The following is a 72,089-nucleotide window of genomic DNA, read 5'->3' as shown; positions in this document are numbered from 1 at the left end:
TTGTTTTTACCCTAGCATAGAAAATCCGGTGAAAATATCCTTCAAACATGAAGAAGAAATAAAGCCTTTCCCAAACAAACGAAACTTGAGGGAGATTTCATCAACATCAGACCTGTCCTACAAGAAATGCTAAAGGCAGTTATTCAGTCTGAAAGAAAAGGAAAAATACTTTTCTTTATTTTCAGAAAGAAAATTTTTTTTCTGGAAGAAAATGAGCAATAAGAAATCATCTGAAGGTACAGAACTCACTAGTCATAGTAAGTACACAAAAAAAAATCACACAACATTGTAACACTGAATTATGGTATGTAAACTCATATCTTGAGTAGAAAGACTAAAAGATGAACCTATCAAAAATAATGAATACAACAACTTTTCAAGACAAACAGTACAAAATTTATAAATACAAACAACAAAAAGTTAAAAAGTGATGGGAAGAAGTTAAGATGTAGAGATTTTATTATTTTTATGCAAACAGTGTTAAGGTGTCATCAGTTTAAAATAATAGGTTATAAAATATAAATGTGCAAGCCTCACGATAATCTCAAATCAAAACACATACAATGAATACACAAAAAGTAAAAAGTGAGAAATTAAAACATTCCACCAGAGAAAATCACCTTCACTAAAAGGAAAACAGGAAGGAAGGAGAGAAGGATGAGAAGACTAGGAAACAACCCAAAAACAAATAACAAAATGGCAGGTATAAGTCCTTACTTATCAATAACATTGAATGTGAATAGACTAACCTCTCCAATCAAAAGACATATAGTGGCTGAATGGATTTTTAAAAATAAAAGCCAATTATCTGTTGCCTATAAGAAACACAATTCACCTATAAAGACACACATAAACTAAAAATAAAGGAATGGAAGAGGATAACCCAGGCAAATGGGAACCAAAAAAGGGCAGAAATTGTAGAAAGAGATAAAAACAAACATTATGTAATGATAAAGAGGTCAGTTTCGCAAGAAGATGTAACAATTATAAATATATATGCACTCAACACTGGAGCACCCAGATATATAAAGCAAATATTATTAAAGCTAAAGAGAGAGATAGACCCCAATACAATAATACCTAGAAACTTTAACACCCCACTCTCAGCATTGGACAGATCATCTAGACCAAAAATCAACAAAGAAACATCAGACTAAATGTACACTGCAGATCAAATGGACCTATTAGATATTTACACAACATTTCATCCAGTGATTGCAGAATACATGTTCTTCTCCTCAACACATGGATCATTCTCAAGGATAGCACATGTTAGGCCACAAAGCAAGTCTTAAAACATTAAAAAAAATTGAAACCATACCAAGTATCTTCTCTGACCACAGTGGAATAAAACTAGAAATCGGTAACAAAAGAAATTTTGAAAATTATACAAACACATGGAAATTAAACAATATACTTCTGGATGACCAGTGAGTAAATGAAGAAGTTAAGAAGAAAACCAAATTTTCTTGAAATAAATGATAATGAAAACACAATATGCCAGAATCTATGGGATAAAGCAAAAGCAGTACTAAGAGGGAAATTTATAGCTATAAGCACATATACATATATATATATATATATATATATATATATATGTAAAACAACTTCAAATAAACAATAGAGCCATGCATCTTAAAGAACTAGAAAAGCAAGAGCAAACCAAACTCAAAATTAATAGAAGAAAAGATATAATAAAGATCAGAGCAAAAATAAATAAAATTAAAATTAAAAATCAACAAAACAAAAAGTTGGTTTTTTAAAAAGATAAATAGACAAAACTTTAGCTCAAACAACTAAGGAAAAAAGAGAGAAGACCCAAATAAATAAAATCACAGTTTAAAAAGGAGACATTACACCTGATAAGGCAAAAATTCAAAAGATCACTAGAGGCCACTATAAGCAACTACATGTCAATAAATTGAAAAACCCAGAATACATTGATAAATTCCTAGACACATAAAACTTATTAAGATTGAACCATGAAGAAATACAAACTCTGAACAGACCAATAACAAATAATGAGATCAAAGCCATAATAAAAAGTCTCCTAGCAAAAAAAAAAAAAAAAAAGCCCAGGATCTGATGGCTTTATTGCTGAATTTTAACAAACATTTAAAGAAGAATATGAATCCTACTCAAACTATAAAAAAAATACAGGAGGAGGAAATACTTTCATACTTATCCTATGAGGACAGTATTACCCTGATACCAAAGCCAGACAAATACACATCAAGAAAAGAAAACTACAGGCTAATATTCTTGATGAACACTGATGCAAAAATTCTCAGCAACTACTAGCAAACCAAATTTAACAAGACATTAAAAAGATCATTCATCTTGACCAAGTCAGATTTATCCCAGGGCTGCAAGGATGGCTCAACATATGCAAATCAATCAATGTGATAAAACTTATCAACAGAATGAAGGACAAAAATCATATGATCATTTCAATCAATGCTGAAAAAGCATTTGTTAACATTCAACATCTCTTCATGATAAAAACCCTAAAAAAAAACTGGGTATAGAAGAAACAGAGTAAAAGCCATATATGACAGACCCACAGCTAGTATCGTACCAAATGGGGAAAATCTTGAAGCCTTTCCTCTAAGATCTGGAACATGATAAGAATGCTCATTTTCACCACTGTTATTCAACATAACACTGGAAGTCCTAACTAGAGCAATCCAACAAGAGAAAGAAATAAAGGGCATTCAAATTGTAAAGGAAGAAGGCAAATTATCCTTGTTTGCAGGAGATATAATCTTATATTTGGAAAAACCTAAAGACTCCACCAAAAAAAAACTATTAGAACTAATACACAAATTCAGTAAAATTGCAGGATACAAAATTGACATACAAAAATCAGTAGCATTTCTATGTGCCAAAAGCAAACAAGCTGAAAAAGAAATTTTTTTAAATACCATTTACAAGACCTACAAATGAAATTAAATACCTAGGAATTAACCAAAGAAGTGAAAGATCTCTGTAATGTAAACTATAAAACACTGATGAAAGAAATTGAAGAAGACACAACAAAATGGAAAGATATTCCATGTTCATGGATTGGAAGAATCAATATTGTTAAAATGTCCATTTCACCCAAAGTAATCAACAGATTCAACACCTATCAAAATACCAATGACATTCTTCACAGAAATGGAAAAAACAATCCTAAAATTTATATGGAACCACAAAAGACCCAGAATAGCCAAAGCTATCTTGAGCAAAACCAAAACTGGAGAAATCACATTACCTGACTTCAAATTGTACTACAGAGCTATAGTAATCAAAACAGCAAGGTACTGGTATAGGAATAGACACATAGACCAATGGAACAGAATAGAGAACCCAGAAACAAATCTATACATCTAAGGTGAACTCATGTTTGACAAAAGTGCCAAGAACATACATTGGGGAGGGGACAGCCTCTTCAATAATGGTGCCAGGAAAACTGGATATCCATATGCAGAAGAATAAAACTAGACCCCTATTCTCTGGCTATATACAAAAATCAAATCAAAATGCTTTAAAGACTTAAATCTAAGGCCTCAAACTATAAAACTTTTTCCAGAAAACATTGGAAATTGGATTGGGCAAAGATTTCTTGAGTAATACCCCACAAACAAAGGCAACCAAAGCCAAAATGGACAAATGCAATCACATCAAGTTAAAAAGCTTCTATACAGCAAAGGAAACAATCAACAGAGTGAAGAGACAACCCACAGAATGAGTGAAAATATTTGCAAACTATCCATCTGTCAAGGGATTAATAACTAGAATATATAAGGAGTTCAAACAACTCTATAGAAAAAAATCTAATAATGTGATTCAAAAATGGGCAAAAGATCTGAATAGACATTTTTCAGAAGACACACAAATAGCAAACAGGCATATAAATAGGTGCTCAACATCACCGATCATCAGAGAAATGGCAAATCAAAACTACAATGAAATATTATCTCACCCCAGTTAAAATGACTTTTATCCAAAGACAGGCAACAACAAATGCTGGCAAGAATGTGGAGAAAAGGGAACCCTCGTACACTGTTGTTGAGAATGTAAATTAGTACAATCACTATGGAGAACAGTTTGGAGATTCCCCAAAAAACTAAAAATAGAGCTACCATATGATTCAGGAATCCCACTCCTAGATATAAACCCAAAAGAAAGCAAATCAGTATATTGAAGAGATATCTGCACTCCCATGTTTACTGCAGAACTATTCACAATAGCTATGATTTGGAAGCCCCCCCAAGTGTCCATCAGCTGATGAATGGATAAAGAAAACATGATACATATATACAATGGAGTACTAGTCAGCCATAGAACAGAATGATATCCTGTCATTTGCAACAACATGGATGGAACTGGAGGTCATCATGCTAAGTGAAATAAGCCATGCACAGAAAAACAAACTTTTTATGGTCTCACTTATTCTTGGGAGCTAAAAATTAAAACAACTGAACTCATGGAGAGAGAGTAGAATGTTGCTTATAAGAGGCTGGGAAAGGTGAGGGGTCCGGGGGAAGTGAGAAGGGCTAATGGGTACAAAAAGATAAACAATGAATAAGATCTAGTATTTGATAGCACAACAGGGTGCTATAGTCAATAATAATTTTTTGTATATTTTAAAATAACTAAGAGTATAATTGGATTGTTTGTAACACAAAGGATAAATACTTGAGGTGATGAGAACTCCATTTACCCTGATGTGATTATTATGCATTGTATGCCTGTATCAAAATATCTCATGTTCCCCATAAATATATATACCTACTATGTAAGCACAAAAGTGAAAAATTGAAAAGAAACATTTTAATAAACCAAATAATGTATACAGAATGTATTTTTACATTCTTTAGTGATAATAATATGTTAAAAACAATTATGGCTAACATTAATATTGATAATATTACTATTGATAATATTAGTGTCAATTACTTAGTCTGCACCAGCCATCATGCCAAGCATATTACATGAATTATCTCATTTCATCTTCTCAGCCCCATGGAGTAAGCTTATTCAACATAAATTTAATTCAGAAGAAGTTCCTACCTGGAGTCTGAGACCCTCTGTTATTGGCATGTAATGATTTTTCTGCAGCAATGTAAGGATACATGTAGTATCTATAAATCACTATTTTGCCTTAATACATGCAATTTACAGACTATCTTGTCCTTCTGTATCCCAAACAAGGCAGAAGAATATTGTGAATTGATATCTCAATGGGATTCTATTTAAGTTGTGGCAAGTCATAGAAGGAGTCAGGCTATTGCTAGGCTTATGTCACAGGTCTACCTAGCTTTACTCTTTCATATAAGACAGTGTCTCGGTTTTCCTGAATAGCTACCACTGGGGAGGAAAAACAAAGTCAAAATACAAGATGTTGCCCAGTATAGTGTTTATTGCACAAAGTATTGAATTTAAAGACAAAAGACCAAGGGTCAAAGCTCTTCGTGATACTTATTAGCTGTGTGATCACATGATCACATGCAAATTTCACACTCATTTCCCTTTCCTCATCTATGGTATCTTGAATTTCTTTGAGTTTCCTCAAAAATGGCTATTTTGAATTCTCTGTCTGAAAAGTCACATATCCCTGTTTCTCCAAAATTGGTCCCTGGTGCCTTATTTAGTTCATTTGGTGAGGTCATGTTTTCCTGGATTGTCTTGATACTTGTAGATGTCCATCTGTGTCTTGACACTAAAGAGTTAGGTATTTATTGTAGTCTTCACTGTCTGGGCGTATTTGTACCTGTTCTTCTTGGGAAGGCTTTCTAGATATTTGAAAGAACTTGAGTGTTGTGATCTAAGCTGTATTTGCTTTAGGGGGCACCCCAAGCCCAGTAATGCTGTGGTTCTTGCAGACTCATAGATGTACCACCTTGATAGTCTTGAACAAGATCCCAGAGATTTCTCTGGATTACCAGCCAGACTCTTATTCTCTTCCTTTACTTTCTCCAAAACAAGGAGTTGCCCCCTTCTCCCTCCTAACCCCTGTTTTGAGCCACTTGAAGCTGTAACACCTCTGTGGCCACCACCACTGGGACTGCGCTGGGTCAGACCTGAAGCAAGCACAACACCGGGTCTCGCCCAAGGCCTGCTGTAACAACTCTCTTGCTACTGCCTATGTTTGCTCGAGGCCCTAGGACTCTACAATCAACAGACGGCAAAGCCAGGCCTCTATCCTTCCCTTCAAAACAGCAAGTTCACCTAGGCCCCAGGTAGGTCCAGAGGTGCCATTTGGGAGCCAGGGACTAGAGTCAAAAACCTTAGAAGTCTAACTGATGTTCCATTGTACTGAGGCTGAGCTGGCCCTCAATCCACAAGACAGTTCTTCCCACTCTTCCCTCCTCTTTCCAATGGTAGAGGAGCCTCACCCCTTGGTCACCACCACAGGCCCACGAGGACTACTGCCAGACTAAAGCCAATGTTCCCTTAAGGCCCATGGGCTCTTCAGTCAGCTTGTGGTGAAAATGCTGCCTGCCCTGGAACTCACCCTTCCAGGCAGTGGGCTTCCCTCCAACCCAGAGCAGGTTCAGAAATGCCATCCAAGAGCCTAGGCCTGGAATTGGGGACCCCAAGAGCCCGCTTGGTGCTCTCCCCTGCTGTGGCTGACATGGTACCTTAAGGTATAAGACAAAGTCCCCTTTACTTTTCCCTTTGCTTTTCTCAAGCAGAGGGAGTCTTGCTCCATAGCCACCACAGCTGGGAGTGTGCTGAGTCTCGCCTGAAGCCAGAAAGTTTCAGAGTCCCACCAAAGGCCCTCAATGTAGTACCTGGGTATCGCTGCTGGTTTTTCAGTTAGCAAGTGGTGAATTCTGCCAGAACCGGGTCCTTTCCTTCAAGGTAGCAGGTTCCCTTCTGGCCCAGGGTGTGTCTAGAAATGTAATCCAGGGGCTAGAGCCTGGAATGGGGGCCTCAAACTCCGATCAGTGCCCTATCCTGCTGTAGCTCAGCTGGCATCCAAGATGCAAGACAAAGTCCTCCCCACTCTACCCTCACCTCTCCTCAGGCAGAAGGAAGGGGTCTCTTTTGGAGCATGAGCTATGCAGCCTGGGGTTGGGAGGCGTGATGCCAGCACTCCCTTAGACACCCCAGCTGATGTCTCAGTAGGTCACGTGCCCCCTCAGTCCTCTGACTCTGGGCCCAGTTCAGCACTAGGACTCATCTAAAAGTTGCAGTTCTTGTGGTTCAGACTGCCTTTCAAGTTTTTTTAGAGCCCCTAATCACCTTAGCCCTTGGTGGAAAGGTTTGTGGGAACTCAAGTTCATACCATTGGGATCAGAAATCCCCCTGGCTTGGGCTGGTTTAAATGCACCCTCTGTGGGCAGGCTAAGTTTGGTCCAGTTTTCTTTTCTGCTCTAACAGGACAGAACTGAGTTCAATGTCTCACAGTCGCGGTGCTCTCCCTCCCCAGTACCCAGAGATGCTCTCTGCACATACTGCCACCGCAGGGGATGAGGAAGAGGTGGCATCGGTGATTCAAGGCTGTTTTTTCCACCTCTTCAGTGCCTCATACAGTGTTACAAACCAAAACCAGGTACAGAGTGGTCACCTCTGATAAAGGTGGTGTGTGTGTGTGTGTGTGTGTGTGTGTGTGTAGTTGCTAAATTGGTGTCCTTGCAGAGGGGGTGGAGGACAATCTGTGGAGCCTTCTCTTCTGCCATCTTGCTCCACCCTCCCCTTTCCTCATCTGTGGGATTGATGATAAAGGCACCTATCCACCAGGTAATTTATTACGATCGAATGCAGTACTCTGTGAAAGCACTTAGCGTAGCCGATTAAGTAAGAGCTGACTAATCATTTGCTTTCTTTCTGCAGAAGAGTATAATTTATTCAGTCATCTGTCCTTATCCTATGAAGAAGAAAACAGACTTTCCCCAGCAACTGTGGTGCGCATGTCCTCAGTCTGTCCCTAGTCACTTCTCAGTCCTACTTAATAAGCACACTAGCCAGCCAAACCCAAATACGTTTCTGCTTGAAGGCTTGGCCCATCAGGTTGGCACCCTGGGAGACAGCTTGCTACTAGCTCTGTCTGGTCTACCAGAGTTCTAACTTTGGTGCCACCCCTTCAAGACACACTAGCACAGCCTTGACACATGAAAGTTGATGAACAAACCAACACATTTGTCCTATAATTACAGGCTTTGGCAGCCAAGTGTCAACACACTGATTTGCTAGATTTTGAAAGCTTTATTGGGTCTTAATGACCAATTCAACCTTGCATATGACCAAAAATGACTGACCACAGCTTTAGAACTCTTCTGAGTTTGATTGAAAATACGTTAACCCAGTGTTTCTCGCTGTGGTCCCTTGGCCACTTGCTCCTGAACCTCCTGGGGATCTCATTAAAATGCAGACTTTCCCCAGAGCTATTTAATCAGAATCTGGGGGTGGGCCCAGAGATCAGCACTGTTAACAAGCACTACAGGTTTTTTCTTGATCACAAAAGTGAGGGCTGGTTGAGCAAATTCAAGGTTATCATCCAAAGTACTAAAGGCTTCAAGAACTATATACAAGAGATAATACTTCCATCCAGGACGATGTTTAAGTATATTGAAATGCTTAATTCTCAAATATTAGTTATAACTTTAAAAAGGCAGTGCAACCTAATAACTGTAAACTGGTAGCAAAAGACCTTAAAATTTGCTTCGGATTTCTACCCACATTAAAAAAAAATTTTTTCCCCCATATCACAAGTCATCAAGCAACTACCCACATTAATCAAGTGCATTGGTTGCACTAAAATAGGTAGATCTGTCCATTATGCAATAAAATGATTGACTTTAATGGCTTCATTAGAGTAGGTATTATATCAATCTCTGATAATAAGAATAAGCACAGTAGATAATCACTTGCCAAGTCAATCACTAGCTATAACAATTGAATGTGAACATCTCATTTTGGTGTTTTACTTGTCTGTTTTGAACTTTGAGTTGGAGTTAAGTAGGAAAAATACTTTACACTACACTGAGCAGCAGAACTTCCATTTCAGGCTCAATTAAAGAAAAATATATACACCATCTTTTTCCCTTCCATTTCCCTTAATTGGGGGCAAAAATTTGGCCAACATACTTAGCATGGTCAGTGGGGCCAGGGCCAAAGAGGCAGCCTGCGTGCTCGGGACATTGGTATCAGTCATCTAAATACATTTATTGAGGCTAATGGGAGCCAGATTTTTCAGTGCGGAACCAGGAAGTTATAAGTAGGTCAAAGGGGCTAAGATAAATCCTGTGATATTGGATTGGAATTGAAGGTATCAGTTTTTAACAAAGACAGATAGATAGATGGATACTGAAAGATGTGTGTATGTGTATGTATGTGAGTGTGTGTGAGTGTGTGTATAAATATATTTTCTAGTCTTCTGAGAAGGCCTAAAAGCAATGACACCCCAATAGCAATGAACACCGAGATCATGGCTTATAAATAATGTTCTTCACTAAAAAGAGCCAGAACTCTAAAGAAATGACTGAATCCAGGGCTTTGATAGGGAAATGGCCAATAAGACTAGAACTTCTTGTTGTACCAGAAAGTCAGTGCTCAAAGAATGATGGGGACATGTCAAAAGGACATATGAGCCAGCTCAAAGAGGCTAATCAATAATAATACTAACAGGTAATACACATTGAACAAAGTAAAAATCCATGAGTCCATATTTATATAAATAAATGAATGAAAATATAATGAAATGGGAGGAAAAGGAAAACTCTACCTTACAACAAAATGCCAAATCATAATATAGGAATTAAAAAATTACCATTTAGCAACTTTCATGGTAATAATTGATTCGGTCATGAATCATCAATGGATGCTAAAACTAATGAGTGAAAATTTGATGAGGAGCAAGATATTTATATACTCTTAAAGAATCTCTCCACAATATATTTATTCATTGCTTATTAATAAATATGTACATAATTGTTATTAATTTTATATTAGAGTAACCTGGCAGACATAATCTTAACAAAGTAATAAAAGTAAACAATGACAGTAGGAGGACGAATATCATGTGCCTCCTAATATTATGTATTGAGAAGAGCACAACATCATTTCTGTAGTATTTCTGCCAAAAATGCATAATCTGAATCTAATCATCAGAAAACATCAGACAAACTCAAATTGAGGAATATTTTATTTTCATTATTTCCACCCTTGTTTTTTTCTATCTTAGATTCAGGAGGTACATGTGCAGGTATGATGCCTGGGTATACTCCATGATGCTGAGGTTTGGAGTACCAATGATCCTGTCACCTAGGTACTGATTATAGTCCCCAGTAGTTTTTCAACACTTGCTCTCCTCTCTCCCTCCCCCACCAGTAGTCCCCAGTTTATACTGTTGCCATCTCTATGTCCATGAGTACTCGATGTTTAGCTCCCACTTATAAATAAAAACATGCAGTATTTGCTTTTCTGTTCCTGCATTAATTCGCTTAAAATAATGGCCTCCAGCTAGATCCATGTTGCTGCAAAGGACATGACTTTGTTCTTTTTTACTTCAGCATAGTATTTTGTGGTGTATGTCTACCACATTTTCTTTGTTCAGTCCACCACTGATAGGCTCCTAAGTTGATTCCATGTCTTTGCAATTGTGAATACTGCTGCAATGAACATATGCATGCAAATTTCTTTACAGTAGAAGGATTTATACTCCTTTGGGTATATACCCAGTAATGAGATTGCTGGGTTGAATGGTAGTTCTATTTTGTTTGTTTGTTGATGTTGTTGTTGTTGTTGTTGTTTGAGAAAAGGTCTTATTTTATTGCCCAGGCTGGAGTGTAGTGGTGCAATCATGGCTCACTGCAGCCTTGACCTCAAGCAATCCTCCCACCTCAGCCTCCCAAGTAGCAGGGACTACAGGTGCATGGCACCATGCCTAGCTAATTTTTTTTTTTTTTGTAAAGTGGTGTGGGGGGTCTCACTTTGTTGCCCAGGCTAGGCTGGTCTTGATCCTGGGCTCAAGTGATCCTCTTACCTCAGCCTCCCAAAGCGCTGGGATTACAGGTGTGAGCCACCATGCTTGGCCTGTTTTAAGAACTCTCCAAACTGCTTTCCACAGTGGCTGAACTAATAATTTACATTCCCACCAACAATGTATAAGTGTTCCCTTTTTTCCACAGCCTCACCAGCATCTGTTGTTTTTTGACTTTTGAATAATAGTCATTCTTACTAGTGTGAGATGGTATCTCATTGTGGTTTTGACTTGCATTTCAAATTGAAGAATATTTTACACAGCAAATTTTAAAAACTGTCAATGTCATAAAAGATAAGGAAAAAATGAGGGAGACTAAAGAGAAATGACATTTTAATGTAACCTGTGACCCTAGATTGGATTTTGGACCTATAAAAGGTATGTTAGGACAAATGTTAATGTGATCTATGGGTTAGGTAATAGTATTGTTCAACATTAGTTTCCTATGGTTATGTAACAAGGAGTCTTTATTTTTAGGAAATATACACTGAAGTATTGGGGCAATGTATGTCATGTCTATAACTTTTGAATGGTTCAGAAAAAAATAATACAGAGAGAGAGAAAGAATAAGGCAAAAGTGGTAAAGTTAACAATAGGCAAATCTCAGTGAAGGACATATAGTTCTTTGTACCACTTTTGCAAATTTTCTGTAAATTGGAAATTACTTCAAAGTAAACAATTTTAAAAGGTATACACACTCCATCCTCATAAACTAGAAACGTAATTTTTAAAAAAGCTGCCAGCCATTTGCTTTATTAAAGAAGTACTAACTCTGAAGGGCGAATTAAATGTAGAAGGAAATATTTCATTTCCATAAATCAGTAGTAAGCATCTAACTTGAGGAAGACAGCCCTGTAAGGAACATTAGTAACTCAGTCCAGGTGGAGCAAGCACGTTAACTAGGATCCTTAGAGTTCTTCAATAAGAAATGTAGCCCTTCCTGTCAGACAACAGATCTCAGGCTGAGAGTGCAGGATAACCACGTCAGCTAAAAGCTCTACAAATTCTGAGTTGGTATCCATTGCAAAGATGACCTCATGTCCAAAGTCCAATTTTCTTGCCCAAATTCCTATTTTGGAAATTAACATAATGTTCAGATCTTCAAGTTAAAATAATAAGTCCTTGTTTTTTATTTTGCAAAATAAAAGTGCTGATATTTTCTATGTATAATAGTAATACAAGCAACTCACATGTATGAAATACTTACTCTGGGTCACATCCTCTTCTAAGGATGTTACCTGCACTGTTTCATTTAATCATCTCCATTTTCTTATGAAGTAAGGACAGTTATTATTCTCTTAATTTTACGGATAAGAAAACCAGTGCCCTGCTGGGCACGGTGGCTCACGCCTGTAATCCCAGCACTTTGGGAGGCTGAGGCGGGTGGATCACCCAAGGTCAGGAGTTCAAGACAGGCTGGCCAACATGGCGAGTCCCGGTCTCTACTAAAAATACAAAAATTAGCTGGGCGTGGTGGCAGGCGCCTGTTAATACCAGCTACTCGGGAGGCTGAGGCAGGAGAATCACTTGAATCCACTAGGCGGAGGTTGCAGTGAGCCGAGATCATGCCATTGCACTCCAGCCTGGGCGACAAGAGCGAAACTCCGTCTCAAAAAAGAAAAAAAGAAAAAAAAAAAAAAAGAAAACAGTGCCCTGAGCAATTAAACTCTCCAGGATCACAAAGCTGTTAAGTGACTGCACCACGGTTTGAACTAAGACTTTCTAATGCCAAAGCCTATGTTATTAAATACTATGTGAGATGCTGTACTATGCTTCCACATTCTGTGGTTCCTTCTAGCCTCTGGCTTATAGTAATAATGTAGGGTCAAAATCCTTTAACAAATACACCATGTCAGTTAAAAAAAAAAAATCTGAGGTACCCAGATCGAAAACCATTTAAGGTAGCCATCTAAATACAAAACCAAGAAAGAGGAGAACTGCTCTGCCAATAAAAGATATCTTGGGCCATAGTTTTGACTCACATCAAGTTGCATACTGCCCTTGATTGCCTCACTGCTGTGGTAAACTCGTAAGTGTTTCATTACCTTTAGTTGTTCTTTTGGTTAAAGGGCAGAAGAAATAGGTTGTTTAGAAAAGACTCTGAAAAATACTATCTCCAATTTTGGTTTTCCTTTATGTTTTTAATTAGGAATTCCTGATTCAATCAATATTCTTTCTTCCTCAATTGAATTTTTAAATATGTCAGATAGCTACTCCTGAACAATGTCTCCAAAAATAAAATAGGAGCATCTAAGAGCCAGGACCAAACTAGAAGAAAAATCATGATCCTTGCTTCCTAGTTCAGTCCCAGGAGCTCTCAGGAATTTTTTCTGCCTCAATACTCAACGGATGATTGTAATGGTGTGACATACCACCTTGCTCAGTTTCTGGAGGGTCAGCTGGAACCTTATCCATTTCTCTTTCAAATAGGAAAGGGTATCAGAATCAAATCAGCTCAAGTGACATTATTATAGGGATGCTGTTGACTCTAATTTATTAAACACTTGCAAACTTTCATGTGTCAATTATTAACAGTAACAAGTCACAAGTACCTCTGGATAAATTTATATTATTTGTATATAGTCTAGGATAAATTATTACTTTTTATTTATTTATTTTGTAGAGACAGGGTATTGCTATGTTGCCCAGGCTGGTGAACTCCTGGCCTCAAGCAACTGATCCTCCCACCTCAGCCTCCCAAAGTGCTGGAATTATAGGCCTAAGCCACCATGCCTGCCCATAGGTTAAATTTGATTGTTGCTTCCTTTTAGGGCTATTGCATTTTCCCCTCTTCTACTGAAGTTATTTCATTTTACCTAAATCTCCACCATAGTAGATCTGAGAGAAGGGTGGCAGAGGCAGAGAAACCTGTTAGAAATCATTCCAGCCCAAGAATTTATACGTATAAAGTCTATCTTCTCCCTCATCAGCTATGAGACAGGAATAGTGAGAACTGGAATGTGGGGAACAGGGCTTGGGAAGCCACTCTCTTTAAGATCCCTTCTCTGCTCCCAGAATGCCCCCAAACAGCAAGTAGAAGGCCTGACATTACACTGGACTCTGTTTCTGCCTTCATATATTCCAATATTTAGTTGCTGCTATGTTTGAAAGGCATTCACATTGAGATTTTTGGCTAATCAACAAGTTTGCTTCCTAAAATGAATTTGTGAATATGTCAAATAGGTACTTCTGAATAGTTTCCACTGAAACAAGTTGGAAGCATCCAAGAGCTTGAGGGTGCTACGTGCTCAAGTCTTAACATCCTGGGGAAAGGGCAGGCACAAAGGATCACTAGAATATCTCACAAAACAGGTTGTCTCTGGTCCACCCTTGGAATCTGCACCATAATATAAACTCTAGCTCCATATCCCTTCTGTGTTACTCCCTGTAAGAATGAGGGGTTTCCCAGAGTGTCTTGCTTGTGCTCCTAGTTGTTCTGCATTGCCATCACCACTTTCTGCTGCCTCTGCATCCTGTGGTCTATAACTTCTCAATGTGATATGGAATAAGAACCCTTTACCGGCACCAGTATGGCAGGGCTACTCATTGCCAAGCCCTCGTGACCTCTGTTTAAGAAATGAATGCTTTGGTGAAACAGATCTTTTATGTGAATAATCAGTCCCACTTCTCTTTCTTGGGCACAAGTCCGTAAGTGCTGCACTGAGAACAATGAGTAAGAGCATGCACTAAGTCTGTGCACTTCAAACTGGAGCGTTTGCTTCCCCAAGGATTCAAGACGGTGTGCTGCTGGAGAGAGAGAGACAATGGGTATAGATGGCAAAACCTTCTGGAGCCTACATTTTACTAGATTTGAGGGCAAGAATGAAATAGTGAAACCATTTAAATGGTAAATGATTGTGACATATCAAGAAGAATGCAAAAATCACATAGATAATGGCTATTTGCTAAATGCAAGAGACAGAAGAAACTATATGCTCGATGTAGTTTCCTTCTATTTCCTGTTCTTTGTGGATCATAAACCCGTCCTTGGAAAAGTTGGAGAAGGACCGCATGATAATGCTGTGTTGAAATCAGGTGACCCTCCTCCACCACTGGTCCTTAGACCAGATTTCTTAACTGACCACACTCTTTACTCTCCTGGGATGTTGTTTTCCATGAGGGTCCATGGCCTTTGATACAAAGGTCACAGACCCCTCAGCCTGCCCTCTAGACTTGCTGGGCACACAGCTTAGGCTCCATCTCTAGGATCCTCTGCTCAGCAGTGCTTTTTGAGAAACCTTTTAGACCCTACAAAGTCTCCACTCTTGCCTAAGATGGCAGTGGAGAAATAGTCCTTTAATTTGAAAGCAGGTCTGGGCTGGGCATGGTGGCTCACGCCTATAATTATAGCTGCTCAGGAGGCTGTGGCACAAGAATGGCTTGACCCTAGGCAGCAGCAGGTGGCAGCGGCAGGATCGGAGGTTGCAGTGAGTCAAGATTGCGCCACTGCACTCCAGCCTGGGCGACAGAGCAAGACTCTGTCTCAGAAAAAGAAAAAAGAAAGAACATACAGGACTCTTCCCAGCTGTAGAATGTTTTCATCTAGGCCCTGGTGGCCCAACTTTGGTAGCCACATTTGACTGAAAGAAGACAGAATAAGGGTCAAGGTATAACAGGATCCCAGGATAGGTTTCTCAGCCCAGGTGGCAGCCACTACTGTGTGTTCTTGTATTTGGGTTCTGCCCTTGTATTGTCAGACCCCAGAGAGCTGGACAGCTGGATGCCACCTCAAAGCTCTTCTCTCGGTGGCTCTGTGTGAAATAGGCTCTGAATATACAAGTTTTTAATAACAAAAATGACAATGAAAATAAATTTGAGCACTTAATCATGTCATAGCAAATGCTATTTAATCATCACCACAAATACGTGAAGTAAATTTTATTACTCCTATTTTACAGATGAGAACATTGAGGTTTAAAGTATTTAAATAACTCATCCAAAAGTCAGACATGATTTGTACTCAAATCTGACTCCCAAGTAGTGCTTTTAACCCTAAGACTTAGTTTTGATGTGGCTGAGACCTTTCATTGCCCTTGTCCTAAGCCTAGACCCTGACAGCAGCTCTAGTTTACCTGCCACAGTCCTCCTATACCCCTTCAGTCCCTGATGGGAACAGATGCAAAGATAGCTCTTATTGAAGCTATTCATGAAAAGGACCTCCTCCTCTCTACAAATCCCTTATCTCTTCCAGGTATGCTATATGGTGCAAGTGGGGCTCCTTGGGAAGTCGACTCTGAGATGAAGATCAGCATGCACATAGTTTTGTTAGGAAGTACTCATAGGAAACACAGTAGAGAAGAAAGGGAAGCTGAACTGAGATGTAGTCTCAGTGAAGGCTCAGCCAATCCCTTAGGGAGTTCTGGCACTGGATGGCCCTTCAGAATTGTGAGGGAGCTGAGCCTTTACACATCCACATCAACCAGGCCTTGACTAAGGGCATAACATTGAGCAAAGCAGCTGTCATTGGCTGGTGTACTTCCTAAAGGGGCTGATGCCTGAGGATTGTCTGCCAGTAGCATTCCCATCCCAGCAGCAGGCAGATTTTAAGGCCTTCATTCCTGAAGGGGGAACAGACTATTTCAAGGGGATCACACACACACACACACACACACACACACACACACACACACACGCATACACATGTAAAATCCACAGCACTCGCCAATGCCTTTAGAGCTTTTTTAAGAGAAGGGACAGAGACATGCTACAAAATACTATGACCTGAAAAGAGAGAATTAGGCTGCTGAAAAGATCCAATCACATTCGCATTACTTTTATTATGCAGTTAAGTTTTAAACTGCTTACTAGGAAGATGAACTATCCCCTGCTTTTCTAACTCATCTTTCAAAATTTGCCTTCCATAGTTGACTCACTGCACATCTGAATACCTATTTAAGTGTTCCTAAGTTCCCAAGAGAATTCGGGGACTGCTGTCTGCTCAAAAATACAGTTCTCTCCAGGGCCTCACAGGTCTTCGATTAGTACTTTATCTTTGCTTCCCTAAACTTCTGCTATCTTGGACCTCAGAGACTATTTGATGCTACAAGAGCGGAGGTGTCTGTTTCCTTCTACAGTGCCAGGTGTAACGTTTGGCACATAGTAAGTGCTCAAGAAGTATCAGTCAGTGAGGTGACTAAATGGTGTCTTCCAATTAGGAGTTTAAACTTCTCCTTTGATGCTGGCAAATGTTTCCAGTATTTGTGCTATGATTTCCCCTTATTTACCCAAAACATTTTCCAGAAGTTATGCTGACTTAGAACCAAAAGGATTAAGATTACTTTTCAGGCATCCCTCTGCCCAGATATCCAAATACATAATCTGGTAGTTAATTTAGTTAATCCTTGAGGGTGGGCAGTGGGAAAGAAAAGAAAAAAGTTGAGGCTTACACAGTCACATAACTGTTCAATGAGAATTCGATACTTTGCAATTAAAAGTCAAATATACACACAAACAGCGCCCAACCATAATCCTCCCTTGGTAAAGGCAAACTAAACTTAGCAAAAAAGGTACCTATAACATTTAAAAACTGCTCTTTGTAAAAATAAAATCATCCTAGATGAAGATTCAGAAGCCCCTACTTCAAGTCACAAAATTTCTGCAAATATTTCTTCACCTTTTTCTGCCTGTTTAAATAACCAAACTCTTAGCCTGAGCTAGTGGATTATCTTTGCCTACATTTTAAAATGTCTCTGCTTTTTGGCCTGGATTCTCCCTGCTATCATTAGGCTGCTCTGACTGAAAAGGTGCATTCGTGTTCTTGGCTTTGCCAATAAATTAACTTTATAGCTAACTTGGCAAGGTTCCTTGGGTAGGGGAGACAGAAGTGGAGTATCAAGTGGCCAAGGAATGGGAAAATTTAGTTTACAGATTAACAAAACTTGAGGATGGACACTGTAAACTTTTAAAAACACTTTTAGTTTTAAAGCACTGAAGTTATACCTCATAATTAAAGGTATTTACAAATAAACTGTAAAATAAGTGTCCAGCTGTATTAGGTTCATAAAAAATGATTTTGTTTGGGATAAAATATATAAATTAAACATCTCAATTTCTGTAAAACTATTATTCAAATTCTTAGGTCTAATTTTTATAAATCAGGGTAATTTAATTGTATTTGGATTTTATGTGTCTGAGCAATTAAATGTCTGACATGATTTTTAAAATCTTTATATTCATAACAAATACAATGGGTCTTTGCTTGTTTCTTTTAAAAATGTCACAAAATTTTTTAAAATGTCAGAATAGGTATTCAGAAAGAAAAATGTCTTTCTTCCTTAGTAATTCTCCCAAGTTTTTGTCATGTCAACATCTCTAGGATCCTAAAAAACAATTTAGTGATCACCTATGCATATCACATCAAACTTCAGGTAGATCTGTGAGCCCAACAGCCATTCAGCAGGCTTTGTTTTCTGTGCCTAGCATAGATGCCCGGTCCAGAGCAGGGACTCAATAATTGTTTAATAAATAACTGAACAGAACCGCCTCATGGCAGAAAATAATCTCTGATGATCTTATGATGTAAAGGTAAAGAACATTAGCAGAAGTAGTATACATTCATGAATAACAGGGAAAGGAGGAGGAAGAAAGGGAGGGTAATATGGAGATTGCCAGTTAATACCTTTGATACGTCGGAGGATTTTAAGTCTGAGAACTCCTTTCTGTTGTGCACCTTAAGAGCATTCTGCATCATAAAATGATTTTGTCTGCATAAAACCAATGTATTTATTTTATGCCTAATACATTCCAGGCACTGTTTTAGATAGTGAACAAATACAGCCATGAACAATTTCCCTACTCTCATGGAGTTATACTCCAGCAAATCTACATCACTACCCTAAAAGACAAATATTGATCTGACACTCATTTTTATGAGTAGGGAAATGACAAAGTTTTTCTCTCATAGTATGCTTGAGATCCCTGCCTATCCAGTGGTTAAGTGGCACAGGCTTTGCATATGCCTACTCTAATTGAAGTCAACTATAATTACAGAAGACCAATCCAATCATTTAACATTGTATCATATCAGTTGATATGTTAAGCAAGTTTTCACCAACAGGAAAAGGGTCCATTAAAAAATATATATACAGCTGGGCAGGGTGGCTCAAGCCACTGTGGGATTAGAAATCCCAGCACCTTGGAAGGCCGCGGCAGGCAAATCACCTGAGGTCAGGAGTTGAAGACCAGCCTGGCCAACATGACAAAATCCCGTCTTTACTAAAAACACTAAAATTGGGTGGGCATAGTGGCGCATGCCTGTAGTTCAAGCTACTTGGGAGGCTGAGGCAGGAGAATCGCTTGAACCCAGGAGGCGGAGGTGGCAGTAAGCTGAGATCACGTCACTGCACTCCAGCTTGGACGACAGGATCAGACTCCATCTCAAAAAAGAACAAACAAAAAATTTAAAATATATATATACACACATATACACAGACAGTTGTTTCCTGTTTTCATGTTTATGTTTATAGGCCTATTAGAAAGAAGATATTAATATGACCTGATTTTGCATAGTGTTAAGTATTGTTATATATTTTAATTAGACTTCAAACATGATGAATAATCAAGATAGGTTCCCCCCAGCCCCACCATGTAACTCCTTTATTTCCCTTATAAACCTATTTCCATGGGCTTACTTGAAATTTGACCAAGTAAAATTTTACCTGAAAAATGATGTTACATGCTAGAGTATATTTATAAATTTAAAATTAAATATAAATGAGTTAATAAAGATTATTCATTTCAACTTTCATAAAACAAGACAATATATAAGGAAAGTCTGTTCTGAAAAAGAAACAAATCCCAGTTCTCCTTCAAAGATATTACAGACCTAATCATTGGAAACCAACTAGATATTAAGAAAAATCACTTAATCCTAAATCCTTTAATGGATTTTACAAATTATATGTATTAAACATTTTTAGAGCATTTAAATTTTATGCTGAATAAAACCATATTTAACTAACTTTACAGGATTCATTAATGTTATAACTTACCCAACAAAACATACTGGGCTCTATCTTCTTTGGGTTTCATCAAGCACCATGTGTGGTAGCAAGAAAACTAGACCTATGAGACTCAGGAGGGCTGGGTTCAGGTCACATCACTGATGTGTGACCTTAAAGGTGTCATTTAAACACCCTGAGTATTGTTTTTTAATCTGCAAAATGAAAATATCTTTCCATCTCTAAAGATCCATATAAAGGCTGAGTAAAAGTAGGTAAAAGTACCTTGAAAACTGTAAGAAGGCAATCTTACTGTGTGCTATTTGTTGCTATTACTTAACTGCCCTCCTGGTAATAGAGAAACTTAATCAGAGTTCTCGCCACCCCAAACTGAGGGACTAATATCCCAACAGCTGCAAGGATCCTATAAAATCATGCCAGACCATAGTGAATTCTTCCTATTAGGTGGTACAAAGGTGTTCTGCATCTCTAGTTGGGTGCGCTTGTAAACAAAAAAAAAAACTGGGCTCACTAGTTTGAGAATGACTCTGTGGCTCATACTCAATAATATTATTTAGTGTAGTTGCAGTACAATGAACTCATAAAATCATCTCTTAATTTTATTCATTTCTGGCAACTCTAGTCAGCCATATGGTTTCAGATTTCTTTTTAAATTCAGATAATGGTTGTAGTAAATTTATTCTGAATTATCCTCCACTGATTACTTTCTGACCACGATGATTGGAGTATTTGATGACAGGGTGTTTATCTTTGCTGCGTCTCAGGTTTTCACCTAAACTGTCTTCACTTGCTTAATCATCTCTATTAAAACCTTGTGCATATATCACCACCTTTTTCTCTCCCACTCACATTATCTTTTCTGCCATGCCTTGCTGATTATATTTCAAAACCCAACACCTTCTCCTAAAAGTCATTCTTTAGTCACTGTTGGTAATTTCACCATATTTATCAGCTCCATTTTTCTCCCAGTAAATGTATTATATCCACAGGAAAACATTAGGTACTTGGGATATGCAAGACACAGCCCCTACTCTCAACCTCATCTCTACTTTTCCACTTAATCATTTCCTTTAATTATCTTATATACTTAAGAGTAACTCCTCTGTATTCATATTTACTCTCCATGAAGGTATCCCAATGTTATTAAAAATCATTTCCTGGAAATTGGAACATTAACTGGTTATATGAGGATTAAGGATTAGTGTGAGATGGTATCATGGTTTATGTTTTTTAAAAATGAGACTTTACCATTTGAGATAAGTACTGAAATACTTATGGATAAAATATAATCTCTGGGATTTGTTTTAAAATAATATGGGGTGGGTGGAGATGAACAGGGCCAGATTAGCCACAGCATTGGGCCTGATTTATAAGTATATGGAGAGTTCATTATACTTTTCTATCTACCTATTTTAATATTCTCCATATTACAAATGCAAAATGATTTTTCTCTTCATTTGCTACAGTCTGGGCTACTCTTGTAACATCTAACAATAATATTTAGATAACTTTTATCATTTAAATAACGCTATAAAACTCTATTGAATAGACAGCCGGGCGCAGTGGCTCATGCCTGTAATCCCAGCACTTTGGGAGGCTGAGGCTGGTGGATCACAAGGTCAGGAGATAGAGAGCAGCTTAGCTAATACGCTGAAACCCCATCTCTACTAACAATACAAAAAATTAGCTGGGCGTGGTAGCACGTGACTGCAGTCCTAGCTAGTCGGGAGGCTGAGGCAGGAGAATCCCTTGAACCTGCGAGGCAGAGCCTGCAGTAAGCCAAGATCACACCACTGCACTCCAGCCTGAGCAACAGAGAGAGACTCTGTCTCATAAAACAAAAAACAAAAAATAAAAACCAAAAACCTCAATATGCAAAATACAAAATTATATATAAATTATATTATATATACTATTAATAGCTACCATTTGTTTACAATGTACTAGGCTACTAGGCATTAAGGTAATTTATGTACATAAATTATCTCATTTATTCTTCACAATTAGCTCATCAGGTAGTTATCACTAAAAGCCCAGAGAAATTAAGAAACTTGCCCACTATCATCAGGATAAAAATAAACTTTGAACGTTCATTATTAGTTCCTAATATGAAGAAAATATCCCACAATGACTTAAACACAATGCCCACATCCATATTGATATACTTCGCTTCCAAATTATCATAAGCTACTAAGTAGACTTGGCCAAAGACAAATTTGAAATCAGTTTACATTTACCTAGTTAAGTCAATACTTGGTGGACTTACAAATTTTATTTTATTTGCATTCACAAAGAAATCAAGTATAATGCTGACTATGCAGAGTCACTGTTTACAGCCACAATTTGGAGGGAGGGAGGGAGGGAGGCAAGGAGGGAGGGAGGTGTCAAAAGTATAAAGGCAGCAGGTTCAGCCCCTCAAAAATGATCAATAACCATATACAATCATGAGAAATCTTGGCCTAAACATCGCAATGATCAATCCCCTACATGTTAGGGCATTGAGTCCTCTGAGTAGTTCACAAATTTTAGCAATTACTTTATATCTTAAACTTTTAAAAGTTTCATGCAACTGTGGATTTTAATGCAGCACAGTTCCTTAAAAATGTCAATACTTCCCTTACTGGAATTAGTGCATGCCTAAAAACACATGCATTTTTATAAATTATTACAACTAGCTTTCTGTCTACACCATATTTCAATATCCGGAAATAAAACTTCTTAAAATGCCTATTTAAGGGGCAAAATATTTTGTTTTTGGTTTGTGCAACCTGCTGGCTTTTAAAAAGGGTGTTTCTTTGGCATGAAAGGAAAACATAGGAGACATACAAATCTTTGCAGTTGTAAATGAACAAGTGATGGCACACACTTCCTAGAATACAAATCTCACTAAATACTTTTACTAAAATCCCTCGGTCAGGGAGACCAGAAAAGTCTTATAAACGTTTTTAAGAAATTTCAAATTGATTTACTATGTAACACATCCAATAACAAATGTCTTTACACAATTTCTTTAAAAGCAGGTCCTTCTCCTAGCATATGGTAAATTATTTTATTTACAAAAATGTACATACAGTTCTCATGAAACTGAGGTATTAGAAAATTAAGATATTCATACAGCAAAGAGGTAGTCATAAAAATCCATATCTAAAAATAAGCTTATTTCTTAGCATTATAAAAATCTTACATAATTAGACTAAAACTATTTCATTATAATCTCCATATTGCATAGTTTAAATAGTAGTATTAGAAGATAAATTTGGCACTTCAGCAGTGTTTATTATTTCTAGGTCTGTTTCATACTGAGATTAAACATTGACTTAATCCCCAAAGTAATGCATGTTTTGAGCTCTTTCCTCAACAGTGTTAACAGGTTGTACCAAGCCTGGCACTGTCTTTGTATCCAGGTGTTTACTATCCCTATTTCTGCTCTTTTGACGAATTACACTTACCAGATGACCAGCGAGGGTCAAAGGTAATACACCGTGGTGATGGAAGACAGCAAAATTAATCTGGTTCTTCTAGAAGTAACATTGGCCTTTGGCCTCATCCCCGTAAGTGGATCTTGGAGGTTAAAAACATGATAGACCTCCATGTTCCAACTTGACCACTCATGAGATGACCAATCTCATTTAGAAGTGAAATGATTTCAAATTCATCAAAAATGAGAAATTATTAGGGCCAACTATACAAATATTTTAAGGCTAAAAAGGTAAGTCTCATTAGAAACAACTTTTGGCACTTGAATCTGCATCTCTGCAACCCAAGGAACTTCCAACAAAAAAATCTGAAAGGGCTGCTTTTCTCAGAAAGGCTACATAACAAGGGCAGTGGTTGGTGGGGTGGAAAGTGGTCAAACACTGTATTAATGAAATATATTGTCAGTATAAACAGTTCAGCTATACTTTTGCTCAGAGATGATTTTTAGTTGTGTTATTTTAAAAGATTTTTCAGAGACAGTCTTGCTATGCTGTCCTGGCTGGTCGCAAACTACCATCTCAGCCTCCCAAAATATTGGGCTAACAGGCGTGAGCCACCACATCTGGCCTAATTGTGATTCTTCCATTTTATCTTTCAACCTATACAAACACTCCCTTCCTGTTATTACTGCTTATCTAAAGCTCTGCTGTCCAATACAGTAGCCACAAGCCATATGTGGCTAACTTTGATTAAAATTACAAATTCAGCTCAATCATCCCAGCCATACTTCAGGGGCTCAGTAGCTACATGTGACTAGTAACTACCATACTGGGGAGTGAAAAGGACACATCTATCCTTACATAAAGTGTGACTGGACAGTAGTGATCTAAAGTGTAGCAGTGCCATATGCTTATGAGATTTTTTTTAAAACTTTTTAAAAGTTGCTTATAAAAAGAATATCATAGGCTGGGCGTGGTGGCTCACGCCTGTAATTCCAACACTTTGGGAGGCCGAGGCGGGCAGATCACTTGAGGTCAGGAGTTCGAGACCAGCCTGGCCAACATGGTGAAACCCCGTCTCTACTAAGAATACAAGAAATTGGCTAGGTGTGGTGGCATGCACCTGTAGTCCCAGCAACTCGGGAGGCTGAGGCACAAGAATTGCTTGAACCCAGGGGGCAGAGGTTGCAGTGAGCCAAGATTGTGCCACCGCACTCCAGCCTGGGCAACAGAGTGAGACTCTGTCTCAAAAAATAAATCTAACACCTCTGGGCTACAGGTTAATACTGATCTGTGTTCATGGTGTGAAAAAATGGTATCTTCTGGTTCTTATTTAGACATTTAGACTGAATTTATGAAGTATTTCGAGTTCCACATAAGGCCCAAATAAAACAAACTCAGACACTTTTACAGCATTACTATAAAGAATAATGTAAAGATCTGGCATGCATGATAAAAGTAATTTAGCAGTTACATGATTAAAACAGATGATTTCATCCTTCCACTAAAATCCGAAAATCTTGACATATAGAAGTATTCACAGCTATTTAAAGCTCCTCACAAGACAGGGGAAAAGGCTCTTTAGATATTGCTCTATTTTCTTTGGTGTCTTACGAAGGGTGGGACAAGGTGCGGGGGGAACATTACAGAGTGGCAGTGTACAGACAAAAAAGTAAATTAAAACTGTCTTAGAAATAAACTGCTATGAAACAGACTAAAAAGATAAACTTTTGACTGAACACATGGAAAATGTACTGATATCTGACATATGAGTTGACTAACTGAATACTTTTAGGAAAATCAAGTTCATGTTATTTTCAAATTTACTTTGTCAGAACACACAACAGTGATGACAATTATGTAATACTTCTTCCCCGTAACTCTTAGATGAAAGGCAGGAAGTAGGAAACAATATATTGTTTGTTGCTGTTTTACTTAGTAGGTAAAAGCAAAACAACCCAATCATAAAATGCACACAGCTGTATCTAAAAGAAAAATGCAAACACAACTTAACCATACTTTATTTGACTGCATCTTATTTAGACAGCTTGCACATTTCAAATCCCATTAAATCTCTCTCCAAAAGGATATGGGACAATAGAAGAAAATTATGCAGCAATATCCAGTCAAACAGCAGTCCAATATTTTGAGATACACGTGATATTTTATAGATACTCAACTCATATCTGACGTCAATATAATTTATGGTTATGTTTTTACAAACCTGAAAGCCCTGTAACATTACAGCACTCATTTTAGTGATGTCATGGTGCACTGAAAAGTAACTCTGATGCACTACCAATTTGATTTTATCTATACTCCTGAAAAGTGATGAACTTCATGATTTTTAGACACCATAATAAATATACACACCGAGTCTTAGACATGTCAGCCAGTACCATAACACAGGGCAAGGTAAAGTTAAAACATGAAAAACAAACTGCTTTACATAGATTTGTCAAGCAAGTGGGAAGGGTAATTTGGGAAAAAGGCAGAAAATATTAAAATCGATTTTTTATTTTTTCTTATTTTGCTGGTTTCAACTTCAAAAACTACTGTCTGGTTTCTGATCTGTGGACTTTGCTAAAGTAGTTTCATCCCAATGTACAGGAAATACAGGAAATTATAATCAGCCCACACATCAAAAATGATAGTATACCCGTTAGCTTCTTCAATACTAACATATATAGCTTCATGGTAGCATGTATAAAAATGTTCAGCAGTACCAACTGCCAAACCAGTGTCAGTGGATAGTACAGTCAGTCCTAAAGAGGCAGCACCCCATTAAAAGAAAGTTGCACCTATTTTGCTCAGTTTTAGCCAAGTGAACCCATGCTACCAATTTCAGATAGAATTGTTTTAAGCTTATTTAAGAAAAACAGCAGCCTATTATCAAAAAGTAAATTACTGTTTGAGGCTAGTTCAACCTGAATGGAGTCTTTCAGTGTTGGTGCTAGGTTTTCATGCTAGAGATTAAAATTTTAATCTACTTAAGTAAAAATTTTTTTGCATACCCAATTAAAGACATAAGGCATACACTTGACATTCAACATACACCAAACAATATGGCAACCATCTGACTTTTTAGTCACACAGTTAACGTCATGTTTACAAACACCCAACCAGTTCAGTCAATTCAGCAATTTTGGAGGAAAAGGTCAGTATGATGGTTTCATTGACAATCTGGCAAAAACACTAAAATGGTTGAACCAATGACCTACCATCTATCTAGTTTACAACCATCCCCATTAGTGATTCAAGCAAATATATGCTCATCAACCATTATGTATCAACCAGCAAGTCAAATATAAAGAAGTGAAATAAAATTTGATGACATAAATATGTTTTAGTTCAATTTCCTTCATATTAAATAACAAAAGCATCACTGTGGTTGGTATTCTTCTAAATGCTAGTGCCTAAATGAAGTTTGACCAAAAACATACTGAAAGGCTGAGTACTGTGTGGTTACCATATTTTTATTATAACTAGTATTGTATTCTGCCCATTACACTTTCAAGAGCAATATAAAATGGAAAACACTTTCTTTAAAAATAAAGAACTATAAATAATCCCACCAGCAGAAAGTTTTTATTTTCAAATATAAATTGTGTATCTTTATTTTTAAAGTATTTGTTACTATGTTCACTTTCAAAACACTATACTGAGCAAAGAGCAGCTTTCCTTTTAAAAAAAAAAAAAAAAAAAAAGCAACAAACTTTCCTGAAAAGGGGCCTTTACCAACTGTTAATGGAGGTAGGGTTTTTAAAAATACAGTAATTAGAGCCACAAAATATATTCCAAACCAAATACTAGAGCAGAAGTAAAGCATATTCAAATGAAAACAACAACAGATTCCTACAGTTTTCACAGAAAATCAATCTTTTTTCTTATGGGTACCTAGGTTTTCCAGTTAAATTATCTATCACAGGTTTACTGACTCAATTGAAAGCAATTAACTTTAAAATTTGTTACATTGCACTGATTGGCCAAAACACAATGTAACTAATAAACATGGTGGCTGTTAAGAAAACCCACAGAACTCATTCCAAAAAAGATTTTCATTTCCCCCTTTTGTTTTTCTGGCAGAAGAAAAGCAAAGCTCCCCCAAGAATTTGCTCATACAAGTGAAAATAAAATAAAGCAGCTTAAAATGGATACAATGCACCTTGAAATTTATTTCCAAGACCAAGAACCTAAAGTGAAGCATTTTAAGAAATGAAAGCAATGTGAATCCAAATCAAGTGGGAAAAACAAATTCAGCTACTTTGTAAAAGCTGTTCTTCGCAGCGTAGCAGTAATTTTGATTAAATAAAATCATATCAATTTACACTAATTTTCTATTCTTTTCCAAAACTTCCCTTACTCTCAAAAGAAAAAGTGCATCTAAAACCCAGCAATTCCCGGCTCCATCAACTTTTCTTATCTCTTTTGAGCCATTTCTCAATTTTCCAAGTAGATTCAACTTGTTACTATAAGGAAAAAGGGACTTCTAAAGTAAAGCATTCTTTCATTCACCTGAAAAAAGTATCCAAATTATAAAAATCTGAAATAATTTATCAAATTTAGAATTTAAATAAAAACAAAAGTTTGCTTGCAAAGGCCTTAAAGAAAAGGAAAAGATAGCATGCATTCAAAAACTAGAGATGAAGACAAATATACTTATCTACACAGGCACTGGCAGACAAAATTTAATTGTTACCTTTACTCATTGTAAGACATACCCCACCCTACATTTTTTTCATTCACTAATCACTGAGGTACCAATATTCAAGAATGGAAAATTTAATATTGAAAAAATAAAACCTAAAACTGAAGCGTCTCCCTCACCCCCTTCAGAAAGCTAGGGCAGGTTTCGTGTAAAATGTTAGTATACTTAGAGACTTTTACAATCCACATTGGCTTTTTTAAGGAACAAAAATTATGTTCCACTTACTGGTTCTGTGATAAAATGATCACTGTGTAAATAACATTGTCAGCAGACTTTGCAAATGAACACATAAATCTTGGCTATCAACTGGCACATCTTGTTGGTACCAAAAGAACTCCTGAAGTTTAAAACAATCTTTTAATTCAGAACAAATGCGCCATGCCAAAGTGCAACAAATATTGTGCGACACTCAATGAGACACTGACAGGTAAGAGCTGCATGGAAATTACTAAATCCACCTGCAAAGCAATTCTGTACAAATTGCATTGCATGCAAAGGTCGATTCTGTGTGGATGAAAGTTGTTCCTTGATGTCAGTTTCTCAACGCAGCCACAGTTTAAGTCGCAGTGCATCAACTCCATTTAAATAGTATCTGAACAGCCTCTTATCTCGAACAAAACCAAGATTTTCATAAAGTTTCAAAGCGGACTTATTTGTTATTTCGGTTTCCAAAACAACCTTCAAAGAAATGAGAAAAAAAACTAAGTTATAATTATGTAATTTAAAAAATAATTTACCAAGTAAATAATTTTTTAAAAATCATACATTATTTTAAAAATTGATAGTGAAAACAATAAATAATATACAGAAAGAACTCAAAAACAGTCATCAAAATTGTAATATTATATTTGGGTCAAGGGCTTGGAGGACCACTGCAGATTTATCTTCTGTTCTACTGATTTGTGTGATGTTTGAAATGTTTAGCAATGAGAGTATGTTTTATACTAAAACAAAGATTAATTATTTCCCTGTGGGGAAAGGTAAAATGACTAAAGATGAAAATAAAATCAACAATCAAAAGTGCTGGTTTATTTCCTTAAAATAATAAGCTATATTATTATAAGCAGCTATTCAGATTGACTTCCAACTTCCGTATTTTCATTAATATGTCATTTATTCTGGCAATAACTACCATATTTGTCTGGAGTCCAGACCAGAGTCTGCAAACTACAGACTTTGGGCCAAATGTGCCTGCTGTCTGTTTTGTAAATAAAGTTTTAGTCAAACAGCCATGTTTATTTGTTTACATGATGTCTGTGGCGGCTTTCTCAATACAAGGGCAAAGCTGAGCAGTTGCCACAAAGACCTATGGTCCACAAAGCCTAAAATAATTACTAGTGGGCCTTTTACCAAGAAAGTTTGCTGATTCCAGACAAGAGGTATTCAAAATGTTACAGTGTGTCATAATCACCTGAAGGGCCTGTTAAAATAGATTGCTGAGCCCCACCCTCAGAGTTTATGAGTACGTTTGCGGTAGGACACAAGAATCTGCATTTTTAATATTTTTAAATTGCTAGATGATGATGTTGCTGCTGGTCAAGGGACCACATTTTGAGAACCACTGGTCTAGATAGCAAAGCTTAACAGAGGAACATATAGTATTAACTTTCATTTAAGTCTTTTGAAATATTACTGAGCCAGTGGCCCTGAAAATGAATAACTGGTATTTTTGAAAACTGCGATTTTATTTTTACCTCCCTCTAACACCCTCTACCCCATCTTCCCAACTTTTACACACATAGCTCTATTTGCCTTTTCAATTGATTCTCAACTTATTTCATTGAGAACTATCAACACAGTGAGCCACAGTTACTGTTGGGTGTCATAATCCTCAAGTGTTTGGAGTGGGTGGGGGGGAAATGGCAAAGTATAATTAAACAAAGGCCCAAGTCTCTTCCTGTTCTTTCTCAAGCTATCAAAAAGTCTGACAAGAATGCAAACAACTGATGCAAATAATAGAGAAAAGACAGTACCTCAACTTATATCCAAAATTGAACTCATAATCTGCTCTTCCTCCTCAATTCCATATCTCAGTAAACAGGATCACCCCCCACCACACCAATGCCTCAAACCTGAAACCCAGGAGTCATCTTTGAACCTCATTCCTCTACAACCACCTATATGCATCCAAGCACTGATTATTGTCAATTCTCCCTCTTAAATCTCTAAATGGTCCTCTTCTTTCTATGCTCGATATACCACAGTCCAAGCTGCCACCAACTCTCACTATAATTACAAGAGCCTCCTAACTCAAGAGGTCTCCCATTCTCTATAGAGTTAGGGTGATGCTCTTGTTAATTCTCTACTTAAAACCGTTTACTGATTCCCTCTTGTCCTCAAGAGAAAGTCCACAATCTAAAAATAGTATCAAGAGACATAAAAAGTCCATCAATATATTGGCCTCAGCTTTGCTTTAGGTCTCTCTCTTCTTGCTTTCCATGCTCAACACTGAATTTTCAGTTTCTGGAACCCACCATGATCTTTCTCCCACCTTAGACCATTCAAATAAACTGTTTTCTGTCTGGAAGAATGCTATTCCTATCCTCCTCTCTTTTGGCCCTACCTTGTCACTTCCAGATTGGGTACAGTGCCCCTTTCCTTTTATATCACCCAGCAACATTCTGCACTGTTCCTATGACACATTCTTATTCAACATTTGATGAGTGGTATGTCATCTCTCCTAGCTGATAAGCCCAACAACAGCAGGGACCAATGCTAAATCTAAACCTTTAAAAGATCTAAAATGAAGTAATTAACAGTTCAGGATTAAGAAAATACGCTCCTAAGAAAACCTAAAATAAAAGTTGCACAGCAAACAAATTGGTTTAAGATAAGTAAACGTCAATTTCTGTCTGCACTTAAAAAAACACAATTTGGCTGGGTTTGGTGGCTCATGTCTATAATCCCAGCACTTTGGGAGGTCAAGGCAGATCACCTGAGCCCAGGAGTTTGCGAGCAGGCTAGGCAACGTGGTGAAAGCCCACGTCTAAAAAACCTTAAAAATTAGCCAGGTGTGGTGGTGTGTGCCTATAGTCTCAGCTACTTGGAGGGGCAGAGGTGGGAGGATCACTTGAGCCCAGGGGGTTGAGGCTGCAGTGAGCTGTGAGTGCACCACTGCACTCTAGCCTGAGCGACAGAGTGAGACTCTGTCTCAAAAAGCAAATTAAAATACTCACTCATACACACACACACAATTAAATTTCTAGTAACGTATGTCATACTAGGGTCTGTAACACCACAGTCTGGTCAACAAAATTTTTAGTTTTTAACAATTCTCTTGGATAATTCCTGCAATTGTTATTAGGTCCAGCACCTAATTATAGCTAACATGTTAAATCAAAGCAATTTAATATGAGAAACACTAAAGTCATAACAACTCAAAACTTGGAATTGATTTCACATAAATAAAAAGTGACAATTTTAAAATATGACAGCTAATATTTATTGGAGCTGCACTATGTGCAATGTAAAGCATTCTACATGTATTATTAGCTTTATTTTCACAATAACCCTATGAAATTGATGTGGTTATCCATTTTACAGATGAATAAAACTCAAGGCCACCAATAGAGCAAGGACAGAACAGAGTCCAATTATGAACTAAAGCTTAATAGTAACTACTCTACTGTACCTCCCCATTAGTTCCCAAAGTAAAGCAAAGCAGTGACTGGGAAATCTAACCTACTTAAGACAAGATGAAAGGGATTTTAAGTCCACTGTCATTAATATTTAGCAATCTAAAATATTCCAAACACATCTGAGGCTACCACCACTACACAAATACACACTTAAAGTGTGGTTAAGAACTGAGTTCAAGTTTGTTTGCATCCTAATATATTAATGAAATGAAGCTCAATTACATAGAAAAAAAATTACACCAAGGTCTAACCTAGTCAAAATGTAAAGATTCTCCTGGCACACTCATATTTTCTAAACAAAGAGATTCTTTCTTCAGAAAATTATTTGACACAACAGAAAAATGCCAGGATAAAGTAACTAATTTTTAATTTTTAAATTCTTATAAACACATTAAAAGAATATCTGGATTTATATTAGAAATTCACCATAAAATGAGGTTATTTTGGTCCTAAAGAAACTTGACAGAGTTGAATTCTACTTAACAGAGAAAAAAAATTACAGTGAAATTCCACCAATCCTCTTAGCAATAGTAACAGACCATTATCAGGATAAGCCAAACCATTACAAAATATTACTGTTTAAGACAGTTTAATACTGTAGGCTGGAAGCTCCTGGAGGGCAGGCTTGTTCACTGCTACAACTTTAACACTACCATACTGTCTGGCACCTAGAAGCCCTTCCACTGCTATTTGCTGAATGAACAAACAGTACTGCTCTTCACAACATCTCTTTAAGATCAAAATTAACATCATGTTGCATAGACAAAGAGAAAGACCAGAAAAAGTTAAATGGCCTGCCTACAATCAATCACACAACTGCCAAGTGACAGAAGATAAATATGGAAACCAGTCTTCTCATACTCAGTTATTAGGCCAAACTACTCACCCAAAATCCTTGCAGCTTAACTAACCCCACTGTATTCTGTTCTTTACCTTGCAGCCTCTATCACATAGCAAAATGTTTCCAGTGAAACTAAAGATGTTTTATATATATACATATATAATTAGTAAATACATAATAAACATAATAAATATAGTCTAATTAAAAAGATAAAAAGTAATCTTTTATAATGGGGGAAAAAGAATGACTGTACCTTTTCTAAGCTGGACTTTTCTAACTTAGAAAAGTATAAGTTATTTCAAAAAGTAACTTAGATCTCCTTGGCTCCTAATAATCTAATTTAGTCATTAGTGCTAATGTGATCTATTTTATTCTTTTAATTGTACAAAATAGAGTCAGCTACTATATTATCTAAAATTTACCAAAATGTCTTTTGCATTATCTTTATATTGCTAGAAATAAGTAGCATTAAGTAGGTCAAGCAAATCAGGTTGTAGGGAAAGTCATGGGTTTGAATAGCAGATTGTAAACAGTCTGCCACAAGTTACAAAGCATACTATTTACAGAAGAAACTGTCTAGCAAAAATAAATGTAGGCAACAATAAAAGAATGGAAAGAAAACACCAAACTGGATGTGTGATACTGTTTGGCTGTGTCTCCACCCAAATCTCATCCTGAATTCCCATGTGCTGTGGGAGGGACTCGGTGGGAGGTAACTGAATCATGGGGCAAGTTACTCCCGTGCTGTTCTCATGAGTGAATTAAATCTTGCGAGATCCGATGGTTTTAAAAAGAGGAATTCCCCTGCACAAGCTCTCTTCTCTTTGCCTGCCACCATCCACGTAAGATGTGACTTGTTCCTCCTTGCCTTCTGCCATGATTTTGAGGCTTCCCCAGCCATGTGGAACTGTAAATCCAATGTGGTACTCTTTCTTTTGTAAACTGCCCAGTCTCAGGTATGTCTTTATCAGCAATGTGAAAACGGACTAATACAACATGCTAGAAAGGTAGGTAGTGAACTTTCTTCTTCTGTTTCCCAAGTTTTCTGTAATGTTCATTACGGTTTTTCAATGGAAAAAATGTCTTTAATGTAAATAAGCAAAAATTAGATGACATGACTTTCAACTAAAAATATTTTAAGATACTATAAATTTAAATTCCATTAAGAAATCCTAATTCCAATGTATTCTGATCAGTTATCTCTGGCTATTCATATTCACAGTAATCGACCCAAAAACTCTTTGTGTGTGTGTGTGTGTGTGTGTGTGTGTGTGTGTGACGGAGTCTTGCTCTGTCCCCCAGGCTGGAGTGCAATGGCGCGATCTCGGCTCACTGCAACCTCCGCCTCCTGGGTTCAAGCGATTCTCCTGCCTCAGCCTCCCCAGTAGCTGCGATTACAGGCACGCACCACCACACCTGGCTAATTTCTGTATATTTTTAGTAGAGACGGGGTTTCACCAAATTGGCCAAGCTGGTCTCGAACTCCTGACCTCGTGATCCACCCACTTTGGCCTCCCAAAGTGCCGGGATTACAGGCGTGAGACACCGTGCCCAGCCTAAAACTCTAAAAACAAACGAACAAAAAAAACAAAACAAAACAAAATCTTGAAGTTTTCAGAGATTAAGATTTTAAGGATATCAATGGCTTAAAAATTGAGGCACTATTCATCATACTGATACTGATCAATCACCTGCTCATATTCTAATTTACTTCAGGAAAAAAAGTACATAAATGTAAATGGCCACCAAGTAGGTTGATTTTAGGTACACAGATCCTATTTTAAAATCTACATCATAGAAAACTCATTCATTCTATATGTATTTATATTATTCTTTCTTCTATTGTGAAACATGAACTTGAGATACTTGTCCTAGCCACTACACATATGGCAGCCAGAGCATTGTAGGGGGTGTAAACAAATTTAAGCCAGATCAGTATTTCTTACTCATGAAGTAACAAATCCACTTGTTTCTTTTTTGATACTATAATTTTTTAGTCAGCTCCAAATACATAGATAATGAAAAAAAATTTTTAGCTATACTGTTTTAACATATGTCTAATTCTGATACGAAAAGTTGGGAAACTTACAGTAAGACGAAATGAAAACATCAATTAGACTAGGAACAGTGCAGCATTATTTGGAGAAAAACTATCTACCTTTCAATTCTGTGATTACTAATAACTCTGGCTGAATACTCTGAGCTTAAAATGACTAGTAACAACAAAGAACAATATAAACATGGCTCAAGGTCACAAATTCCGTAAACAGAATAGAAAGCAAAAATTGTCTGACGTGCACAGTAAGGTTTCACAGAGACTTCCAAATGTATCTTTTTTTTTTTTTGGCCGCGGAGCACAGTAAGTTTTCACGGACATTTCCAAATGTATCTCTTTCTTTATGAGAGTCTCACTCTGTCTCCCAGGCTGGAGAACAGCCGTACAATCTTGGCTCACTGCAGCCTCCGCCTCTCAGGTTCAAGCGATTCTCCTGCCTCAGCCTCCCGAGTAGCTGGGACTATAGGCATGTGCCACCACGCCCAGCTAATTTTTGTATTTTTAGTAGAGATGGGGTTTCACCATGTCAGCCAGGCTGATCTCAAACTCCTGACCTCAAGTGATCTGCCAGCCTTGGACTCCCAAAGTGCTGGGATTACAGGCATGAGCCACAGTGCCTGGCCAAATATACCTCTATTAAAATGTTCACAGATTTTAAAATCTCTATCTTTGTAAGAATTTTAAAAATAGCAGAATAACCTAAGTAGTAGAAAATCTAATTGAAAACTCTTCTCAAATGTCTTTCACAGATTTTCAGATAATTTGCCAAAATTTCTAAACCCTTTAAAAGGAAGGTTTGTCTAAAGTAATGAAAGTGAAAGCACATGTTTATTTGCCTTTTCATTAATCACTGTATTTTTGGAGATTTATCACTTCAAAGGCATTTTAACAACTTGGTTAACCCTGAAGATGTCTTTAAAAAAAAATCCTACTATGAACAAAAATAAGACAATTGGTGTTTTTAGAAAGCTTACAGAAAATTCAGAGAGAAAGACAAGTTAACAACAATACAAGTCAAAATTAAAAAGTGATTAAACGAGAGAGGGGTACAAACATCATGCTGGAAGCGCAGAACTGATCATTCAAAAAATATTTATGAAGCAGGTACTCTATCACAAATGTCACACTATACACTAAGAATACAGCAACAAACAAGAGAAGGCATCTCTGTCCTACATTGTGCTAAGGCACTGAACAAGTGAAATTAAGTGCAATAAATATTACAAAAACAGTAGCAAAAATAACAGAAAAGTGCAATGGATTCTGTCCAGAAGGATCAAGAAAAACTTAAAGGAGTTGTTGGTATTTGAATTGAGTCTTTAAAGTATTTTAACAAGCAAAGGACAACCAAATACCTACCAGATCTTATAAAGAGTAAACAAGAGTTCATATGGCAAATTATTCGATCTGAATAATGCTGGACCCAGATAAGCAAAATTTTTATACCAAGAAAAAGTCATCTAATTCAGAGACAGAGGCATTCACAAACTGCAAAAACCATCCACTTAAAATCATACAAAAGGAAAAAGTTCACAAAGCTATCCCTGATGTCAGCCTAAAGATTAAGTAATATTCATTGTTTCAAAAGAAAAAATGAATGAATCAGCATTAGCTTTTTAGGCTGGAAATGAAGTTTTTCTACCATAAAATATATCATTAATTTAGAATTTAACCTTGAGACCAAAACAACAAAAATCTTCATATCATTCCTGACATCTTTCAATGAAAAGCCAACACTATCCAAACCTTTGAACAGTTAAACAAAACAGTTAAACAAAAGCACATAGCCTGCCTCACAAGTAGTAACTTAGGATAGCAAGTAGGATAACTCAGAAAAGGTTTAATCATAGGGAACATAATACTCTCTGCTCTTAACACCCCTGTTCACTGGATCTGCGGAAGATCAAAACATGATCTATTACCCCAAAGATTTCTCCAAGCTGTTAAGCAACTTTTGTGAAACCTGACTTTTCTCGATGAGCTGACAAGCAGTGTGGCTATGGTCCAAACACGGACCTATACTCGTGAACATATCTGATCCAATTCTCTCCTCAAAATTTCATTTACCAGTCATGTAAAGCTTTGGCTACTGCACCTTTTGCATTTTAATATTAAAAGCTGTGAACAATGTTGAGATCCTTCAACACCTGTGAATTATTTCTTTGGAGTAAAATTAGATATTTTTAAATCCCAGGATGACTTCACTGTGCCACCCAGTATGTCTGTAGGCCTTCTCATATAATCACCACTTAGAGTGGATCTGTCAGAATAGAGCATAATGTGAACAAGAAGCCTGAGAATGCTCAGCAGTAAATCTCTGTATTCTAACATGGAAATGCATTCATGAGATATTGTTAAAAGAAAAAAGCAATTATTATTGCTAATAATTATTGAGTAAGAATTACTTCATTTGTATTTTTAAAAACCATATATTTGCACATAGGTGTGTTTAAAAAATGAGAGAAAGCATTTCAAACAGTTAACAGTAGCAAAAGGCCAGGAGCAACGGCTCATGCCTGTAATCACAACACTTTCAGAGGCTGAGGTGGAAGGATCACCTGAGGCCAGAAGCTGGAGTGGTCTCCAGCTGGACAACATAGCAAGACTCCCATCTCTACAAAAACAAAAAAAAAACAAAAAAACAAAACCCACAAAAACAAACAACGAGAAACAGTAGCTATCAATGGAAAGATGGATAAAGAGTTGAAAAGCATGAGAATGGTAGAAGGGGCTTTGTTAACAAAAACGCATACATATATCATATATGCTGACTGTGTATAAATTTTGTACCAAAACACTCCGTTTCTTTTAAGTCACTAAAACAAATTATTTATTAAGGTCAACCTTTTGAAAAAAGTTACCCAATTTCACGTATTTTGAGAATTCTCTAAGGCACATCTGACCTCTAATAATAAAGACAATTGCTACTTCTATTACTCATAAAAGTACTAGCACAACTTTGCTCCTCCTTAGTCACCACTGCTATATTAAAGACATCTATACTTCTCTAGTTTATACTTGTTCCCTTCCACTCTGTGCAACAGTAAATGTTAACATTCCCAATCATCACCAATATGTATCAAGCACCTACTATATGTAGAAACACAGTGCAGCAGGATACAAAGAAATATCTGCCATCAGACCTTACAAACAAGCTGAAGAGAGAAAATGCTCTTATGTTAATGTGCAGATAGCTGTACTCTTAAAAAGTGGTTGTCTTCCCCCTAGCCAACACTGTCATTATTTAATTCTGAAAAGATTATTTTCAAGTGTGAAATGTCCTCCATATAGACTGATAGTTTCCCATTGTTAGAAACTAAGGCCAATATGTAAGCAAATTATAACAGAGTCTGTAATAAGAGCTATCTTAAATAACTGATAAAGCCTCTGAATACCAAAATTGTGTACTGAAAATGTCTAAGATTCCACCCACACATTTTGAAGAAATTTTAGCTCCATTTTAAAATTTGTTCTAGGTCAAAAATTCATGTGTTTTTAAATGGAATATAATTTTCCCCACAAGCTGCATTTGTATTGTAACACTGCAATGAAATCTGCAATAAATTATAAAATATTTATAAAAAATAGTAAGAATAATGCCCAGATAAAAAGTATTAAACATTTTTAAAGACTTACCTCATCACAGTCTCCCTCAACCATGGCATATATAGCTTTCTTAACCAAGTTAGTACCTAGAATACAGATCTGAGTATTAATAAAGGAAAAATGTATTTCTTAAAGATAACCCAAATTATAATATTCATAAGCACAGCAATGTCAAATGCTAGTTTCTATCTTGAATCCAGATACACAGATTATCTCAAATTAAATGGGAAAAATTTTAGCTATAAGCTAAGAGAAGCCAACAGAACCTATACATAACAGTATGTTTCCTCTTGAAACACCTATCTCCCAATATACTCCTTTTTCTCAGACATAATTATTTGCCACAAGCAGGAGTTTGTTCTATTGTGTTTGAAAGTAGTAGGAAAGGGAAAGAGAAAAAGACAAGATATGGTATGGCCAGAACAACCCAAGAACTCCCCGTGAGTTGGCCAGAACTTACTGCATGACCCGAGCTGATCTCACCAAAGATCCTCCAAACTCCCCTGGACACAAGGCACAAGACAACCTCATCAGAACTGCTGTTACCCACAGTAGGTTCCTATAAACTTTACAGTGAGCACGATGAAGTCTGGCAAGTCTGGCACTCCCAATGATGTCAGTGGTGTGTCTGTAAATGTCTAGCAAAATGTATCCTAGTTTAGGGTCAAATATAATTGGCATATTAAACGGGAAAAAATTTGCCAAATCTGACTTTAAGAGCAGACAGACAAATTTTATTTAAAAACTCTTAGGCTGGGCACAGTGGTTCATGCCTGTAATCCCAGCACTTTGGGAAGCCAAGGCAGGCGGATCACATGAGGCCAAGAGTCCAAGACCAGCCTGGCCAACATGGTGAAATCCCGTCTCTATTAAAAATACAAAAAACTGGCCGGGCATGGTGGCTCACACCTGTAATCCCAGCATTTTGGAGGCCAAGGTCATGGCAAAACCCCATCTCTATTAAAAATACAAAAAACTGGCTATGTGCAGTGGCTCAGCCTATAATCCCAGCACTTTGGGAGGCCAAGGTGGGCGGATCACAGGAGGTCAGGAGTTCAAGACCAGCCTGGCCAACATGACGAAACCCCATCTCTACTAAAAAATAAAAAATTAGCCAGGCATGGTGGCGGGTGCCTGTAATCCCAGCTACTCGGGAGGCGGAGGCAGGAAAATCACTTGAACACAGGAGGTGGAGGTTGCAGTGAGTCGAGATCGCGCCACTGCACTCCAACCTGGGCGACAGAGTGAGACTCTATCTCAAAAGATAAAATAAAATAAGATAAAATAAATTAGCCAGGTGTGGTGGTGTGTGCCTGTAGTCCCAGGTGCTTGGGAGGCTGAGGCACAAGAATTGCTTGAATCTGGGTGCTAGAGGTTGCAGTAAGCCGGGATCACGCCACTGCACTCCAGCCTGGGCGATACAGCAAGACTCTGTCCCAAAAATAATAAAATAAAATTAAAAACTCTTAATTTTCAAACCATGCATACAAGTGTGCATGCATTTTATGGCCCAAACAAAGTATGTCTGAAGGCCAGGATGCAACCCTAAAGCCACTGGTTTCTGCCCTCCAAACTAGCCAAACAATTGGCTATAATTTATCATGAGTCCTTATCAGTGCTTTTTAATGCATCAAAGTCTCAAACTTAGTCCATAAAACAAGCCCAATTCATTAAAAATCTTAGTGGAAAGCTGTAACACTGCAATAAAGTTGGCTAAACCTAACATATTAAGTAAACCTATTTACAGTTACTTCTCACGATACCTAGGACTGTGTGAGAGTCTTAGGTTGGACAATAACACTTAATAGTTTTTAAAAAACATAAAAGCGAAAAAACTGCTAATGATTAAATACTGGTACAGGTATTAACCTTTTTTTATGAATACTCAGCTAAAGCACATCACAAAATTTGACATGCTTAGACAAATGCTTGTCTACCCAATCCTCCATTGTGAACAAAGAGCCACTAGGTCCTAGAGACTAGAAGAGTGATTTTTTGAAACGGAGTCTTGCTCTGTCACCCAGGCTAGAGTGCAATGGCATGCTCACTGCAACTTCCGCCTCCCGGGTTCAAGCGATTCTCCTGCCTCAGCCTCCTGAGTAGCTGAGATTACAGGTGCCCACCATCACACCCAGCTAATTTTTGTATTTTTAGTAGAGACAGGGTTTCGCCATTTGCCCAGGCTGGTCTTGAACTCCTGACCTAGTGACTCACCTGCCTTGGCCTCCCAAAGTGCTGGGATTATAGGCATGAGCGACCGCACCTGGCACCCAGCGGCCTATTGAGTTTTATGGCGTTATTTAAATGACAGAAGTTATCTAACCCAGTCATAGAAGAGTGGTTCTTAATCAGGCTTACATCACAGTCACCTAGGGAAGCTTCAGCCCCACCTCTGACAAGACAAACAAGAGTCTCAAGGTGAGGGGCCCAAATACGTATTTTTAAACCACCCACATGATTCTAATGATCATTATAAATCATGAGTGTAAGATTAACTAAACATGTCAGGAAAAGTAGACCCAACAAAAAATTAAGTTTGAGAATTATAAGAAACAATCAATTCTCACCTCCTGATCTTTCCTGAATTGCAATATATGGTTGATGACTAGCACCAAGTAATGGTAACAATTTGTCCATAATTTTGGCTTGATTGAGGTCCACTTAACCCAAATACAGACAAGTGCTTGAAGGCTGGGATGAAGGACCATCATAATGCAATTGTAAATTGCAGTATTTCTTGTGGTACTTAGTATAATGCAAAGCATTTTGAATGTGATTAAAAAAAAATCTGCAGGTGAAAGCTGATGATCGGCTACTTGTTAAAAAGAAAAACTGTCAAACAAAACATTAATAAAGAAAAAAACTCATTTTAAGAACTTTTTAAAAATACCATTTTGAAATTAAAAATTAAAAACCACCTTAATTTTCTTCCCATAGTTTCTTTCATTTCTACATACTTACATTTAAGTCTTTTATTTCAAAACACAACAAAAATGAGAATAGCTTAGGCATTCTTTCCATAAAATAGTATTTTTCTTACCAATGCCATTTCTCCTGTATTTGGAATCCACGGCTAACATGGCTATATAACCTCTGCGGAACATCTTTTTGTGCATATCCAACTTGCAAACGATGGCACCTACACACTCCTCCCCTACCATGGCCTTAAAAATAAACAAACAGTTATGAAGAATACATTGCCATCAGGTACTGCACAATTATCCAGAGAAAACAACAACCAACCATTGGTAAGCATTTTTGACGGGGGAATGGGAACTCTTGCAAGACAGCAGTCACAGAAGTTTCAGAAATCTAAATCTCCTAACTCCTTTAAATGTTCTAGTGTTAAAATTTCTCAATATTCTTTAGAACATGAATTTTTTATGCTTACTATTAAAGTCTAGGGAAAAAAAAACAAGATTCCACAAGGTAAACATTCAAGTACTTTATAAGATTACATATGAGGTGCTTATAATCACAATTATTTGCAACAAAGACCTGCCTAAGGTTCTGGAAGGGGAAATACGCAAAAAAAAAAAAATTATTATAAAGCAAAAGTCTATTCATTAGGACATAAAATATTGTAAAACTTGCCCATCAGCAGAATATAAAGTTAAATATATTCAGTTAAATTTAGTAATAACGGCCAGGTGCTGTGGCTCACGCCTGTAAACCCAGCACCTTGGGAGGCAGGGGCAGGCAGATTGCTTGAGCTCAGGGGTTTGAGATCAGCCTGGGCAACATGGCAAAACCCTGTGTCCACCAAAAATACATAAATTAGCCGGGTGTGGTGGCATGCACCTGTAGTTCCAGCTACTTGGAAAGCTGAGATAGGAGGATGGCTTGAGCCGGGGAGGCAGAGGCTACAGTGAGCTGAGATTGTGCCACTGCACTCCAGCCTAGGTGACAGAGTGAGACCCCATCTCAATAAAAGAAAAAAATAAATTTAATAATAAAGTTTTACTGAAAGCCAGATATAATACATATTTACACCTGAATGGTAGATTTTGATCAGGAAAAAAAAATTAAACATTTTTAGAAAAAGCACAGTTTATAAGGTATTGCTGAGATCATACCCAAGAGGTTTTTGTTAATATATGTAAATGTAGCATAGTCTCGTTTTCAGGATACTCCTGACAGTGTGGATAACTGTCATAAAGCTCTCAGAATATTTATAGTCCAAAATCAAAGCTTTATGTTAAAAGCTTTAATTTTACAGAAATTTCTATTTTAATAAAAATGTACAGCTTTCCAGAGTATTAAAAGCTACATGTTAAAGTCTAATCATCCCCCATTTTTATTAAGGTTTCTAGTGTTACCATTGAAAATGTTTTTCAAAAATTCCAATGCTGATAAAAAGTTCTAGTGGCCGGGCGCGGTGGCTCACGCTTGTAATCCCAGCACTTTGGGAGGCTGAGGCGGGCGGATCACGAGGTCAGGAGATGGAGACCACGGTGAAACTCCGTCTCTACTAAAAAAAAAAAATACAAAAAATTAGCCGGGCATGGTGGCGGGCGCCTGTAGTCCCAGCTACTCGGAGAGGCTGAGGCAGGAGAATGGCGTGAACCTGGGAGGCGAAGCTTGCAGTGAGTCGAGATTGCGCCACTGCACTCCAGCCTGGGCGACAGAGCGAGACTCCGTCTCGGGGCGGGGGGAAAAAAAAAAGTTCTAGTAACACAGTATTGCTGGTAAACATAAACAGGGCAATATCTCCAACTGTTTAAATAATGTGTCAGTAAGAAGTCTGTTTTCCATAAATTAACGTTCCAGAAGAAACTATTTCAACAAAAGCAGAAATTAGTTAAAAAATTAGTAAGTAACGTCCAATTTATAATTAATACATATTTTAAATTTGTGACTTTTTTAGTCTGTCATTCTGTAAATTGATTAAAAGGCCTTTTTTTAACTGTGGAGAAATCTTTTAGGCAAGATAATTCTAATCCATTTCATGCAAACCTAAACTAGGTCGGAAAAATCCTTTTGAAGGAATATGAAATTCAACAACCCACGCTAATTCATTTCTGGTTTATCACACATTCCAAAACTATTTTGGGTCAATAAACCTCTGAAATTGTTATTTCTATTTTTTTCCCTCACAATACATCAATCTTTTAAAAAATTTTTTTAAACAAAGACCTGAAGTATGCACAAAAATTGCCTTGAACAACTCTGAAAGCTTTTTCTGATTTGAAACTCACTTCAAATATATGTGTGTATATACAGACACGTATAAATACATACACATGCATGAAATTATCACAGACCAAATGGTATATTTAAAAGGGCCAGAAAAAATTTTGGCCTGACCTCGTAAGCCAGGCTTATGTGAAATGAAAACCTGTATTAGATCGATGATATAAACCTCAGAATAGCTACACCTTATATAAAACTATCCAAAAATGAGGAAAAATTAAAACCATTAAACACAATACAACTGGACAGTACTTTCAATCTGAACAGGAATTTCAAACAAATCTTTGTCCTGTGAGCATGGAATAAGCAAACAAAATACTGTATTAGTTTCATTCTTAAGACCTGATTTCTTCCTAATTTAGAATCTGTAGGGGCAAAAATCAAGCGGTATACATCATCTACAAAGCCCAATACATCATACACCATTACGATGATATTAGTACTGAAGAAGATCAATGCTGTATTTTTTTTTCCTGATAAACTACTCATGAATATATGGTACATTTACAGGAATCATTAAATTGCTTGTCAATTTTTCCAAATAAAAGCTCTGCGTATACATTTGGAATTCATGCTATTAAATGTATTTTTTCAAGGATGGGAACTGAAAAATCCCTGGCAAGATTAAGACTTAACACTACAAGGCCAAAGGGTTGTCAGTCTACAAAACTATGAAAAAAATAAAGTGAGAGATTCCCAAATTCTAGAACACTACAAATAGAAAACTGGAGGAAGCCAAAAAGTTAAATTTAGAACAAATAAAGGGAAGTACTATGTTACACTGCTGAGAGTAAGTTTAAGAACTTCAAAAAGATACCAACAACTGAAAATGTTACTATGAAAACAGGTAAAGATAAAATGGTTAAGTACAGAGTAACTGAAAGTGTCTCACATTTCTCCTTTTTTTTTTTCATCTTTTACAATTAGGAAGAATCATAATAAGCTATCATTTTTATTAGTCAATCAAGTATTGGCAATTTTGTAAGGTTCAACCCCATATATTCCATTGACCCATTACAGGTTATCCACGGAAAACGGAACATTTTGGAGGTTTCTAATCTCTTGAGATTGATGTAAGGGCAACTGTCCCTTGGTGAAGGTAACTTGGTGACACAATAATCTTCATTGAATGGATAAAGGGTATGTCATTTTTCAGGTTCTTATTTGTTAACATAATGAGAGGCCAGGAGAACTGGGTTCTAGCTTTACCCTTCCATAGTAAGTATCTGGAGACTGAAACATTTTAAGTCACTTTGGTTCTTAACTTTTTTCAATCAAAAAACAAAACAGAACAAAACCTAAGTTGGCTAGATTATCTCTAGGATACCTTTCAGTTCTAAAAGGATAGATTTAAAATAAACAGACATTTACGCATTTGTATTTTTTAAAAAATAGTTCCTTCCTATGGGAAACTTAAATTTAAAAGTATGCCAAGATAAAGGCTTCAGTTCTAAATGGCCTGGTTGTTAACTACTGTTTTATTATTGTTTAATACCTCCTGATTCATACTTGCACCAGTAAATCTATAGGTCAACCACTTGTGCATATCGCAATTTCTAGATATTCAGAATATTAAACAAACTTGAGCTACTAAAGGCTAACATACACATTAGCTGGTGAATTGGGAGGGTTCTACATAAAATCAAATCTAAAGTTTACTAATATTGTTGACCAGAGTCTAAAATAGCAGACAAGTTGAGAGAGGCTTAGGTAAATATCAGGACTCAAAAGTTGACTAAATATCATATACACGACTATTTCCTGGAATTGACAGAAAAACATCTATTTCAATTTGAAATGTGACTCAATCATCTACTTCTGTGGGTTAACTTACAACTAAATCTACAATTTTTAGCAATTACAGTGGCATTTGATATGACATTTATAATAGTGCTATAAATCATTTTCTCATATTCATTGACATAGACATGTCTTAGAACTATTCTGATACAATGCTTAGAATACTGAAAGAGCAGTTTTCAAGAATATAAAGTAGTACCCACAGTTTTAACAAATGTACTGAATTCAAGTTTAAGCAAAGTTAAGACAGAAAATAGAACTACCATTATCTACAATACCCAGGTTACATTTTCAAATTATCACCAAGCTAGAGAATCAAAAAGATAAGTATTGTCAAAATACCTTGCAGGGAATTACCAAGTGAAACTAAGCCAATGCTAAAACATTAAGTAATGGTGGCTTTTCCCTTCACGTATTGTAAAATACTCCTTAAAAGGATGTCATCTTTCTGTAGTAAAATTCAACAGAAACAATATGCTTGTGAGCACATGATACAAAGCATACACTTGCAGTCAACATTTAAGTTAAAGGGTTCATACAGACTGAAATGGGTCAATATTATTGTGAAGAAATTACTGGTACTGCCAATACTATGTTAATTTTTAAAAACTGTCCAAAAGTCTTTCACTTAGGTGTAATATTATTGTCAATTATACTCTACACAAGCCAGTGTTACTAGTGTTTGGCCACATCTACAACCAGTTTCTTAAATTAAAAAAAAAATCATATCGGTAACAATTTCACACTTAAGTTTTCTACATTCCACAAAAGGGTATTTTGTTCAAGTTTCAGGAGTCTTTCAGCCACCAGAAGGGTTAGTAGCGCTTTCTGGAATGGAGTACCAGAAAGCAGGCTGGCTACAACTGTTAATTGTCCAGTTGAAGCAAAGGGAAACATCTCCATAATTACTGAAAATGCTTGTAAGATTTAATTCTCCAATATGACCACACCAAGTTTGCTGACATTCATGTTCACCAAAACATGTTTATGCATACACTCTTCCCTGATTATGGTTGTAATTGAGAGACTAATAAGGCCTGTATCTGAACAGAACCATGTTCAAATTAAATGACTGTAAAGTGTTTGAGGATGCGGGCAGGTAATTAAAGACGGTTAAACACGATTATAATCTAATGTAAATAAGACACAAGCCCCCCACCCCAGTGAAACACGCCACCATACAGGCTTGCTGCAGTTACACTAGTATCACGTTAACCCGAATCACGAAGTCTTACCTTCAAAACAATTTCATTAAATAACTAGGAATGTGTACAGCACTTGACATCACATAACGTACTATAACACGCAGCAGGAGATATCCACTGCCACACTCTGGGCCCTCACTCCCTGCCCCGCACAGTCTGGATCACTGCTGGGTTCACCCTCTTTTTATTCTATCCACTTACCAAGAAGCACAGCTGTGGCCAGTTGTGGATAAAATATCTATAGGTATAAATGGAGTAGGGTTCGGACAGATCTTTGGTGATCAGTCTCATGATATCGGGCATTTGTAGCTCGGATTCATATCGGACATATCGTATCGTCCGATCCTCCCCAGGCTCAACCTCCCTGCCCGAAGGGCTTCTTAAGCTGCAGTCGGCGGTCAGGGACGAAGACAGCAGCCGCACCTGCTCGTCTTCCTCCTCCTCCTCCTCCTGCTCGGTGCCCTCGGCCAGTCCATTGCGGGCCGCCGCGGGATCGCTCGCCGCCGCTGCCTCCGCCGGGCTGGGGACCGCAGTTCTTGCATTATTAGAGAGGGAGTGAGGGGGCCTCTCGCCCGAGTGTACCCCGGCTCCTTTTGTTGCAGTCGCTCTGGGGCCTCCGTCAGGGGTGGCCGTGGTGGCGGCCACCTCTGCTATGCTCAGGACCTTGCTCTTGAGGGAGGCGGCCGCCCGGAGGTGCCGCAGTTCGGGGCTAATCAATCCGTTGAGCTGCTGCTGCTCCTGCGGTGGCTGAGGGCAGCGGAGGCACGGATGCCCCTTGGCCGCCACCGTCGCCGACTCTCCGCCCGCCGGGCTCCTGCTGCCGCCGCCTTCGTGCTCTTCGTCGTCCTCCTCGTCCTCGCTGCAGCAGGCGAGGGCGGCCCCCGCCGGGAAGGGACAGCGGGGCTCGACCGCCGCCGGGGCCGGAGGTGCTGGTGGTGGGAGGAGGCTGCTAGGCCCAGGCGGTACCTCCGCCATCCTAGAAGCGACACAGACCGAGAGGGGAGGCCATGAAACCCGGCCGAGGAGCGCGGAGAACAGGGTGCGCCGGATGGGGGGCGGCCGAGGTGGGGGGAACAAAGGCACAAACCGTCCCTCACGGAGCTGCCCCCCCAATTCCGCGCCACCCCCCCGCTCTTCAGCGCCGCCCAGCTGCTCAGCCGGCCACTGTCCCCGTCCGCCCGGGCCCACCCGCCAGCCCTGTCACTCGCAGCCCCTCCCTGTCCCCTCCTCGCGGCTCACCCCGCACGGGTCCCCGCCGCCGCTGCCGCCACTCCTCTTCCTCAGCCACCGCCGCCGCCTCCTTCGCAGCCGCAGCAGCCTCCACAGCCGCCAAGGTTCTCACTCAGCCGCCGTCGCCGTAAAGCGCCTCGGCTGTTACCCCGGGTAAAGTTTCCTGGGCCTGGCTTTACGACACTTCCCTGCCTGCCGGCTGCCCGGGCCAAGAGAGAGGGGCGTGGAGGGAGATGACCTGTGGAGGGGCGGGGACAAAGGTGTCTCCTGCGGGCTGTGGGGAAGGCCGCGTGCTAGTGGGTGGGGCTGTGGGGCCGGGAAGTTGCAGAGGGCTTTGGAGTCACAGGCTTCCAAACCCTCTTCCTCGGTTTGGGGGCGCCTCAACCTGCGGTGCTTGCCACGCGGGGCCGGGGAGGGCTGGACCAGGCAGGCGCTCCCTGCTCAAAGTCTACTGCGCACTCGGAGCTGTAGCGAATCTCGCCAGTTCGGGGCCTGTGGAACCAGCCGTTTACAAGTCACCTAAAAATGCCTTTTTAAAGCTGTACAGCGTTTAATGTTTGCCCTGACCAGGGGCAAGGAGGATCGGGGAGGAGCGATTAAAAATGGAGCAAATCAGGGAAGCCGACCGAAAAGGAAAGGAAGATTTGAGCTGTGAAAATATGGGGATGGCTGTCGAAACGTGGTGGTTTGCAGTGTGAATTAAGTTCAGCTGGCCCTTGCCACTTTGAGGCAAGGGAGTCGGCCCTCTTCCTCTCCCTCTTTACTCTGCACCTGGCGCCCAGTAAAATTGGAGGCAAAAGTGACTGACAGGTGTTGGGCAATTGCTAGCACACCTGGGGGAGGGTTAGAGCGAGATGGTGAAAAAGAGTGACCAGGGCTAAGAAGCACAGTCCTAAATTTGTGACACAAATAGATTAGGAAGCACTGGTAAACAGGTGGCCTGATACTCCCAGGGGATCTGCCTTTCGAGTGCAAAGTGGATAGAACTTGAGCTTGTGGCTGGGCTCCTTATGCTCTAGTCCACAGTTGACTCCCGGCAGGTCTGAGCTGAGACAGGTAGTGTAACTCAACTCGCTCACTGAACAAATTCGGTTTTGTTAAAAACCTAATTTATAGAGCTGGTCTGGTGTGCCGCAGATGGACGTTTTCAATATCTAGTTCCATGACGGAACACGTTTGCAACTTTTTGCCGTAATCTAAACTCCGTATGTATAAAATAACTTTATTATGCTCACAGATTCTGTGCCTCTGAAATCCAGACAGAGCACAACTGGGATGGCTTTTCTCTACTCCATTATGAGTAGGGCTTCAACTGGAAGACTCCAAGGCTGAGGAATAGAATTATTTGAAAACTTCACTTTCACCGCTGGTGGTTGATGCAGGATGAAGGCTGGAGGCCTCAGTTCTAATCCATGTAGACGTCTCCCGGTGGTCTTTTAGCATTGATTGGTTTGGGCTTTGTCACAGCCTGGTGGCTGGGTTCCAACGGCAAGTATGGTGTGAAAAAGTCAATCAGAAGCATATTACCCATTATGACCTAGCCTTAGAAGTCATGTAGTCTCTAGGCAGGTGCGGTGCCTCACACCTGTAATCCTGGCATTTTGGGAGGCTGGGGCTGGAGGATCTCTTGAGGCCAGGAGTTCGAGACCAGCCTGGCCAACACAGTGAAACCTCATTTCTGCCGAAAAATACAAAAATTAGCCGGGCGTGGTAGCTCACGCCCGTAGTCCCAGCTACTCAGGAGGCTGAGGAGAATCACTTGAACCTGGGAGGCAGAGGTTGCAGTAAGCCAAGATTGCGCCACTGCACTCCAGCCTAGGCAACACAGGGAGACTCCCTCTGAAGAAAAAGAAACAAAAAACAAGTTATGTAGTGTCAGTTCTGCTGCATTGTATCTAGGCAGACACAAAATTATATCCAGTTTTGAGAGGAGGGGAAATAGACTCTACTCTTGGTGGAGAGAGGCGAGGTTCTCAAAGAGCATGTGGGACCAGAAATATTGCTGTGGCCATTTTCAGAATGTATAACTTGCTACAGATACATTGAAAAACCTCCTAAATACCTTGATGTGTGGGGGATATAAATGAGATGCTTAAGTACAGCGTGATCCCATTTCTGTCTTTTAAAAAGCACAAAACAAAACCATGTTTCCAAATGTGCATAGGTTGTTTAAAGATACATGTTTTTCAAAGTTTCTAAGTGTAACCTGGGTAGTCAGCCAACGAAACAATGATCTGTTCAAATCATGGTGGAAAAACTGGCCCAAGAGGCACCAGATAATTCCATAAGAAATGTTTAAGGGTGAATTTTACTTAGAAAAATACCTCTCAGTCATTCACTTTGAAATGTAAGCACTTCCTAAAAACATGTGCCTTCACTGTAGTGAATGAATGGCAGCAGGCCTTCCTGTTCTTTCTGTGTTGCAACTTGGCATTGAGCTCTGTCACACTGAGGAGCTGACCAGATGTTGTCTCAAAGTGGTTTTCAGAAAGTCAAGAGTTGTAAGGACCTTCTTGAGGTCAGGGAGTAAATGTTACTCACTTTGTATTCACATATCAAACACATAAAAGGGAAATTGTTAAGCTTTTTGACTGAAGTACACCAGTCTCTCATTCAGTAACCTAGAATGCTTATAATGACAAAGTAAATTCTGACCTCCTCAATAACTAGTGGGGTAATTCTAATGTCTCAGCCCCAGTGATTTTCCTTTATATCCCAGTATTAAAATTACAATGTTGGCCTTCTAAATCAGATGACTTCTCTAAAAAAAATTGTCTTTATAACTTATGAAATCTTTTCTATTTGATTCATGTTTACCGATTAGGATGATAGCACTATTTTAGGCATAGAAATAGGATTAGTTCACTCTAATGCTTTAGACATATTTACTATTATGAGACTCTGAAAAAACAACTACCTCCATGAGCAATACTTCATAGGAAAGAATGGGCTCAGAGCCAGGTAAGTGTAGCAGTGATATTCTTCTGTGTGGTTAGTTGATATTTTCATTGTTTTGTAATATCCTATGAAGCAACAGCCATTTTTTTTTTTTACTATTGTTGTTCTCTTTTGAGGAAGAAGAGAACATGCCTTAATTTTTTAGAAGAAAAAAAACTTCTCATTAAATCAATTAAAATAACCAGCAGCAATTTTAAAACAACATCCTAAAGCAATTTCTTGAAATCAGCTTGGAAGGAGAAAAATTTCTTTTTAATTCTTTCTAACAGTGAGGCATTTTTCTCTTATTGGCTAGGTTTAGAGAGAAAACCTAGCTCTGTACCTACCTGAAAGGTAACTGTGGGAATGAATAATGGAAAGATGCTTTAAGTTCCCTTGACACAGCAGGATGACATTGTTATGTGCCATAGGCACACATACTAAATAATTTAAATATTTCTGTAGTTTTATTTTACATGTCATGTGGTTCTTAATCCCATTAATCCTATCTATTATACATAAAGCCCTGAAAATGAATGTCCTTAACTTTGTTTCATCTTGAATGAAAGAAAGAACATACATCAAATTTGAGAGCTGAAGAACTTAACCAAAGGATGAATATTAGTATATTGTTGTATTACCTGTAATCTTAGAACACTCTGAGATGCCCAGATAAAGGGCTAACAATTTGATTCTTCCCTTTGAATTTGGGGAATGACAGTCTGTTCTTTAACCTTCTTTCCCCTTGCCAGTAGTGGATGGCAGTCCCAATTGTAGGTAGGCATTAGGCATCAATTTTATTTGTAGAACTGAGGCCTCAGGGGACTGTGAAGAACCAGAGAGGGTTGTGGTCAAATGGTCCCCATTTCCATTACTTTCAACATCACGCTAACTCTTCATGACCTGCCTGAAGACATGATCAGGGTGATTCTCACAGATACACCTGGGCTGGTGAGACATGTTGGAGAGAATCATGTATTCCTACATATTAGAGCCAAAAAATTTTTGGTCTCTAATTTAGCTATGTCTTCAGCTGTCTAGAATTGTTTTAACCTGTCTCCAAGGCCAGCTTCATCCAACAGCAACTATCCTCAACCATACTTGCTTCACACTCTCAGCAGGTAACCCTGCCTCCATTTCACTAAGAAAAGTGAGCTATTTCATAGATGTGCCTTCTACTGCCATGCCTATAAGTTCATCTATATCTGAACTTACCCTTACCTCCTCCCCCTCAATCTTAAGAGGGTGGAAGATGGATCAATTCTTCATGACTAATACCTCCCTCTACCTGTGGGCTTGATGCTTTCTCTTTCAGTCTCCTTTGGAACCTGTCCCATCATTGTTTCTCTCTCCTGAATTTTCCATGTTACCTTTGCTAGCTACTGCCTCAAAGTTTATAAACATGCCCCATTTAGAGCCTTTTCCCACTACCATCCTTTTCCTGCCCCCTTTTCACCACAAACTCCTAATCTGCAATAGGTATCCACTGTCTCTACTCAGGTGCAGGTTCACTCTTCAATGGTGGGTTGGCTTCAATCTCAGCCCTTCTTCAAACAACACTTTGGCAAAAAATCACCTGTTATGTCCTAACTAGACTCTTCCAGTTCTCACATCATTTTATTCCATCGTGGCATTTCATCCTGCCGTGCCCTTCCAGAAACTCTTCCCTTGGCTTCTCCACTCTCTCTTGCCCTCCTTTGGACATTCTTTCTCAGTTGTTCTTGATAATAGAAGCTTTTAATAATAACAATAGCTACCATTTATTGTGGTCTTCGCATGTATTAAGCATGTTATAAATAATAGCTCCTTTAGTTCTTATGATAACCCTATGAATTGGTGGTCAGAAGCCAGACCAGAATTGGATCACTGGCCTATTCCTGAGCCAGACACTGGAAAGGGGCTGGATTTACTCTTATGTCAATCAGGCTTGTTTGAGATGGAGTATGAGGTGAGCTTCTGCTGATGTATATGGCTGGGGGATGAAGGAGTATCTAAATAAAATTGGAGTTCAGATCCTGGCTCTGCCAATTACTGGCTGTGTGGTGTTGACAACTTAATGTGTCTGGGCTTCAGATTCCTCATATCGGATATGGATAATATTACATGCCTTGTAGGGTTTTGGAAGGGTAAAATAATTATTATATGTAAAGTGTTTAATACAGAGCATATAGGAAGCCCCTGTAAATGTTAGCTGATCTCCCATCCCACCCATCCGTCTTCAACATTTCTACCACTGCCACCCCTACAAAATACAAACCTATTATTTCACTCCCTGACTTAAATCGCTTCAGTGACTCCCATAGCCTAATAATCAAATCTAAACTTTGATTAGGGTGCTTTGGCCACAAGCTCAATCTGGCTTTGAAAAAAATAAGGGAATGAGACAGTCAGAGGCAGAGCGAGGTTCAGGATTAGTTGTTTCATGATATCATTGTGAACCCAAGTTTCTGTCTCTCTCCTTCCATTCACAGAGTCAGCTCCATCCTAATGCTGATTTCCTTCATTGTTATAATGTGGCTGCCAAAAGTGTTTGGGGCTAAGTGCTTCTTTATTCATGCCCAGTAAGAGGAAGGGAGAGGTTTTCAGTAACTCTCGCAGATTTACTTTTCCAGAAACCTCTAGCCAACTTCTCTGGCTATATTCTTGGTTAGAATATATCACATGCTATTTCTGAGTCAATCACTGGAAGGGGATTAAGAGTGAGGCGAGCTTCCTTGGAGGTGTATGGGTGTGTGGAAAAGGGACGTATATTAAACAAAATTGGGCTTGTGTTAGGAAGAAGAATGTGGAGCGGATGCTGGTAAGGCAACCACTTATGTTCACTACATAAACAAAGCCCTTTTGGTGATCTTACCTTGAAGCAGCAGTTACTTCTTGCCATTCACAGCTTCAACCCAAAATACTCAATTAATAATTATTGTGTATATAAATAATGACCTTTGAATCGAGTAACTTGCACTTGCCAAAATGTACAAGATGATTTCTGGCCTCTGTGTCTGTGCTGATGGTCCCTGGAATCATCACCCCTCATAATGCACCCCCTCCCCTCTTCTCTTTCTCTCTCTCTCTGTCACACACACACACACACACAGACACACACACACAACCAAACACACCTCCCCACCTCACAAAACTGGCTTCTCCCTACTCTGTGAGTGCTGCAGACTTCTGTGATCATTGTTTTTCTGTTGCTTCTTCTAGAAGTCTTTTAAGGTAGGAATTATGTCTTATTCCTCTTTTTATTGGTATATACATAATACATTATTTTGAATACAAGAATAAAAGATTGATCTTGTTCTATACCTTTTCAGAATGTAGATCTCACTCTTGGTGTACATACCTTTAACTAAATTTACTTATATAGAACTTCTCATCACATATATGATATACTTGGGTCTTAAGATTATTTTACTTAAAATAATCACAGATGCTTAGTATTATTATTATTATTATTTGAGACAGGGTTTTACTCTGTCACCCAGGCTGGAGTGCAGTGGCACAATCTCAGCTCACTGCAACCTCCACCTCCCAGGCTCAGGTGATTCTTCCACCTCTGCCTCCTCCGTAGCTGGGACCACAGGCGTGTGCCACCACACTTGGCAAATTTTTTGCATTTTTGATAGAGACGAAGTTTCACCATGTTGGCCAGGCTGGTCTCGAACTCCTGAGCTCAAGCAATACACCCGCCTTGGCCTCCCAAAGTGCTGGGATTACAGACATGAGCCACCATGCCCGGCCCCAGATGCATTTTTTATTATTAAAATGAACACTTTGAGGCAATGTGTTCAGTAACAATACAACAGTCTACATACACACGGTTGACTGAATTATTTTGGCTTTAGCTCACTACATCGTGCATCACGTTTTAGTGAAGGGACATTTTCCATCATTGTGGGGACTGATTCTGTGAAGCCAGTCCAGGAAAGGAAAATGATTTTGTAAACTTTGCCTGAATATTGCATTAAAACACAAGTTATGTGAAACAAAATGTTTATTCCATTATTTTGTCTCTGAGTGAGAAAATATAGAAACAATAAAGACTTTTAAAAACTAGGCTTAGAAAAGACAAACATGATATGCTAAGAATAGGATAGTGTTTACTAGGGTGTGTAGATCTCCATTCCTAATATATTTTGATGTGTTCCTCATTTTAATGTGTTTACAAAATTGCCAACCCAAAAATGCAACCATAGTAAGGAAATGGAAAGGATAAAGTGACCAAGATATTTGTCATGTTATATTTATGCACAGTAATGGAAGTTTCTATGTAACGTACAAATACACAGCTGCTTCTCAGAGTTCCCATAGGAGAAACCTTTGAAGTTCAGGGAGTGGCTAATGGTTCCTTTGATCTTCCTTAGTCTTTTTGCACTTCAGGGAGCTTTGAAGGAGGGCAGTTTTGCTTATCACTGGACCTATTGTTAAGCAAAGAAAAAGCCACTTCCTAGATCTATTGAGATAGCTGGTGCAGGTGAGGGACATTCCCTGACCAGCTGTCTGAACTACTGCTTATGGCCTATTTCGAGAGTTAATTCTATGGTCCAGCCCAAGTTAGCCTCTCCCCTAATTCACTTCAAGTAACTGCAATTGGTTAACTGCCTCGAGGCTATTCTTTAGTCTTAAAACATTTTTTGAAACTGCTGCCTACTTATCAAGGAATTCATCTTATTATAAAGATTTTTTTTTATATAACTCTTGGTATTTTAACAAAAGTAATACGTGCTTATACAGAGAAACACTGAAAAGTGTAAAAAAGAAAAGTATTTTACACAAGATGACCCTGAGAAATAATTACAATATACACTTTTATGTACTTCCAATCTTTTTATTATGTAAATATATGTACATTTCTTTTTATATAGGAGAGATCAGCTTTTTCTGCACATGTAATTTGTGTACTTTTAAAAGCCTTAATATTATACAAATGTTTTCTGGTGTCTGTAAAGATTTTTTATGAACATTTAATGAATATCCCCTATTGTTAGGTGAAGAGGTCTTTTTTTTTCAGGATTAAAAACAATCCATCAACGTATCAGGATGTTTATTTTTTCCCACAGGGACTTGAAAAGCTAATTTTAGAAATCCTTAAAGTCTATACACACATATGCAAATAGTAGCCCACCCTCATCTGCAGGGAGTATATTCCAAAGTCCCCAGGGGATGCCTGAAACCATGGATAGTGCGCTATATATACTCTTTTTGTAATCTGATAACCTAGCTGGCTACTGAGTGACTAACAGACATGTAGCACAAACAGCACAGATATGCTCGACAAAGGGATGATTCACATCCTGAGTGGGACAGAGTGGGATGGTGTAAGATTTCATCATGTGACTCAGAACAGTGTGCAACCTAAAACTTATGAACTGCTTATTTCTGGAATTTTGCATCTAATATTTTCACATTGTGATTGACTGAAACCATGGAAAGTGAAACCGTGGATAGAGGGGGACTACTACATATCCATGAACAAGAAACAGGATTTAGAACTTCAGTGCTGAATGAAGTACTCACAGTATCCCCAAGACCACCACCATCCCAAAATGTATATCATCTTTAGTTTGATATGCACTTGCGTCAATTATAGTACCTCTTCAAAGAAAGTTTTTTGAGAAGTTAAATATGATCAGATTAACTCACGTAATCACCCACTTATTCGTTCAATGAACAATAGCTGCTCGCCTGCTAGGCATTATAGGTACCGTGAGGAACAGGGCAGACTCAGCACTGGCCATCACAGATCCTAGTCAGGATGAGGAGAAGGAAAATTAAACCAGAGATTTATGTAACATTCAGAAAGGGCTATGATAGAGAAAGTAGTGACTACAATGGATGCACATGGCAAGGGCAGCTAAGGTTTCCCAGTGGACAATAGTTTATCTGAGACATGTAGGGTAAGCAGAAATTAGCTAGACAAACAAGACAGGGTGGGTCATTCCAAGCTGGAACACCAGAAATGAAGCCTGGGAAGATCAGAATGTCTGTAAGATGAGAAAGCTAAAACCAGATCACAAAGGGCCTTGTCAGCCACCCCAAGGGGGTTAAATTTTATCCCAAGGTACCCTTGGAATCTGTTGAAGATTTGCTCTTCGAAAAGATCATTCTTGCTGCAGTCTGGAAAAGGGATTGCTGTTGGCAGTGGGGATGAGAGATAAGGGAAAGAAGGATTGCTGCAAAATTGCAGGCAGTAAGTAAAACCAATTCTTCAGCTATAAGCTGAGGAGGTCCTACAAGATGGCTAAAGTTCTGTAATCATCCTTCTTTTTGTTCAGCTTCTCATCACATTTGGCTTCTGACCCTTTTCAACCAACCTAGCATGCATTAAGTACTTAATAAATGGTTGCTTTGTTTGCTCTTTTACTTGTTTGGTGAAGGAATCCATCACCTAACCATATTTTGCTCTTTGTCCAAATAAAAAGTATTAGGAGGGAAAGTATCAGGAGGGAAAGGACCTTCCCCACTCTTTTAGTGGGGTAGGGGCACCCCACTTATCTACAGCCATTCAACTGGACGCTGTATCTGAGCTAATTGCTGAAGCTTTCCTTGCCTTCCCTTTCCCTTTTCTCCTTCCTTCCTTCCTTCCTTGCTTTTCTTCCTTTTCTTTCTCTCTTTCGTTTGTTCTTTCTTTCTTTCTTTTTCTTTCTTCCCTTTCTTTCTTTCGAAATGCTGTCACTGTGTCACCCAGTCACGCTGACTAGAGTGCAGTGGCACAATCATGGCTCACTGCAGCCTCAATCTCCAAGGCTCAAGTGATCCTTCTACCTTAGCCTTTCAAGTAGCTAGGACCACAGGTGTGCACCACCATGCTGAGCTAATTTTGTAATTTTTTGTAGAAACAGAGTCTCACTACATTGCCCAGGCTGGTCTTGAACTCCTGATCCTCCTGCCTCGGACTCCCAAAGTGCTGGGATTATAGGTGTGAGCCCTGGCCAGGCCCAGCCTGAAGCTTTGGTTTTCTTTAGAGAAGTTTTCTGAGCTTGTACAGCCCACAGAATTCCTGATCTGTATAAAGAGGAGTAGTACCTCAATTCTGCCAATATAAGAACATGGGAATTTCATCTATTATAATAGTAATACATGTTCAACATAAAAACATGGAAAATGTAGACCAGTGAAAAATGAAGAAAAACCCAACATAATACCACAACCAAAGGACAACCACTAGTAATATTTTGAAGCATTACATTTTAGTCTTTGTGTGTAGTTTCAGGAGGATTACTTTTAGATTACTACGATACACACACACACATACACATATACATACACATTTATATCCTGATTTTTCTAAACTTAACATCATAGTACTTTAAAAGTTTGTGTTATTTTAAATATTACCTTAAAATTCTATTCATTGCAAAAGATTTCACTGTATGATTGCATTCCAATCTAATCTAACATAGGACTATGCTTAGGTTATGGTGAAGGAATTCATCGCCTAACTCTATTTTGTTCTCCTCCAAGTAATAAAGTGTCAGAAGGGAAAGCAGCACTATAATGTTTATTTAATGTTTGCACTATAAATAATGCTATGATGAGCAGTTTGGGCATAAAATTATTTGAATGCTTAGGATTATGCTCTTGAGATAACTCCTGTAAGTGCCGGGTGTGGTGGCTCACGCCTTGTAATCCCAGCACTTTGGGAGGCTGAGGCAGGCGGATCATGAGGTCAAGAGATCAAGACCATCCTGGCCAACATGGTGAAACTGCATCTGTACTAAAAATTAAAAAATTCACTGGGCATGGTGGCGTGCACCTGTAGTCCCAGCTGCTTGGGAGGTTGAGGCAGGAGAATTGCTTGAACCTGGGAGGTGGAGGTTACAATGAGTGGAGATCACGCCACTGCATTCTAGCCTGGCAACAGAGCAAGACTTTGTCTCAATAATAACAATAATAATTCCTAGAAGCAAACCTGATTTTTTTTTTTTTTGAGACAGAGTCTTGCTGTCTTGCCCAGGCTGGAGTACAGTGGTGTGATCTTGGCTCACTGCAGCCTCTGCATCCGAGATTCAAGCGATTCTCCTGACTCCGCCTCTCGAGTAGCTGGGATTACAGGCACGTGCTACCACACTCGGCTAATTTTTGTATTTTTAGTAGAGATGAGGTTTTGCCATGTTGGCCAGGCTGGTCTCGAACTCCTGGCCTCAAGTGATCCACCTGCCTCGGTCTCCCAAAGTGGTGGGATTACAGGCGTGAGCTACCATGCCCAGCCCCTAATTATTTTTTAAGGTTCTTAATATATACTGCTGATTTAATTTACAAAGAGAGTGTACCAAATTTACATTTCCACTAACAACATATGAGAATACTTGTTTTAGTTAGGCAATATTTAAAAGAAAACTGCTAATCTAATACACAAGGAGAAAATTTCAAAATAATAAAGAATGTTACTGTGTTTTTATATACCTATAGTAATTAAATAAGCAAAGGAAGAAATTGACCGCAAAGATATTAAGCTAGACCTATACTAATAGTATAATTGGCTGTATCATTAATGTAGGCAGTTAGTATCAGGGCTTTAGAATTCCTTGACATTATTCTAAATTTTTCTTTATGTATTTACTTCTGTTTGACTCTGCTTTTTCTTACTCTTAGGTCGTAGTATTTTATAAGTTAGTTCACATATTTAAAAAGGTACACTATGTACCACAAACCATAACACTAACATTAACTTCTGATCTGTGTGGTTTGGAATAAAAGGCTTTGAAATTCATTTAGTAATGAGTTAATTTTAGACGGAAAAGTTAAAAGCTAATATTAAATCAATAAAAAATAATGACAACTAGAGAAAACACAAGAGGGCAATCTTGCACAGCAATAAAATGTTTGCATAAGATAAAAAAAATTTCAACATTTTTAATCAACTGCGATATTTTCAATAAAATAAATGTAAGGTCTTGTCAGTATGTATTGTCTTTTTATTAATAGTTATATTAATAGTTGCAAGAAAATTTAGTGTCAAGGAAAGCTAGTGTCAACATTCACACAATGAATTTTGCATGTAGTTGAGTTGTGTGTGTGTGGTTTGTTTGTTTTTTAATCCTGGAAAGTGAATCTATTCTCCATTCAGAAATGGCATCCATTATATACATATATATATGGCCTGGTTTTAATTTGTGGAAAAACAAGGAAATAGATGACACCACTTTTTTTTCTCCAGGATTTACTATACATATTTTTCAAAATGGAAGTAGTTTCATTTTTTTTTTCTGATTAGGAATGCATGATCCATTAACTCTCAATGAAAGAGAATTTTTTATTTTATTTTATTTTGAGACAGAGTCTTGCTCTGTTGCCCAGGCTGGAGTGCAGTGGCATGATCTCAGCTCACTGCAACCTCCACCTCCCAGGTTCAAGTGATTCTCCTGTCTCAGCCTTCCAAGTAGCTGAGATTACAAGTGCACATGCCACCACGCCTGGCTAATTTTTTTATTTTTAGTAGAGACGAGGTTTTACCATGTTGGCCAGGCTGGTCTAGAACTCCTAACCTCAGGTGATCCACCTGCCTTGGCCTCCCAAAGTGCTGGGATTACAGGCGTGAGCCACTGTGCCGGGCCGAGAATAGTTTTTTTTTTAATTAAACAGTAACTTGCTAAAGGAAGAGCATGGTGTAATTATTATATTGGGGGAATATTTATGATGTTTTACATGCTTTAATTTCCTGACACTTTAATAGAATTGTAATTTCAGTCAGCTCAGGATGTCCTAAAAATTACAGGCATAAAAAAATAGTAGGTTTAAGGCAACTGCAAGCATCTTTGTATGTGCAAAATCACATATATTTTGATATAACAGAGATAGTATCTGTGTAGTCTTTCATACCATCTCTCATTGCTCTCTCGCAACTCAAACGAATTTGGAGTTTCTGTGCCAAACAGCATAGGAAATAAAAAAGGAAGGTAATAGAAATAGGCTTTTTTCTGAGCACGCTGGTGAAAGTGAGCCTTAAGAATTCTGTTACCATCTCAAAAAAAAAAAAAAAAAAAAAGAATTCTGTTATCAAGTACCTGGTACTTAGAAAAGCAATATAGCATAGTAGTTAACTGCATGGTGTTTGAATTCCTAATTTCTGCCACATACTAACTATGTGACTTTGGAAAATTTCTTAACCTCTCTGTGCCTTATTTTCCTTATCCGTATAATGCAATTATAATGGTACCCATCTCATAAGGTTTGTTGTGAGACATATAAATGCTTAGAGGAGCGTCTGGTACAAGGTAAGCTTTTTGTAAATATTTGCTGTTATGCAAAACAGCCTAAGAAAATCTCTAAAGGAAATAAGAACCCAGGTATCAGAATATGAAATATAGGTGTGGGAACCATGTGGGACATGCAAAAAAGCATTAGCTAGACCTACAAGAAGAAAAGTTCAGATTATAGCCATCCTTTTACAAGCCACACTTGGCCAGAGGTTTTCCACAGTCCCTCGAGAAAAGAAATTTAAGATTACCAACAGCAACTTATTGAATGCTGCGAGAATTTTGCTCATGTTGACTGTGTAGAAAACCATACCTGCTTCTTCCTCCACTATTAAGAAAAAGTCATTCTAAAGTACTTTTGTTTAATTCTCATAAAACTCTTCATTAAAGAGCTCTGAAGGTCCAGTACTGTTATTGACAGCATCTGAACTGATGGGTCTTATTTGAACAGTGGAGTTAGGATATGGGTTTTCTGGGAGGCCAAATGAGAGAAGCAGCGCCTTAATAGAGGGAGTTGCTTAGCAAAGCTTATTTCTGCTATATGGAATATGGCTGGCACTGGAAAATAGCTCAATCAGGTCACTTTCATGTTCACAAAACAGTCTCTCTTTGAGGAAGAAAAGTCCCGAAACTGGAAATCCAGGACATAAGAGTTCTATTCCTCCAGCTGCCATTGCTACTTTCTGGGAACAAGCAAAGGATTCTCTTTGTTGTTTGGATTCTCTGTTTTTTCTTTGGGTAAATTTCTCATCCCTATTATCATCATTTCTAAGTTGGTTGAAAAATCTGAGTGAAAAGGTAAATTAGTCATTAAAAAAACTATTAACTATGTTGTACTTTTTTTTTGCTTGTTTTTTGAGACGGAGTCTCACTCTGTTTCCCAGGCTGGAGTGCAGTGACACGATCTCGGCTCACTGCAACATCTGCCTGCTGGGTTCAAGCATTCTCGTGCCTTAGCCTCCTGAGTAACTAGGATTACAGGTGTGTGCCACCATGCCTGGCTAACTTTTTGTATTTTTAGTAGAGATTGGGTTTCACCATGTTGGCCAGGCTGGCGTCGAACTCCTGACCTCAGGTGATTCACCTGCCTCGGCCTCCCAAAATGCTGGGATTATCGGCGTGAGCCACTGAGCCCTGCCAATTATGTTGTACTTTTGTTTTGCATTATTCCATCTATATTTTAGTTTCCACTCAAGATAAAATGGTTAAAATCTTGAAATATCTTGCTAGGAAGGAATCATTATAGTAAATTAAGTGCTTGTGCACATTTCCACAGAGATCATTTTGGAATATCAATGAAAATTTCTTTCATATATTTGTATCTTCCTATCTGGAGCAATCCTGAATTCTACTGGAGTTTGAGAGAAGCCCAATGTGCTGGAAAGTCTACCAGGAAAGACTGCTTGATTGACTTTCCTATAACACAATTTTATTTTGGTGGATTACCTAGAGTTGACAGTTTTAACTTTCCAGGTTCTGGCATGTAATTTCAAGATTGCGATCTGAATGTATTAGAGCAACCAAATTTACAAGAGACTCATGTTTATATGTAGCAGGCACTATGCAAAAGACAAACATTATCCCTATCCCCATTGAGTTTAAGGGAGCGAAACATTAAACAAATATTTGTACAGCTAATTATTACATTAAACTCTGAACAAAAAAGTTCTGGGAACTAGAGAGCATATGATGAGGCATGACCATCAAGCAGATTATTAGGAAAGACTTGTTAAAAAAGTTTATAATTTGGCCTTTTTGTCTGTTTAGTTAAATATGCGTTATCGTGCTGTAATCATTTTCTGTGTCTGTCTCCAAAATGCATGTGTCTGTTCCACTGACTTATAATTTACAGTCTGCATATCAAGGTTCTCTAACTTCAAATTGCATCTTCCACTTCAACTTTTTCTACACTTTTATACAAGCCACTTCCAACTCTCGACACATTCTTTCTTTGAATATACTAATAATACCTATTAAGTTATATATAAATACAGTGTTCTTTCAGCCTAGGAGAATTTGTCTTTCACTAGGCATTAACATCATTAGTCAAAGTCTCTAAATTTGTGGGTTCCTTAGTGCCCTCCTACAAACACTCTTGGCAAAAACACAATAAACCACTAGGAAGTTAATGTATGCGCTCATCAAAGTCCTGTAACTTGAGAATGAAGTAGCAGGAAACAGCTACCCAGCAGTGTTATAAACATTTATAGGCCATAATCCCAGTGCTTTGGGACGCCAAGGCAGGAGGATCTCTTGAGCTTTGGAGTTCAAGACACCCTGGGAAACAGGGGGTCTTTACAAAAAATTTAAAAATTAGCTGGGTGTAATGGTGCACACTTGTGGTCTCAGCTACATGGGAAGCTGAGGCCAAAGGATTGCCCTTGAACCTGGAAGTTCCAGATTGCAGTAAGCTATGATCCACCACTGCATTCTAGCCTGGGTGACAGAGTGAAACCCTGTCTTAAAAATAAATAAATAGATATATAAATAAAAATAAAAATGTATAGCAGCATTAGTTATAATAGCCAAAAGTAGAAACAACCCAAATGTCCAACAGCAGACAAATGAGTAAACGAAATGTGGTATATATGTACAATGGAATATTATTCAGAGTTAAAAGGAACGAAGTTCTTAAAAATGCTACATGAACCAACCTTGCAGACATCATGCTAAGTGAAATCAGCCAGAAACAGGAGAACAAATATTGTATGATTTCACTGACATGAGGTACTTAGAATAATCAAATTCATAGAGACAGAAGGTAGAATAGTGATCACCAGGGGCTGAGGGAGAAGGGAATGGAAAGTTATTATTTATGGGTACAGAGTTTCTCTTTGGAATAATGGAAAAGATTGGGAAATGAATAATTGTGATGGTTGCACAACATTGTAAAGGGACTTAATGCCACTGAATCCTACACTTAAAAATGGTGAAAATGGTACATGTTATGTGTATCTTATGAAAATAAAAAATACACACACACACACACAGACTCAGTGAAAAGTCGGGGAAAAATACTGTAAGCTGTCTAGATGCCTGACGCCTTGTGGATTATAAATGTGTATCAGTATTGTTTCTGTTACAAAGCTAAAACCTTAAAAAAAATTCCTTTCTTAACTTTTTATTTTCACACTCAATCTTTTTACCTCTTCCAGCTACCTTATAGTTGTTTTACTGTCACCTACAATATTTTCTGCATGTAAGGAATACAGTATTATCATTATTGTCATTGTTATTAATTTTTTATTGCTGTTGTTGTTCTGGTATCCCATTTATATTGAGGATTTGATGTACCCAGTATTAGCCTGTAAAAACATGAATAAAAGGAGAGTATGGTAGGATATGCTGCTCACGGTACAATAACTTTATATGATTCTATTGAGCTTTTGTCCTCAGTATATGAGGACACTATCAGATGCGGCTTTTCACCTAGTTTTGTGCTCCTTAGAGACGACATGGACTCAGATGAACCTCAAGAAGTTGCCTGGAATAGGATGAGCTCCACAAACTAACTGCAGGATTAAAGATGGCCTGTCCAGTACAACAAAACCCTTTTAACAAATTGTTAAACATATGTCAAACCTTTTTGTATTTCTAACACCTACTTGGCATTGTAGAAGTAGTTAAATCACCACAAAACATGCTTACTATGCTACATGCTGGGAGCGGGGGAGGCCTGTTTTGATTTATAAGAAAAAAACCAATTCATGAGTTTCAGCATTAGCTAAATCTCTTAAAGAGTTTGCTTTATGATTTTAAAAGATCTTAAGAAAATACTCCACTATTCTTGAAATAATGAAAATTACTTATAATACTTTTATTATTTAAAACTATGAAAAAAAGGGGTGGGAGCGGAGCTCACGCCTGTAATCCCAGCACTTTGGGAGGCCAAGGTGGGAGGATCACTTGAGGACAGGTGTTTGAGACCAGCCTGGGCAACATAGTGAGACCTCGTCTTGACAAAAATAAATTTAAAAAATTAGCCAGGCATGGTTGCATGAGTTTTTAGTCCCAGCTACTCAGGAGACTGAAGTGGGAGGATCACTTGAGCCTGGAGATCAAGGCTGCAGTGAGCTGCGATTGCACCACTGCACTCCAGCCTGGATGACAGAGTGGAACCCTGTGTGCCCCCGACAAAAAACCCCAACCCTCCCCCTCAACGATAAAATAATATATTTTCACATAAAAATCAAACAAGAAAGGCAAATAAATATGAAAGTTTTCCATGCTGGCCCATTCTGGCCCATTGCGGACAATACCTCTCCTCTGAAATAACTGGTGTTACCAGGTCCACATTTTATCTAGCTAGGTCATATAAATAAAATAAATAATAAGTAAATAACATAATAATAAATTAATAATACATGTTTTGAGTATAATAAGAACAAAAAAGTTTTAAAACTTGCTATTTTACACCAATTTACTTGGTCTTTGTTTTTTTTTTTTTTTTTTGAGATGGAGTTTCACTCTTATTGCCCAGGCTGGAGTGCAGTAGTGTGATCTCAGCTCACTGCAACCTCTGCCTCCGGGGTTCAAGTGATCCTCCTGCCTCAGCCTTCTGAGTAGCTGGGATTACAGGCGTCTGCCACCACGCCTGGCTAATTTTTTGTATTTTTAGTAGAGATGGGGTTTCACCACGTTGGCCAGGCTGGTCTCGAACTCCTGAGCTCAGGTGATCCACCCGCCTCGGCCTCCCAAAGTGCTAGGATTACAGGTGTAAGCCACCACACTTGGCTAATTTACTTGTTAAATTATAGGCAGAAGATAGATTATTACTTTGATCAGATTTGATTTATAAATATTACCTCTTGTTTCTTTAGCCATGGGATAAGTACGAAACATAGAAATAGTCCAGAGTAGAAAAAATGATCTTGTTTATGTCTGTCTTCCCCATTTCACTGTGAGATCCTACAGGCTGGGAACTGTGGCTAATCTTTGTAGCCTCAGGACCTAAAACAGAGGTTGGCACAAAATAAGCTTGGCACAAAATAAGTGCTCAATAAATGCTTGTTATGTAGTGTTGACTCTACTGGGCAGTATTTATTGTCTTGAATTTGTAGCAGTGGTAGAATTCAGTTCCAAGATGTGCATTCCAGGCTACAATTCATTGCTAGTGCAGTATGTCAAGCTGGATGGTCTAAAAGACACCACTAGATACAGCATGGTGAAAGCCACAGGCACCTACCTGCCTTAAGAATCCGGGAATCTGAAGATTTAAATTGCGCACAGATAGTTTCCTCTCCGAGTCCCCAAACCCGGGGTAGAGGTGGTATTCCTATATGTCAGATTTCTAAACTACATACCATGAGCCTCACATGAGCTCAGAATCCTAGATGGTTTTTACAAACAAGTGTCTGGAAAGGGCCATTTAGATCTGGCCACAGGCCAGCCACAGTGGCTCATGCCTGTAATCCCAGCAATTTGGGAGGCTGAGGTGGGAGGATCACTTGAGGCCAGGAGTTCAAGACTAGCCTGGCCAATATGGTGAAACCCCGTCTCCACTAAAAATACAAAAATTAGCCAGGTATGGTGGCGCATGCCTGTAATTCCAGCCACGCAGGAGGCTGAGGCATGAGAATCGCTTGAACCTGGGATGGGGAGGTTACAGTGAGCCGAGATCGTGCCAATGAACTTCCAGCCTGGGAGACAAAGTGGGACCTTGTCTCAAAAAAAATTAAAATTCAAAACATTAAGTAGAAAAGTTCTTGTGTTCCTTGGAAGTGTGCTACAGTAGAGGCAGAATGGCCACATTGTATAAATGTGGAGAAGCACAGAGAATATATAGAAATTTAGCTATACTTTATTATTATTTCATACTTTTGCCTTTTTTTTTTTTTGAGACAGAGTATGTCTCTGTCTCCCAGGCTGGAGTGCAGTTGCCCGATCTCGATCTCGGCTCACTACAACCTCCACCTCCCGGGTTCAAGTGATTCTCCCGCCTCAGCCTCCTGAGTAGCTGGGACTACAGACATCCGCCACCACTCCCGGCTAATTTTTGTATTTTTAGTAGAGACACGGTTTCACCATATTGGCCAGGCTGTTCTCAAACTCCTGACCTTGTGATCCGCCCGCCTTGGCCTCCCAAAGTGCTGGGATTACAGGCTTGAGCCACCACGCCCGGCCACTTTTGCCTTTTAAAAACTCATTTTCATTCCAATTTCAGTGTTTAACATTAATATTTTGAGCTATATTCCATAAAATAATATTTTAAAACGTATACAAATCTAGTATTTTAGCTTTTTAAAAGTTACTTCAAAGCAAATTTGCAGGGGGGATGTTTATTATCCTCATTACAGAAAAGGCTCTGGAGAGTCACCATTTGCTCAACCAGCTAGACTGGGGCCAGGGTTCAGAGATCTATGTCCAAGTTATTCCTAAAATATCAGAGGGCCATTGTGGGCCAAAAGTTTATATTGTTAATTGTATGACTGTGGTCCAGAAATATTTGACTCCTCATTGTTAGTTTAGGTTAGTCAAAATTAATTAGTTTCAACTTGCTTGACGACATTAATTTTTTGGTTGTGGTTTTCTGTAGGATTGTGTTGAGAATTTTGAGGCTATGTCTGAGCTTTACAAGCAAACGTTGTGATGACTCAGCAATATCAAGGGCATTCAAGGCAGGAGTGGTGATATGTAGGGCCATTTTTTGGTTATCCTGTTCTAAATTAATTTTAAGGTTTCTTCGAGCTCTGAAAGTCTAATTCTGTTTATAAACATGGCAATCTGTTAATGATGTATTATCAGTAAAAATTTTCAAGTACATATGTCATTTCTGTGTGTACATATTTTAGCATGGAAAAGGTTCTGGAAAGACATTCTTTGAATTGTGATGTGATTATCTCTAGGTGTTAGAAATTAAGGACGTTTATTTATTTTTGTCTTTGTTTTCTAATTTTTCTTCACTGATCATATATTGCTTTTGTAATAAAATTGTAAAACATTTCAAAAATGTCTGATACTAAAACAGATGCTTAAATCCATTTGCAAATTACAAATGTTACCAAGTATAAAATAAAGTTAATTACATCACGTTAGATGAATTATTTATTATAGCTAGCAAAACAAGTCACATAGATATCACTAAGTAGTATTTCATGCACATATATATTTTTTTCATTACATTTTAAGTTCTAGGATACATGTGCAGAACATGCAGGTTTATTACATAGGTATACATGTGTCATGGTGGTTTGCTGCACCCATCAACCCATCATCTACATTAGGTATTTCTCCTAATGCTATCCCTCCCCTAGCCCCCCAACCCCCAACAGGCCCTGGTGTGTGATGTTTCCCTCTCTGTGCCCATATTTTCTCATTGTTCAACTCCTACTTATGAGTGAGAACATGTGGTTTTCTGTTCTGCGTTAGTTTGCTGAGAATGATGGTTTCTAGCTTCATCTATGTCTCTGCAAAGGACATGAACTCATCTTTTTTTATGGCTGCATAGTATTGCACAGTGTATATGTGCCACATTTTCTTTATCCAGTCTATCATCGATAGGCGTGTGGGTAGGTTCCAAGTCCTTGCTATTGTGAATAGTGCTCCAATAAACATACGTGTGCATATGTCTTTATAGTAGAATGATTTATACTCCTTTGTGTATATCCCCAGTAATGGGATCCCCAGGTCAAATGGTATGTCTAGTTCTAGATCCTTGAGGAATTGCCACACTGTCTTCCACAATGGTTGAACTAATTTACACTCCCACCAACAGTGTAAAAGCGTTCCTATTTCTCCACATCCTCTCCAGCATCTGTTGTTTCCTGACTTTTTAATGATCACCATTCTAACTGGCATGAAATGACATCTCATTGTGGGTTTGATTTGCATTTCTCTAATGACCAGTGATGATGAGCTTTTTTTCATACATTTGTTGGCTACATAAATGTCTTCTTTTGAAAAGTGTCTGTTCATATCCTTTGCCCACTTTTTGATAGGTTTGTTTTTTTCTTATAAATTTATTTAAATGCTTTGTAGATCCTGGATATTAGCCCTTTGTCAGATGGATAGATTGGCAAAAATTTTCTCCCATTCTGTAGGTTGCCTGTTCACTCTGATGATAGTTTCTTTTGCTGTGCAGTAGCTCTTTAGTTTAATTAGAGCCCATTTGTCAATTTTGGCTTTTATTGCAATTGCTTTTGGTCTTTTGTTGCCAATGCCTATGTCCGGAATGGTATTGCCTGGGTTTTCTTCATGGGTTTTTATGGTTTTGGTCTTATGTATAAATCTTTAATCCATCTTGAGTTAATTTTTGTATAACATGTAAGGAAAAGGTCCAGTTTCAGTTTTCTGCATATGGCTAGCCAGTTTTCCCAACACCATTTATTAAATAGGGAATCCTTTCCCCATTGCTCATTTTTGTCAGATTTGTCAAAGATCAGATGGCTGTAGATGTGTGGTGTTATTTCTGAGGCCTCTGTTCTGTTCCATTGGTCCATATATCTGTTTTGGTACCAGTATCATGCTGTTTTGGTTACTGTAGCCTTGTAGTATAGTTTAAAGTCAGGTAGCATGATGCCTCCAGCTTTGTTCTTTTTGCTTAGGATTGTCTTGGCTGTATGGGCTTTTTTGGGTTCCATATGAAATTTGAAGTTTTTTCTAATTCTGTGATGAAAGTCAATGGTAGCTTAATGGGAATAGCATTGAATCTATAGTTACTTTGGGCTGTATGGCCATTTTCATGATATTGATTCTTCCTATCCATGAGCATGGAATATTTTTCCATTTGTTTGTGTCCTCTCTTATTTCCTTGAGCAGTGGTCTGTAGTTCTCCTTGAAGAGGTCCTTCACATCTCTTGTAAGTTGTATTCCTGAGTATTTTATTCTCTTTGTAGCAATGAGAGTTCACTCATGATTTGGCTCTCTGTCTATTATTGGTGTATAGGAATGCTTGTGTTTTTTGCACATTGATTTTGTATCCTCAGACTTTGCTGAAGTTGCTTATCAGTTTAAGGAATCTTTGGGCTGAGACAAGGGGGTTTTCTAAATACACAATCATGTCATCTGCAAACAGAGATAATTTGACTTCCTCTCTTCCTATTTGAATACTTATTGCTTTCTCTTGCCTGATTGCCCTGGCCAGAACATCCAGTACTATGTTGAATAGGAGTGGTGAGAGAGGGCATCCTTGTCTTGTGCTGCTTTTCAAAGGGAATGCTTCCAGCTTTTACCTATTCAGTATGATATTGGCTGTGGTTTTGACATAAATAGCTCTTATAATTTTGAGATACATTCCATCAATACCTAGCTTATTGAGTGTTTTTAGCATGAAGGGGTGTTGAATTTTATCAAAAGCCTTTTCTGCATCTATTGAGATAATCATATGGTTTTTGTCATTGGTTCTGTTTATGTGATGGATTAAATTTATTGATTTATGTATTTTGAACCAGGCTTGCATCCCAGGGATGAAGCCCACTTGATCATAGTAAATAAGCTTTTTAATGTGTCACTGGATTTGATTTGCCAGTATTTTATTGAGGATTTTCTCCTCGATGTTCATCAGGGATTTTGACCTCAAATTTTCTTTTTTTGCTGTGTCTCTGCCGGGTTTTGGTATCAGGATGATGCTTGCCTCATAAAATGAGTTAGGGAGGAGTCCCTCTTTTTCTATTATTTGGAATAGTTTCAGAAGGAATGGTACCAGCTCCTCTGCATACTTCTGGTAGAATTTAGCTGTGAATCCGTCTGGTCCTGGGCTTTTTTTGGTTGGTAGGCTATTAATTACTGCCTCAATTTCAGAACTTGTTATTGGTCTATTCAGGGATTTGACTTCTTCCTGGTTTATTCTTGGGAGGGTGTATGTGTCCAGGAATTTATCCATTTCTTCTAGATTTTCTAGTTTATTTGCATAGAGGTGTTTATAGTACTCTCTGAGGGTAGTTTGTATTTTTGTGGGATCAGTGGTGATATCCTCTTTATCATTTTTTATTGTGTCTATTTGATTCTACTCTCTTTTCTTCTTTATTAGTCTGGCTAGTGGTCTATTTTATTAATCTTTTCAAAAAACCAGCTCCTAGATTCACTGATCTTTTGAAGGGTTTTCTTGTGTCTCTCTCTCCTTCAGTTCAGCTCTGACCTTAGTTATTTCTTGTCTTCTGCTACCTTTTGAATTTGTTTGCTCTTGCTTCTCTAATTCTTTTATTTGTGATGTTAGGGTGTCAGTTTGAGATCTTTCCTGATTTCTCCTGTGGGCATTTAGTACTATAAAATTTCCTCTAAACACTGCTTTAGCTGAGTCCCAGCGATTCTGGTATGTTGTGTCTTTGTTCTCATTGCTTTCAAAAAGTTATTTATTTCTGACTTAATTTCGTTATTTACCCAGGAGTCATTCAGGAGTAGGTTGCAGTTTCCATGTAGTTGTGTGGTTTTGAGTGAGTTTCTGAATCCTGAGTTCTAATTTGGTTGCACTGTGGTCTGAGAGACTGTTATGATTTCCATTCTTTTGCATTTGCTGATGAGTGTTTTACTTCCAATTATGTGGTCAATTTTAGAATAAGTGCAATGTGGTGCTGAGAAGTATGTATATTCTGTTGATTTGGGGTGGAGAGTTCTGTAGATGTCTATTAGGTCCACTTGGTCCAGAGCTGAGTTCAAGTCCTAGATATCCTTGTTAATTTTCTGTCTCCTTGATCTGTCTAATATTGACAGTGGGGTGTTAAAGTCTCCCATTATTATTGTTTGGGAGTCTAAGTCTCTTTGTAGGTCTCTAAGAACTTGCTTTATGAATCTGGGTGCTCCTGTATTGGGTGCACATATATTTATGATAGTTAGCTCCTTGGTGAATCTGATGATTATGTGTCTTGGGGTTGCCCTTCTTGAGGGGTATCATTGTGGTGTTCTCTGTATTTCCTGAATTGGAATATTGGCCTGTCTTGCTAGGTTGGGGAAGTTTTCCTGGATAATATCCTGAAGTGTGTTTTCCAACTTGGTTCCATTCTCCCTGTCACTTTCATGTACACAAATCAAATGTACGTTTGGTCTTTTCACATAGACCCATATTTTTGGCGGCTTTGTTCGTTCCTTTTCATCCTTTTTTCTCTAATCTTGTATTCATGCTTTATTTCATCAAGTTGATCTTTAATCTCTGCTATTCTTTTTCTGCTTGATCAATTTGGCTGTTGATACTTATGTATGATTCACGACATTCTTGTGCTGCGTTTTTCAGCTCCATCGGGTCATTTATGTTCTTCTCTAAACTGATTATTCTAGTTAGCAGTTCCTGTAACCTTTTATCAACGTTCTTAGCTTCCTTGCATTGGGTTAGAACATCCTCCTTTAGCTCAGAGGAGTTTGTTATTACCCACCTTCTGAAGCCTACTTCTGTTAATT

The 72,089-nt window shown here is 38.3% G+C and overlaps 1 protein-coding gene across 1 annotated transcript; it reads right to left on the bottom strand.

Moving 5' to 3' along the window:
- Window positions 1-22,192: 22,192 nt before the first annotated feature.
- Window positions 22,193-47,790, bottom strand: NAA30 (N(alpha)-acetyltransferase 30, NatC catalytic subunit). Its single transcript, XM_003267732.3, has 5 exons — window positions 47,638-47,790; window positions 46,600-47,374; window positions 41,241-41,364; window positions 38,231-38,286; window positions 22,193-28,737 (listed from the first exon to the last, which is right to left on the bottom strand). Exons 2-5 carry the CDS (start codon window positions 47,371-47,373, stop codon window positions 28,600-28,602), a joined length of 1,092 nt encoding a protein of 363 aa, XP_003267780.1. The 5' UTR covers window position 47,374; window positions 47,638-47,790; the 3' UTR covers window positions 22,193-28,599.
- Between the last annotated feature and the right edge of the window lie 24,299 nt (window positions 47,791-72,089).

The sequence above is a fragment of the Nomascus leucogenys genome, chromosome 1a (assembly GCF_006542625.1).
Source record: "Nomascus leucogenys isolate Asia chromosome 1a, Asia_NLE_v1, whole genome shotgun sequence".
NCBI lineage: Eukaryota > Metazoa > Chordata > Mammalia > Primates > Hylobatidae > Nomascus > Nomascus leucogenys.
The sequence above is the reverse complement of the archived record's forward strand: the minus strand, read 5'-3'. Positions and strand labels throughout refer to the sequence as shown.

Bases quoted from the DNA above. Each gene is read 5' to 3' on its own strand.
- NAA30 (XM_003267732.3), bottom strand. From the start codon at position 47,373: ATGGCGGAGGTACCGCCTGGGCCTAGCAGCCTCCTCCCACCACCAGCA. The intron at 38,287-41,240 runs GTAAGAAAAATA...TCTGTATTCTAG, and splicing joins ATACAGGAGAAATGGCATTG to GTACTAACTTGGTTAAGAAA. The intron at 28,738-38,230 runs GTAAGTCTTTAA...ATTTCTTTGAAG, and splicing joins TTGAGGGAGACTGTGATGAG to GTTGTTTTGGAAACCGAAAT.